Below are 72089 nucleotides of genomic sequence, written 5' to 3' on the forward strand. Positions count from 1 at the left end.
TATTGCTTTAGAATTGTCGTAATAATACCCATCATTAAAATTTCCCATATTTATTACGTAATCAAAAATGTCTTTGTCATAAGAAAGTGCATAAATAAACAATCCATTTTGTAATGAATTAGTTCGATTTAAGAGTAGACGTCGTATCTCAGTCCGATTAAGTAAAGAATCTAGTTCAGTTGGTTGTATCGAATGTTTTGGTACTATTTCTAAAGAACATCTTGAGTCGGTACAACTAAATTCCCCTACTAAGTTACCTGGCTTAGTAGGGAGATATATATCTTTGTTTACTTTAATCGCAAAGGCATACACGTCTGGTGCAATTATGCCCCATCTTCCTGTATATATAGTTTTCGCACATTCTTCACTCATAATCACATTCACTAAAACAAATAAAAACACTAACAAAATTGTCTTCGAACCCATGGTATTTTAAATAATTGTAAAAATGTTCATAAATCTCATTAGATACGACCACAATTTATGAAAGGAAAAATGTGGTTACCGTATCGAAAAATGACACACTGATAATAATCAGCGTTGGATTTCTATATTTAACTTGGTAGTATAAAATATTTAATAATTAACGTTTTAATAGCACAGGCCAACGATGAAAAAACTTTTTCACTAAAAATACCCTATTCTAATGTCTTTCAGGTCGCTGAATCCAAATATGATGCTTACAAAGCTGTATCACCCACAATTTCTTCACATTTTGTAGTAACATTTTTTTAATTAAGCGATTTCTACAGAATTTAACATATACTATAATAGTTTAAATATAATCAAAAAAGTAGAGGTAATGGACTTAAATTGTGTTGGTAGTACTGCTGAAACATACTAAAAGATCAAAAAAGGTAGATTCCATTTGAACGTTAACAGCTGATGTTTGTTTACTGTCAATCTAACCTCACTTTCACGGTTTTTGTACACGTGCTCAACACAATGTCTAACCGCGGTTGTAAAAACTCTGTTGACAGTTTTTGTTATATTTGTGGTGAGTTTGTGATTAAAAAACACCAAAGAAACATTACGGACTTTGTGAAAAAGGTTTATCGATCATACTTTGGAACTTTACTTGGCGATCAGGATAAATCTTAGGCGCCGCATAAGGTATGTTATGTATGTGTTGAAGATCTAAGAAAATGGTCAAAAAAGGAGAAAAAATCCTTCAAATTTGCAGTTCCTATGATATGGAGAGAGCAAAGAAATCATTCTTATGATTGTTACTTTTATAGTGTTGATGTAACTGGTCACAACTCAAAAAATAAGAAGGTAATAAGCTACCCTAACCTTATGTCTGCCATCCGACCAGTGAAACACGGTCAAGATATGCCGGTCCCTGAACCTCCAGATGATTTGGATTCCATTCAAACTGAACCATCTTATGATGTAGAATCTGAGTTAGGTGAACAAGATGATGAAGAATTTCGATGTATTACAGAAAATGTAGAGCCTAAATTGTTTACTCAGATTGAACTTAATGACTTGGTTAGGGATCTAGGCTTAACTAAAGAAAAAGCTGAATTGCTTGGCTCTAGACTAAAAGAAAAGAACTTGTTGGGTGCTGGAACCAGCATTTATGTGTATAGAAAGAGAGAGCAACAATTTTCAAAATTTTTTGAACAAGATGGTGATTTGGTGTACTGTACAGACATTCCAGGTCTGATGAATGAATTTGGTGTTGAGTACAAAAAGGAAGACTGGAGGCTGTTCATTGACTCATCCAAAAGAAGTTTAAAGGCTGTTTTATTACACAATGGAAACCAGTACGCATCTATACCTGTTGGTCATTCTGTACACATGAAAGAAAGCTATGAAAACCTAGAAATAGTGCTGAATAAAATAGGCTATTGTGATCATGGTTGGATGATATGTGGTGATTTAAAAGTAACATGTATGCTACTTGGTCAACAAGGTGGTTTTACCAAGTTTCCATGTTTCTTGTGTGAATGGGACAGTAGGACTAGAGATCAACATTGGTGCAAAAAGAACTGGCCTGCTAGGGAATCTTTAAAACCAGGTGAAAAGAACATTCTTCGCAAAAACCTCGTAGATCCAAAAAAAGTGCTCCTACCACCTCTTCACATAAAGTTAGGCCTCATGAAACAGTTTGTGAAGGCTTTGCCTAAAGATGGGCCATGTTTTATGTATCTCTGCCTAAAGTTTCCACACCTCTCAGAAGCTAAACTGAAAGAAGGCGTTTTTGTCGGACCAGACATTAGAAAAATGATGTTAGACCTTAACTTTGAATCGACAATGACCTCAAATGAGAAAGAAGCATGGGTGTCATTCAAGCAAGTGGTTACCAAGTTCTTGGGGAATAAAAAAGATCCAGAATATGTTGCTATTGTTGCTAACATGTTAAAGAACTTTAAAAAGTTAGGATGTTTGATGAGCCTGAAAGTTCACTTCCTGAACAGTCATCTTGATTACTTCCCGGAAAACTTGGGCGATGTAAGTGAGGAGCAAGGAGAGCGTTTTCACCAGGACATTAAACTGATGGAAAAACGCTATCAGGGCCGCTGGAACACTAACATGATGGGGGACTACTGTTGGTCACTTCACAGAGAAGTTCAGCAGGCGACTCATCGTAGAAAAAGCTACACAAGAAGTTTCAAAGAAAAGAGGGAAAGAAAATACAAACCAATCCCAGATGACTAATGGAACCTGTATTATATCATATGTATAACTGTTTCAAGTAACCTATTGTAATAATATATTCATGATTATGATGTAACATAGTGTTTCATTAATTTCACCATATACCGTATTTATACTACATAAGAAACTACATAAAAATGTATACTACATAAAAACCCAAATTGCAGAAAAACTATGGGTGATACAAAAAAACTAAGGCCAGATTTGGATTCAGCACATAAAAATCAATAAAAATCAGCTATTAAAGTAAAAAAAGTTTTCACAAAAAAATTTTTCGTCGGCCTGTGTAGTCTAATTGACTAAATGTTTAACCTTAAACTTGGCAAAACAAGAAAGACGCAAAATAAAAATTATTACTGACATTATTTTTTGAAGTGTGAATAATAATAATAATAATAATATTAATACTATTATTATATAATATATTATAATATATATATAATATTATATATTATATATTAATATTAATGATTTATGTTTAGGGTCGCTGCCTGGGGATCGCCAGGGCACGTCTGGAGCCGGCGCTGGACGTGACAGCATGCGGGACGTCGGTGGCAGGGTGTTGAGGAGGCGGGCCCCTGTCATACAATCAGCTACAGCCCAACAACAAGAAGAACCACAAATGAGCCAAACAACAACAAGAGCTCCACCCGCTGAAGGTGCTGCGCTGGAACATCAGCCGGCCCTCACTCAAGCGGGACGACCGAGGCAGCGCATGAAATGGACTGTGTCCATAAACGAAAATATTTGCGCTTTTATTATAAGGTGACAAACCTCGGTCAAGAAACGATCGGCTATCGACAACAACTGTATGCCGAATTTTGCAGGGAATACCCAGAAATTCAAGTATCTGAACAAAGAGTAGCAGACCAATACCGGGTAATTTTAAGAAACAATCTTATCCCAGAGACTAGACGCGACATTATCAGAAGCGAAATTGAACAGGAGATCCATAACCAAGAGCAAGTTGCAGACCAAGTCCCTAATGAAGTCCCCAACGATCCTGAGCTTCTCGTACAAGAAACTCAACCTAATAATACACAGCAGGACAATAACGAGTTGCACGATAGTCTGGTAAACGAGATGGCACGCGCTGTACAAGAGTTTAGTGGAACAAATCACTTAGCAGACCACCTCTACCAAAAATAAACTCTTCTAAGAAACTAGGAGCGCTGTTACAAATTGTGAATACTGAAGTCCTACCCAATTATATCACAGAGGCCCACACATTAGAATATTTGCATATGCTGATTTACTGTGCAGCAACAGCAATTGCTAATGTTATGGGCATTAAGATCAGAACACGACGGGGTACCAACATCGGAAGGACTGGTAACAGAATAGCACCCTGGGAAAAACGACTGCTGGGGAAGATTGAATTACTGCGTAGGGACATTGGACAAATAACAGAATACATAAGAGGAGTAAGAAGTAGAAAAATCATCAAAAGAGCTGAAGAAATATTGTTTAACACTCTAAGACACTCACGACATGATCCAGAAAACAACACACCTCAACAATGCCTGGACACATTAAAACAAAAACTATCTGTTTACTCAGGCCGCCTGAGGAGGTACAAGGTTAGTATCCACCGGAAATGCGACAACATACTTTTTGAGCAAGCAGAGAAGGCTTTCTATAGGAAACTTAATTCCACTGTAGAAAATGCAAATAATAAATCCTACCCAAGCCAAGAAGAAATTCATGAGTTTTGGGGAAACCAACTTTCGACGCCAGCTACTCATAATAACAATGCTGGATGGATTGAACAAACGACGAACAACTGTCAACACTACAGTAATATTCCTTATGAACCTTTCACCACTGAAGAAGTCTCGAACATTATCAAAGAGCTTCATAACTGGAAATCTCCTGGACCAGACGGAGTTCAAAACTTCTGGCTAAAGAAGTTTTGGAGTGTTCATGAGCTTTTAACAGTATTTATTAATAATATTATTTCTAATTCACAGGAAATACCATCATTTCTTACTCAGGGAACCACTTATCTAATACCGAAGGATCAAAGTAATACCCAAGATCCAGCAAAGTACCGCCCAATTACTTGTCTTCCAACTTTGTACAAATTGGTCACATCCTGTGTGGCCCGGCGTATCTACCAACATTGTGCTCTGAACAATATCATAGAGCCTCAACAGAAAGGATGCGCTAAGGGCTCCATGGGCTGCAAAGAACAACTTATTATCGACTCAGTCATTTCTAACCAGGCATACACCAAAAAAAGAAACCTGTTTACTGCCTTCATTGACTACAAGAAGGCTTTTGATTCAGTGCCGCATGAATGGCTGGTAGATATATTAAGAATATATAAAGTCGATGATAATCTCGTGACCTTTTTGAAGAATATAATGGCAGAGTGGAAGACTAAAATTCACCTTCAAATACCGGGTGAAATTAATATCGAAACTGAAAATATCCCTATTAACCAGGGGCTTTTCCAGGGGGACTCGTTGAGTCCACTTTGGTTCTGCCTAGCAATGAACCCACTATCTCAGCTGCTGAACTCTACTGACTCAGGTTTTAGCATCAAAAATAACAACACTGTTGTAGCGAAGCTTAATCATCTGTTGTATATGGATGATTTAAAATTAATGGCTTCCACTCGAAACCACCTAGATGAGATGCTAAAAACTGTAGAAAATTTCTCAAATGATATCAGTATGAATTTTGGACTAGACAAGTGCCGTATACTAAATATAGTCAGAGGAAAGATTCAGCCCGGAGGTTTCGATATGCAAGATGGCCAAAACATCGAGGCAATGGGTGAAAATGATATGTACAAATATCTCGGAGTAAAACAAGCGCGGAAAATTGACCATAAACAAATGAAAACTGAACTAACTTCGGAGTTCGTACGAAGAGTAAGACAACTAAATCGGTCATATCTTAATAGTAAAAATTTGTTTAAGGCATTAAATACGTACGCCTGTTCCGCGCTGAGCTACTCATTTGGTATTATAAAGTGGTCAAAAACAGATATAGAGGATCTTCAGCGGAAAGTAAGAACACTTCTCACAAAGGCGCAAAAACATCACCCACGCAGTGCAGTAGAAAGAACAACATTACCGCGGTATCAAGGGGGAAGAGGACTTATGGATATAGGTGAGCAATTGGATAAACAAATTGCTAATTTAAGAACTCTGAGAAGAATGAGTAAACCTCTGCATGGGCGACATCTCAATGAGATCAGCCAAGAATATGTCGACAATACAGCGTCGAACTATTGGTTGACATCAGGAAAGATGTTTCCTGAGACTGAGGGTTTCCTACTTGCCGTTCAGGATCAGGTTATTCCAACTAAAAATTACCTGAAATATATTGTTAAAGATCCCCAAGTCCAAAATGACAAATGCCGATATGGATGCCAAGCCCAAGAAACCATCCAACATCTTACCGGCGGCTGCCAGGCATTTGTCGGTACTGATTATAAAGAACGCCATGACTCAGTAGGAAAGATTATCCACCAAGAACTAGCTGACAAACTGGGACTTCTCCAAACCGACCATCTTCCTTATTATCAATACGTCCCTGATAGAATGCTTGAAAATGACAACTACAAGCTATACTGGGACCGCACTGTGCTTACAGACCAACCAGTGGCCCATAATAGACCCGATCTCATACTAGTTAATAAAATTACTAGGCAAACAACACTTATTGATGTGACGATACCCAACACCAATAATTTACGTGTTAAATACAACGAAAAGATCGCCAAGTACAGAGATCTAGAAATACAAATCAGGAGACAATGGAGAATGGAAAGTACCCAGACGATACCCATTATTCTTTCTACCACTGGAGTCATCCCGAAGAGCCTCCTAGAAAACATAAAAAAGCTAGGTCTAAACGAACATCTATATAAGATTATGCAGAAAGCTGTGTTACTTTCGACGTCCAGATGCGTACGAAAATTTTTGGGAGATACACCGACATACCAAGTCACCTAGGACTCGATAACATGGAAAGAGTCCCACCAGAGCTCAATCCTTTTGATACCGTATATATCTGGGATGAGTGAATTTTCCCCTTAGAGGGAGTGTGAGCCGTATGGCTAAATCTGGATATTAATACATGTCTTTACTGTGCTCTAAACAATATCATAGAGCTTCAACAGAAAGGATGCGCTAAGGGTTCCATGGGCTGTAAAGAACAACTTATCATCGACTCTGTCATTTCTAATCAAGCATATAGCAAAAAACGGAATCTCTTTACTGCTTTCATCGACTACAAGAAAGCGTTTGGTTCAGTGCCACATCAAGGACTTATAGATATATTAAAAATATATGAAGTCGATGATAACATAGTGACCTTTTTAAAACATATAATGTCACAGTGGGAGACAAAAATTCACCTCAAAATACCTGGTGAAAACAATAATGAAACTGAAAATATTGCAATCAACCGGGGGCTATTTCAAGGAGATTCGTTAAGCCCACTGTGATTTATCTAGCGATGAACCCCCTATCCCAGATACTGAACTCAACTGATACAGGTTTTAGCATTAAAAATAACACTACTGTTGTTGCAAAGCTTAATCATCTATTGTATATGGATGATTAAAAACTATCAGCTTCCACTCGAAGCTACCTGGATCAGATGCTAAAACAGTAGAAAATTTCTCTAATGATATTAGTATGCACTTCGATGTTGACAAGTGCCGTGTCTTAAATATAATCAAAGGAAGGGTGCAGCCCGGCGGATTCGATATGCAAAAGCCAGAACATCGAGGCCATGGGTGAAAATGATATGTATAAATACCCCGGAATAAAGCAAGCGCGGAAGATTGACCATAAGCAAATGAAAACTGAGTTAACCACTGAGTTTATACGAAGGGTAAAACAGCTGCTTCGTTCACACCTTAACAGTAAAAATTTGTTTAATTTCGAAGTTATTTTTTGTTTTGTAATTATTTACAAAATATTTTAAATTATTCCACATATCTTTAGAAGATTGATCATTTGTATGTTTTTAAAATATGATTTTTTTCTCCCTTATAGTCATGGCTGTTACCGAGTTACGCAATACTTTGTAGTCATTCCATTAATATATTTTATATATTTTATATTTTTAGTAATCTGGTAAACATTAAGTGCTTTATCTCTATCTAACAATAATTGCCTGATCATATTAGTTAACCATGGAGCATATTTCTTTGAGATTCTAAAAGTCTGATATGGAACATGTATGTCAAGTAAAGTAAAGATATTATTAAAGAGAAAATCGACTTTACTATCTATATCTGGCAATTCATATATTATTCTCCATGGAGGAGATTTCAGATTTGATTTAAATTGACCGTAATTAAAATTTTTGAAATTCCGAGTAGTAATAAATTTATTTGTATTAGTTTTGACATCACAACCAAATTTTAAAACAACCATTTCATGATCGCTTATTTCTTGGATATGTTTTACTTTAATAGACAAAATTTTATCCTCAGTAGATATGATTACATAATCAAGCAGAGTCGATGTGAACTGGGTGATTCTAGTTGCTTAATTTACCATCTGCTTTAGTCCAAGACTATCTAATACATCTGTAATGAACTATTGAACTGAAGTGGAATAACTATTGGTATTTAACAGATCAACATTCAAGTTGCCCAAACAAAGTAAATGATCTACACTTGGCAGTACTGATAATAAAATCGTTTCCAAAACTTCAAAGAAAGTTTTATAAAATGGTCCATAAGGATTATATAAAACACCAATAGCTAGTATTTCATAACGAAGAGAGAGTTTTAACCATATCTGTTCAATTTCATTTGATGACTCAATCAGCACATAATTTATATTACATTTTATATAAATACCTACACCTCCACCTGTGTCATTTTTTTTTCCTGTCGACTCTCTCAAAGTTATAGCCAGGTATATTAATGTTCTTACTGGATATTGATTTCTTTACCATGTTTCACTTATACCCAAAATATCTAAATCATTTTCCAAAATAAGTTCTTTTACACCAATAAAATGCGCAACTAGCGATCTAGAGTTTATATGAGCACACTTTAACCTACTCATGTTATGCTTAAATTAGATCCTTATTAAATAGGTACAAACGATTATGTAAACAATTTAAGCAAAATTTGTATATGATTATTATTTACATAAAGAGTAATTCACATGGTGATGTATTAACAGTGTAAAAAAAAATAAATAGATATTACTCTTTAATTCAAAACACAGTATAAACTAAGGATTTTTTACTAAATAACTCAAGATGTACAGTTAAATTTGAATTGAAGCGTAAAGAAAATAATCTAACAGTACATAAATTTAATTTGCCTAAGTTCAGATAATTAAAGCAATAATTAAAAAAAAAACAAAAATAAAATGTTCAAAGAAAAATGACTATAAATACTGCAAAATCTATCCTCGAGATATACCACTATAACTAATGAGAATATTAACTCTAATTATCGCAAACCAACATATAAAAAAATAAATTTAAATTATAATAACGCAAGGTCGTTTTCAGATAATAGAAGCCATTTTGCGATACATATATTTTACCTTGATATGTCCAGCAGTTATTAGTACCCACATAATGTCTTCACATTTTTCATAATTCCTGACAATCAGGAGCATTTAACTAATCACGACACTGCATCCTTTAAGATTTTTCTTCCGATTAAAACACTTTTGTTTTCAACCATCTGTTTACAAACACAACGGCTACCGGTCTTGGCCTCTTATCATAATTTCGTTTTTTACCTTGTCGATAGCAATCAACTAAATTGGTTGGCAAGATAGGTATATTACGTTTATTGTTGGATAGATTTGTAATAACATCTGGTAGGTCTTCCTTCTCTTTCTCATCGATACCATTGAAAATAAGGGATTTAAAACGCTTGTCTTATTTTAGATATTCAATGCTATTTTGGTTTTGCATTACATGTTTTTGCACTTTATTTAATTCTTCTTTGATGGAATTAGTTAATTCTAACATATTTTTCTCAAAATTATTTATAAAATCTATTTGAGTACCTGAGATATTACTACTTAGATCATCCATACCTTGTTGTTATGCTTCTTCAAGTTTTTGAACACGTGCCACAATACTTTTATTGATTATTTCAGGAGTATTTCTTGTTGATGGCATTTTCTTTAAACTTGTAATAACTATACGTAACACTATACTGATTTGTACTGAAAAACTATTAAAATGAATGCAATTTATCGTAAATAATTTAGCGTCATCTATTGATCTATCGAATAATTAATACATTTTCAACAATACACTTTTTTTTTAATTTTGACTTTGATTTGTGCATGAGTATCTGGAAGTAAAACGCCAAAAATCCATAAAATAGTGTGTGTAATAATACACATTACTAATTTGAGTACTTGTTTTTTAAATCAAGTTTCGTTGGAAAAATGAAATAACATCCGGGGCTGACAGTGATAAAATAAATCACGTTGCATTTTAAATGATAAAACCACAGATAAAAATTATTTTTGTTACTTTCTACACATAGTTATAGTGCTACCTCCAAGTCAACCGAGTAAACGTAACGTGTGTACCAAAAACCACTTCATAATGTCTATATCAATAATAATATAACCTATAAAGTACCGAAGAAATAGAAATGGAACAGATTAAGATCCACACCGGTTTTCAAAACGGTAACAGGGCCGAACTTAAAATTAATCAACCATGTCTTCAAATAATACCATGAATACTAGTCACACTTCATCTCACGATTCATTCCAGTGTTGTCAACACAGTCAAAGATCCAACACAAGAACAAGCTATAGTGCTTTCTAGTATCGAAGGAACTAAAGTTCATGACTATATTATAACCGTCGGTTCATTAGTTAGTCCACGTAACGTATCCTTCGCTTCCAAAATTGCCAACAATAGAATATGTCTATATCTCTTATCTAAAAATACAGTTGATTTACTTCTACATTCCCACAAATATGTTAATATAAAAGAAACTTAGGTAGAAATAAGAAGACTTATCTCTTCAGCTCAAAGACTAGTTCCAAACACGTTAATTGAATAAGAACTACATCAGAGGGGTATAAACTCCGTCTCAAAAATAACTTTCCTAAGAGACTTTTTCTATCCCTGAAAGCTAATAGAACCATGTCTTGAGTTTTAGAAGGCAAATATTTATTACACCTTTAGAAAATAAGTCTATTCCTGATTCTTTCATTATCTCTCACGGCTATACCAATTATCGATTATACCTTTCTATAAAAGGATTTAACTGTACAAAATGCAAGACTATTGGTCATCAGGAAGCTGAATTATGAAAAATGCTTTAATTAAGCAAACACCACGACTTCTAATGTACACTCAGAAACTTCCCAAAACATAATAACTACAGTAAATGTATCTAATAACCAAACAGAACAAATTATGGAAACTGATGATAACCTGACAGGATCCATAAGTAATAGAAGTGAATTATCTTCCTTAAAAACCCCAACATTATCAACCTCAGAAAAACAACATCAAAAATCCTACTCCAGTAGAAATAACACCAAATCCAATTATTACAAATGTCCTTAATCAACTCTTCTTAACCTCTAAAAATATTCATCTCATCTTCTTCAGACAATAACAAAATTACCCCACAGACCGATTCACAGATATTTACTTGTCCTCTAGTAAGCAAACCAAAAAAAAGTCACTAAAGTCGACCAGAAATTCCCGCAAAAACTTTTGCTTTCTCTAGAGTCAATTAAAGAAAAATAGAAAACAGATCACCACTGTTTATCCTAAGCTATAATGAAATATGTGAATCTCTAGAAAACACAATTTATGCCTAAAATCCATAAATAATTTTAAAAGATTACTCGAATGAAACTGCCGAGCTAATTGAGATCCGTAATTTTGTTCACGCTTATACCCACAATTCAAAATTAAAAAATAGTATCACTAGAATAAAAAAAAAACTGTACCTCAATAATATCTTTTTCGCAGAAAAGACAGATAAACAATTATCCCAGGCAGATTCTAACATGTCAAATTCCTTTATTTTACAGTGGAATCTTAATGGGTTTTATACCCATTTAGAACAGATAAAACTTTTAATAAATGAATTATGTCCAAAGATCTTTTTTTTTTTTCAAGAAAATCATTTTAAACAAGGTAATATAAATCTTCGAAATTATCAATTCTTTCCAAAAACAGAGTAGCACAACAGGCCAGTGGCAGAGTAGGTATCTTCATAAGTACAGACCTAAAAGCTAAGCCAATTGCATTAAGTACTAATCTCGAAGCTATAGCAGTGAGTATTACACACCAAAAACGTATTAATATAATGCAACATTTATTTACCACATCCTAGCGAGCTAGATCTACAAGAACTAAATAACCTTGCTGATCAAATTCCACACCCAAAAATAATTTTAGGGGATATGAACTGTCATCATTTTGCACCTAATAGGGGAAACTAACAGATTTAACTCCTATAACAGCTCTTTTTCCGCCATAGATTAAATTTAGTCAATCCCTATCAACGTTTCTCACGTGGAATACTTTAAAATCGTTATATGGCAGTGATTACTTTCTTATCTGCATATCATCAAATAAAATTAAATCTCCTAATTTTCCAATCTACCAATCCTGATCAAACTGGTCGTCTTATCAAGTCGAAATTGAAAAGAAAATTGAAAACTATTATTTAAGTGATGGTATAAACTCCTATACTTTATATAACTATAATATTACGTCCTTAAACAATATAATTATAGAAACAGCTCTAAAAAATATAGGTAAAACAAAGCTCTGTAAAAGAACTTCAGTACCTTGGTGGAATAATGAAGTAGCCCATGCTCTATCTTCTAGCAATTATGCTTTTAATGTACTTAAAAAGACACAATACTAATTAAAATTTACTTAATTTCAAAAAACTCAGAGCTACAGCAAAATATCTTATAAAGAAAAGCAAAAGAGATGACTGGAGAGATTACGTATCATCTATCAATAATTGAGAATTGAAGAATTATTCTTCAACACCCTCCGAGGTTATCTACACTAAAATTCGTAAACTTAAAGGTTCCAATTATTTTAGACATATAAATACCTTAACACACAATAATAAATTAATCACTTGCAAAAATACAATCACAGAAGCTTTAGCTGATGTTTATCAATAAAATTCTAGCGACAAAAATATTTCTTGCGAATCTCTACCATACAAGAAAAACATAGCAGTTTCTACAATCCCCACTAACACCTCTGAGAGCCCCTTAAATGATCTTATAACTCTTCAAGAGTTAGAGTTTTCTCTTTCAAATATAAAAAAATACATCTGCAGGATCAGACGATATTCTACCAGTCTTTATAAAAACTATTCGGAGCCAAATTAATTAGGTTAGAATTATTTAATACCACCTGCTTCCTAATTTCATTATTTTCCTTATTTATATAAATTATTTCTCGGTTAACGCAAGTTTCAGTTGATAATGGTTCATAATTATTTACACACTTATTAAACATATTAAAAAAAAAGGATAGTTTTCTATATTAAAATCTTGGATTTCCGATAGCTCATGTAAATCCTGATATTTTTTAGAACATTTTTTCTTGTTTTTTTCTTTCAAAGCTTGGGATAAAGCTGTTGAGGCATAAAAAAAATTGTAAACGGCTAAAATCACATGGTCCCATTTAAATCCATTAACGGAAGAGGTTTCGGTATTATCGAGTGTATTTACAAAGTACTGACTCGGCATCACTAGAATTTAGAATTTGATTTTATGTGTTCAGCATAATATGAACGATATGGGTGAAAAACTCGAAAAATGAATTTTTCATTTACTAGATAACTAGATTAACTAGATTCACTAGTAATCACTAGATTAACATGTATCTAAATGCAACTTACGGTACGGCCCTGATAAACAAACGAACTTACCTCTCTTTTTTCGCCTTGTTAGCCTTCCAGTTTTGTGGTTGTGCAATCCGTTTTCGTGCCTGGTTTTTATCTACAGGCATAGGAAAAACATCCATCTTGATAAAAAACTATAGGTTTCACTTCAAATCACAGGAATTCTTATATATATATATATATATATATATATATATATATATATATATATATATATATATATATATATATTCAGGGATTCTACAGTATTCATTCCCTTTTTCGTTCAACCGTTTCCATCTCTCTCTGTTGTCCCATTCTCCATCGTTTAGGCCTCTCTTATTCATGGCGTCGTCTACTTCGTTTCTCCAGGATTTTCGGGGTCGTCCTCTTTTCCTTCTTCCTATGGGGCTCCATTCGGTTATTCTCTTTATCCATCTGCTGTCGCTAGTTCTTCTTACATGTCCATACCACTTTAGTCTTTTTTGTTCTATATATGTTAGTATGTCTGTTTCTATTGATGTTCTTTGCTTTATTTCGTCATACTTCTATCCATTCTTGTTACTCTGCAGCATTTTCGCAGGCGTTCCATCTCTGCTGCTACTATCTTACTTGATTATGATCCAATTTTCAGCCCCATATGTCATAATACGAGTAATTCGCACTATGTGTTCTATCCCACCATACTGAGTTAAGTTGTCGGATTGCTGTTCTTGTTTGTCCTAATCTTTGTGTAATTTCTTCCTCTGTTGTTGCCTTTTTCGTGATTATTAACCCCAAGTATTTGAATTTATCCTTTCCTTTGATTGTTACGTTGTCATCAATCTGTAGATCTTCTATGTCTTCTTCACTTGTAGATAGGTACTCTGTTTTCGCAAGGTTAATATCTAGGCCAGCCTTGGTATATTATTCTTGTATTTTCTTCATCATGTAGCTAAGGTCGTCTTGGTCTTATGCAATCACTACTTGATCATCTGCAAAGCTTAACGTATATAGGTATTCGTTCTGTACCTGTACTCCCATGCCTTCGCATTTTCTTTTCCGTATAGTCAAGGCTTTCTCTAGGGTTGGAGATGTGGAACAACCCTGCAGGAGCCCTTTTGTTGTGGAGAAGTCTCCTATGATTCTTGTTCCCATTTTAATGGACACTTTATTTTCTTTATACAGAGCTTTAATAGCTTCTATGAGTTCCGTCTGTATTTCTAATTTGTACATTGCCTCTCATAGTTCTAACCTTGGTACAGAGTCATACACTTTTCTCAGGTCCACAAATGTCACATGTATATCTCTATTTTTTGCTTTTTTTTTTCCAACAGTTGTTCCAGTGTGTATATGTAGTCTATGCATGATCTTCGTGCCGTGAAGCCTGCCTGATCCTCCCCGATTTTACCTTTTATCGCTTGCTCTATCGCCCATTCTGGATCAGACGCTCTTGGTTCTTCCGCCCTCTCGAATTATTATTTATAATGCGAAAAACGGACGATGTAACAACATAGAAATAATATAAGCGGCCATAACAGTTTTGGTTTGAATAAAGTGCTCCTATTGGCTGGGGTGCGTGTAGCTATGTTTGATACTAAGTTTATGTGGACGTAACCAAGTTTGTTTCCAAACAATTTTTTTTTAATCAAAATAACTCTGGACTAAGCTAAATTTAATTCCAAACTGTTTCTTTAGGCAAGAGACTGTTTTGAAATGAAAATGTTGCCATCAAAATTCAATTTCTAAAAATTGTGGATATAGCTATTGATATACACCTGATTTATCTCTATGTAACTTGTCTAACAGCAATAGCCTTACCCACCCCAATGAAGCTCCCAAACTGAGTAACGAGGTGCTTGTTTTGTTCTTGTGTTAAAACCGGCATACTATCACCTAAAATCAATCTTGCCCGTTACAGATGTTTTATCTCTATCTTATCCTTAATAATTATTATTTTAATGCTTAAACTTTGAAATGCTACTTAAGTTTGAAATTTAAGTTATCTTTTTATATTATTATGTTATGCAGATGTCGTCGCATTAATCGTCGAGACAGAAGACGAGCTCCAAAGATTAATACATATCTTCAATACAACATTGACTAATATCAAGGAAAAGTCTGTTGGATAGGGAGAGAAGCGAAAACATAAGAATAACATGCAATATAGAAGATATAAATGGATGGGTGACCAACGGGAAATAGGAGTGGAACGAACACATTAGTGAAATGTCAGAGGATAGGATAGTACGAATAGCACGAGATAAGAGACTAAATGGACGAAGAAGTATTGGCAGACCAAGAAAAAGATGGTGCAATAATTTAAACAATTTAGGAGGCTAATATTGAAGAAGAAACACATACAAGAAGGAAGAAGAAAAAGAAAGAAGTTTTATATCATTATATTCTTCCTTCTGTTATTTAGAGAATACTAGCATGTACCAATTAAATAAAAAAAATAAAAAAGCTCGTTTATTATTTATCATTGTCTTAAATACACTTTTTTTTTATTTTCTAACACAATACAATAGATATAGTGATAAATAATATAAATACCATAAGTTTATTATCAAAGCAAATTAAAAGAAGATTACTTATATTCGTCATTTTGTACCTAAAAATTCCCAGTTTCAGTCTTATCACTGTTTCACCGCAAATAATTAATCATCGTATCCTTTATGATAAGCAGCAGTTGCTGTATCAATTTTAAATAAAAACGTTGTTTGCGATGTAAAAAATGGTGATAGTGTGTAAAAACTGTGTAAAAAGGACAATATTTATATTTGTTTTATCATCTTTGTCTTCAGCACTAGCATCTAATGATTGCTTAGTGAAAATATCAAATAACAGTTGGAGTATAGTTATTCCACGCGTATCTAGTTTTTATATAAAACCTGAAAATGGAGCGTTTAGGTTGGAACCATTATTTAATTCTTCCTACGTAGGCTATTTTAGCTGTAATGATACTTGTAAATACAATTTTATTTCTTTTATCCAAAAGTCACCATTAGTATATATACGAGAATTACTAGAAAATGAAAAACCTAAGCAAGAACTAAAGGATATACTCAAAAAACACAATTCCTCTGTTATTACCATTTTTATAGAATCAACTATAAATATGGACACCTTTGAAAGTATGTTAAGAAGAGCGACATTCAAAGCAGGGTTCTATTTTAACGAAACTCAAAATACAGGATTTGTTTGGAATAGTAAAACCCTAGATTTAGAACTCTTTTATGAAGAACCTGGTACAGAATACGCTTTGAAACAAAACACCTCTATACGTTTCGTCAATTTTAGCGTAAATGGATCTAGCATATTTTTTAGCTTATTGGAAGAAAAATACTCTGCATGGACTACTAATTTCGATTTTGTATACTTAACCCAAATTCCATCTAAACACGTAACATCAAAGTATTCTTTATCAAATACTTCAACAATAGGCACAACAAACGTTTGTGAACAATCATCTACAGAACCTATAATGCTTCAAGGAGGTTTTCTTATTTTTGAAATAATTGGAGGTAAGTTATAATAATTACTATATATAAACAAATAATTTAAGTGTGGTTGTTATAGTCACTTGTCATTTGTCAATTGTTGTCAATCAAACTACTGCGTCAGCATCTATTTTTATGATTTTCGTTTTATCTCCATTACTATATTCTTCTTCAAAACTAACAAAAAAATACCCTGTTATTAAAATATAGATCTTCTTCTTCTTTTTCGGCTGTTTTCCATTTTGAGTTAGCCGTCATTGTCCTTCACAGCACTCTATTCATCCAGTCACGTCCTCTGAGGTCGCTAATATCAGAGCATTTTTCATGTATGTTTTCTATTTTATAGCAGGTGTTTCTCTCTGTCTTCTTCCCAGCAAGTCCCAGTTTAATATTTTTTTTGGCCACCTGTGCTCTGGCATTCTTTGTACATACCCATACCACTGCAGGGCTCTATTTCCCAACTTTTTTGTATCTATACATTCTACTTTCATACCATTACGTTCCATATTTCCTTTTATCTTATTCTCTCTGGGGATTTTCATAAAGTCCAACTTACCTCTTCTTATTTTGTTTCCCATTGTTGTTTTCATTGTCTATACTTCCATCCTATATAGAGTAATATTCAGTACTATGATCTGAAACTTTATTTTTGGTTTTGTTTGATTAGAGTGTTGTTTCATATCACTACATGGCGTGTCTTCGTGGCTTGTTTCTCCCGTGCTATTTTTATTTCAATATCATTGATACAAGTACTAAATAGCATTGGTACAAGTATCTCCGCTAATCAATAACCCAAAATAGTTAAAAGTCTTACAACTCTTAATAGTCGCTTCTTCTAAACTGCAACCTCGGATTCAGAACATACGTATTTGGTCTTACACATATTTGTCTTGAGTCCTAATAGCTCATATTCTTTCTTTAATTTCGTATATGACCAACATATATTCTTACCGGAGACTAAAAGTACAATAACAACTTAAAAAAATTACTTGTTCGTCGTAGATAAAATATAGTGTGCAACTCGTTACGGTTAACTTTTGGCATTGAAACGTTATAGGTTTAATATACGTCGAACAGAAGTATGTCAATGAAATTGTATATACAGTGCACTTCGTATGTTTCTCTAAACATAATCAAGGAAAATTGTTGCCTGAAGGCTATCGAAGAACCGTCTATGACCAACATATATTTTTACCGTAGACTGGAAGTACAATAACAACTTTAAAAAATAAATTACTTGTTTGTCGTAGATAAAATACATTACGCAGCTCGTTACGGTTTCCGCACGTGTCATAGTCTTAAATGGTTAAACAGTAAAATATCTGTCAATTGATGTTTCATATGGCCTTATTCTTCAGCACCTTGAACATTTATTATTATTATCATCCAAAATCGTTTGTGGCATCGGGTGACGGGACTTTATTGTGCACGAGACAGACGAAGAAAAATTGATAGTTGATTCGAGCAAGGTTCATGCTCGGCCGGTAATACAGATGCAATGCTTACCGACAGTGACGTCACACTGTATCGCCCAAGTCCTTTTTCTCCCTGTCTTGTATAAAGATGACCTGGTTACTTGTGAAAAGTAGTGGATGTAGTAAATTCTCTTGTACTGCTATAATCTATATAATCTGATACTGGTACTGCTATATGTATTTTCAAAGCCTGTCATCTATATATTTATCTTAAAGTGTAGGGAGATAGACCATATGCCTGTTTGTGATGATTGTTTTTGTTATTTCATTGCCTAACGTTATTTGCTCCTCTGTTTCTTTATAAAGTCTTTTTGTTATATTTATCCATTTCTGTCCTAGGTGCATTCTTCTCATTACTTTCCATAGTTGTTTCTTGGACACGCTATCTTACGCTTTCTTTAAATCGAAAAAGGTCACATGTGTTTTATTATGTTTCTCTTTGTTCTCTTCCATTACTTGCCTCTTTAATAACTGTCAAAGGGAATATAATAAAAACCTATTCTTTTGTTATATAGATTTTTAAAAAGCGTTTGACAGAGTTCAACATGGTAAACTCATACATGCATTGAAACACATACACCTAGATCCAACGGATATTAATTTGATTAAAAATCTATACTAAAATCAAATAGCGGTCGTAAGAGTGCAAGGTAGTAAGACAAACCAAGTAGAAATTTAAAGAGAAGTCAGATAGGGATGTGTGCTGTCGCCACATTTATTTTATGTTTACTCCCAGCTAATATTTCAGGAGGCACTATAGGAAAGAACTAAAGGTGTAAGGATTGGAGGGAGCATCATTAATAATATAAGATTTGCAGGCGATAACGCAATCATAGCAGAAAATATAGAAGATTTACAAAATCTTATAGAAGTCATTAACAAAGAAAGCAAAAAAAATGGAACCAACAATGAATACAGATAAAACCAACTACATGGTGATAACAACACAATGTATTTGATAAAAATTTTGTTGACAAAATATTCTGTCATTGGACCGTTAGAGAGGGTCGACAAGTATAAATACTTCCGAGCAATTATAAACTCACAGTTAGATCAAGATGCAGAGATAAAGGTAAGAATTCAAATAGCTCGAAAAGGATTTATAAAATAGAAGTTGATGTTCACAAATAAGAGTGTTTGGTTGAATATACTAATGGAATAAGTTGAGTATGGTTATCAGATTGTGGTTCGTCGAATGGTATGTATGGTAGCAACTACTATGTGGGGTAGAAGCTTGGACTCTAAAAGCCAATACGTAAAAAAACTAGAGGCATTCGAAATGTGGCTATATAGTCGTATTCTTAGAATTTCTTCTTCTCCTTTTTATTCCTGTTTATCAGCAATTCTGCTTGTTCATTAGCAGATTAATACCCCTATGAAAGGTTGTTACTCCATCTTTTGCGCGGTCGTCCGATACTTCTTCTGCCGATTGGTGATTCATCTCTTGCTATTGTGACGACACGAGTCTCCTTCATTCTGCTTATGTGGTTACACCATTCTTTTTTTCTATTTTGTGTCCATTCATTTATACACTGTACATTTTCTTCTAATATCTTCACTTCTCTTTCGATTTCTCAGCGTATTTCCTGTAATTCTTCTTAGTACTTTCATATCTGCCGTTTTCAGTAGCCTTTGCGTTGTGACTGTGTCGTGTCTTGTTTACAAATGTTTAATTTCATCTCAGTGTTAATGTGTCTGTTGGGCCATAGAGTGTAATTAAGGCATCCTGCCAGATTTTTGTACTTGATATCTTATCTCTTTGTCCAGGTCTCCATAGCTAGATAGTGTAATTCCGAGATATTTTATTTCCATTACTTGTTCAATACTGACGCCATCAATTTCTATTTTACATCTGGTTGGTTCTTTGCTGACTACTATTATTTTAGTTTTCTAAAATAAGATTGTCATGTTAAATTCTTTTGCTTCTATGTTAAATCTGTAGACCAGTCTTTGCACACTATCTTAATCTTGGGCTATCAATATTGCGTCGTCTGCTTAACAGAGTATTTTGATTTCCTTGTTTCCCATTCTCTATCCTCTATCTTTGTTAACGCTTTTGATGATTTCATCTGTGATCAAATTAAAGAGCATGGGGCTAAATAAATCCCCTTGTCGTATTCCGCTGCCTATTTCTATAGGTTCTGTAAGTTGTCCATCTATTCTGACTTCCATTTTGTTTCTTTGGTAGATGTCTTCGACAGTTTTATAATATTTAGGAAAGCTTTTCTATTATACAGAAGATCGATTACATCTTTGAATCGTACTCTGTCAAACGCTTTCTTTAGGTCAATCAGACATAGAAATGCTGGTCTATTAAAATCTGGTGATTTTTCAGTTATTTGCTTTATAACGAGTATTGCATCTGTACGCGATATACCTATCCTCTGATTTATTAGCGCTTGTAAAATTTTAGTTCTAAGTTTTAGCGTAGTATTTAAGAAGTTTATACTTCTCTAGTATTCTGGCTGTTTTTATCTCATTTTTGGAATAGTAGAATTAGTTCGCTTATTCTCCATTCTTTAGCTATTTTATTGTGTTTTATAATTTTATTAACTAATGTTGTTAATTGCTCTGTCAATGCTGCTTCACAATATTTCAGTAACTCGTTTGGTATCCTGTCTTTACTGTACATTTATATTAAGTGCTTCATTTGTGGTAATTTCTTTGTTTCCGGTTCTAGGGTCGTTTGTTTTTCCTCTGTATAGAGCTTTTTTAGGTAGTCAATCCACGTATCTTTTTCTATGTATTTTAATTCTATTAGTTTCTTTACCTCCGTTCTTTGACCTCTCTTGAAGCCTCATATTACTGAAGGTAAGCTTTTTTCTTTTTTTTTGCAATTTTGCTTCACTTCTGTACAAAACCATGAAGTTCTTCGCCTTGGGAACGATTTATTTTTACTTATATTTATTTCACCAAGAACTTCCTTGGCCTAGGCTAAGATATTAGACTTAATTTTTGCCCATCTTTCTTCGACTCCATCACTTTCTGTGATTTTGTATGTATTTCTGATTTTTTCGGTAAAATTTTTTCGTGTGCTTAAAATTTCTTGCACTGCAAAAGTCTCAAACTAAGAAGTATTAAGACAAAATTGACGTGGCAGAAAGCTTATGAACACACTTAAAATAAGAAAAAGATCATATCTGGGCAGTATACTCTTCTAGACGTCAACTTGAAAGAAATAGTAGAGAGAAGAAAAGGCTTGGGAAGAAAGAAGAAATCTTAACTGGGAAATATCAGAGATTAGACTAACCAAAGCGTTGAACAGATATTTCACGTTGCAAATATAAGGGTACCTTTTAAACAACTGATTCCCATTCTTTGTTAAAAGACGGCACAATAGGAAGAAGAATAACTGTGGAAAATATTCTTGCTATTAAAGACATTTCACTGATTTCTCTATATTAATTTGTTGATCTTTTGTCACTTTTTTTTTTAAACGGAGGATATCTAAAATTTATTTCACTCAACTGGAATCTCTTCTTTTGCTTCGATTTTATTAATCAACACTCGTATAAAGGATACGATCTTTGCGCCTCCATATTTCAGTTCTATTTTTATGTTCCTGGTCCTGTTGCTTTCTTATTTTTGGCTATTTTTTGTGATTTCGGCTTCCTCCGTTATCATTGTCACAGTGGTTTGTGAGTACATTTTTTGTAATGCTATGTCTACTTCTTTGATGTAATTATATGCATGATATTTTTACTTTGTCTATTACTTCTCTTGTTTTCTGTATTTTTTCATGCTTTCATTGATAAGTTATACCCCATATGTTGTCTATATCTGTGCACATTCTCTCCTAGTATTCGTTCCTCCATCTCTTCAAGGTCTTCACTGTATTTCTGCAAATAATTATTCTTGCGTTGTTCAATGCCGAGCACTTCGTTTGCCAATTTGTTTATTTTTTCCTTTAAGTGTTGATATATTTCTGTTCAAGTCCATTCTTTATTTATCTGTAGCATATTCTATAGACCATTCTGATTATAGTGTTCGAATACTAAATTAATGTAGTTCGATTTTATACCTCGTATTTGCGATTTTTTTCATCTCCTTACCTCTCTGGTTATTCTCGTTTTGTCGTCTTCCCGTGTATATAAATTTCCCTAGTACTAGTTAGAGGTAACTTACACATTCGGCTTGTCTGTGTACTCTTACATCTTGTATTATTATTTTGCTGGTTTTTTTTACTATCATTAAATTATTAAATTAATATTGATCTTTGGTTCGTACTAGGTTCCTCTCATGTGCATCTATATATGTTTTTATGCTGAAATCTTGAGTTGGTTATGGCCATATCGCGTTTTCGACATATTTCAATTAGCCGACCTTTATTGTTGTCGTTTCTAATTTCGTCTTCTCCCAATCTTTCCACTGTATCTTCATCTTCCTTTTCTATGTGGTTCAGTGGTGTACCCAAAATGGTGGCCCCCCACCATGAAATTTTTTACCCTACCTCCATTTTGAGTCCCTAAAATTTGGGTTTTAATTAATTTAAAGTACTAAAGATAGCAGTGCCAAAGATTCAGGTATCTATTATCTTGCCTACCAACTAAAACCACCCTCTCTTAATTGTGCGCAGTTGACTGTCGCACGTTCCGTACTCTGAAAGTGGGGTGGCCGCTATAAGCCTGACGACATTTTTGGAACACTTCCTTCTTTTTTTTTATTTTTTGTTCCTTTTGGAAATGTTGCGATCCCACTATAAGGAGTTCAGACATCCTACAATTTTACGTCCCTGATTAATTCGATGTTTAATTTCGGTTTCTCCCAAGCCGTTCTTAGCAATGAGTGCACCTAAATATTTAAATTTTTCTTGTTTGATTTCCACGTCCTCGTTTATCGACACTTCAAACCTTGCATCTGAATTGATAAGTAAATATTCTGTTTTCTTCATGCTGACTTGTAACCTCCATTTTACATATTCTCTGTATATATGCTTTCTCATAAATTCTAGATCATAAGAATCTTGAGCTAGGACGATTTGGTTATCCGCAAAGTTCAGGGAGAACAGTGACCTATCGTGATTCCCATTCACTGGCAGTGGTTTTTCCAATTTTGGAGGGCTACCTCAATATATAAATAAACAGTAAGTGTCACATACTGCATCTTTGTTTTACTCCTTTATTTACTTTTATTGTCTCTGATAGTCTATTTCCGATATTTAGGTAAGTAGTGTTATCCCTGTATACTTCTGTGATTATTCCTAAAAGGTATGGTCTAATGTCAAGTTGTTGTATAAAGCTTGCCACAATTTAATTCTTGGAACTGTATCATACGCCTTTTCTAGGTCGATGAAGGCCAGATGTACTTCGGTACCAACTGCTATTCTTTTTTCTATTAATTGTTGGAGTATAAACAAGTTATCAGTGCAAGATCAAAGATCAAAAATTCAAACGTCAATAAACTTATTTTAACCTTCAATTGCGGCTTATCCCTATTAAAATAGTAATTAGATCTTATCTCTGTCGTTTGCACGATTGTTGTTTCTCTTTTTCTTTTTTCTTTTGGATGACTGCTCGGATGTAATTGTGAACACTATTCTATCACTCCGTACTTCCCGTCATCTTCACGATCATCTCTCTTACAGTCACAGGACAATCTACCCAGTCCCTTAGGCTTGGGATCAGCATCTTCTGATCAGACCACTGGGCAACATCTTCCTTGTTGTTTTACTCTTCTTGCCATCTTTCCATTGATCTTTCTCTTTTTTCTTTTTTTTATAGCTGTTGTCAAATGCCCTCTTCTCTCATAGAGATGTCTCTTTTCTAATGCCCACACATGCAGAGGAACACAATCCGTGACAGTCCACAAGGCCGCCAGAGATACAGTCCTGTAGGCGCATGCTACTCGCAAAAGACTTGTTCTGTCTACTTTTGTCATAAGCCTAATATTAGGTATATATATCTAAATATAATGAAAAATAATATTAATTATTGTGTATTAATTATTGTGTATGTATACAATAATTGTTCTACATATTTAAAGTAGTAATTTAATTATTCAATTAGCGTTTTGGATTTTTTGTATTGTGTGTGAAAGACAAGTTATAGGTTCCTACTATTCTTTATATATTTTTTACTTTATATGCCCTGGGGGGGGGGGGGGTTAACCCCCAAACCCCCCCCCTGGGTGCGCCACAGATGTGGTTGTTAAATCAACAAATTAATAGACTATCTTGTTTTTTCTTTGCCTTGTCTAATACATCTTTTAGTACGTTAAAAAATCATTCTTTTTCGTTATGGTCCTATTGCCATTGTCATTATTTGGTTCACTTATTATCACTTATGTCACTTATGTCACAAGACTATTATATATATATATATATATATATATATATATATATATATATATATATATATATATATATAAATGCCTAGTCTTTCGATTTCTGGGAGTATTTCTCTATTTTTCTCCTAGTCCTTCTTTCTTCGCATAAGTCATATTATATCTTTGTTTCCGTCAAAATTTAGAGGCTGTTGGATATTTTTTTTAATATCGTGTAGCAGATCCGGCGTCTCAACCCCCTATTCTTCGAAGGACTATAGTTTCTGTTTGTAAATGAAAATTATGTCCATATTCAATCTAGGGTCATTATCTGTAAATCCATCGTGGATACTAAGAAGGAGATGATGATAGGTTTGGATATGGACTAAGGGTAGGACAATGAATTCGAATCGGCGCAGGTTGCAGCTGTAATAGATATATTCTTTTTTATGAATAATGCAGGTTACCGTCTATTCATTAAATGGCAACAATACCTATTCTATATTTTATGAGTTGATCCTGGAGCAACTTTACACTGTCCTAGATAGGGTTCTTACATAACAATTACTAATCTCGAACTCCTTGGTTCGGTGACTGGGTCGCCAAAAAGCCAAAAAATTAATTATGCAATTTAGTTGCCTCTTTATAATAGCCATTTTAATTTGCCTAATAAATTTTTGTAATAAATTTGTTGTAAATTATATAACAGGCCTTATATAATAATTGTTTTGAATGTTTACTCTACCCCCGATGATGTGGACGTTGTCCTACGGAGTACCACACAGTAATGAACATATTCTATATAAAATCTAAAAATAATGAATTAACAAAAAGTTTTTAGTTTGTTTATAAACAGTATTTTAATTTATACACTTCAAATGGTTTTCTATTTCTCTTATAACTTTTAGGCACACTTCTAGTGATTATTGTCATCGTGGTGTTTTTCACAATCTGCAGATGGTATATCAAGAAGAAAAGAAAATCCACTCACCAGAAGGAACACTTAAATTGGATTTCAAATAACCCCATGATCAAATATATTCATCACGAGGAAAGGGGTGATGCAGAAGGAGAATCAAACGACGATAAAGTTTATGTCGAACCTATAGAATTTCATAATATTGCCTTCCCTGAAAATATTATTCCAACACAAAATGATGTAACAAGCGGTGATCCACAAAGGAAAAGCGTTCAAACCGTTGCGAATGAAGAGCTTCTTTACGACTATCCATATTGCGCATTACCAAAGAGATCTAACAAAAGTCCTAAAAGCAGCAAAAGAGCGGAACCTCAAAAAAAGATGAGTATTTCCATGGAGGACAAATATTACATGTAGAATACTATTCTGTAAATATTTGTGTTATTGTTTACATTTTAACTCGTTAGTTAAGTTATCTTAGAATAAATCTGTTTTATATAAATCTGTATTACCTTCTGCTTTAGATCATCAATATTGAGACTTTGTATTTACAGAGCTACCAACTCTTTAACTTCTTTTAGCCTAAGATGAAATTCGAAGCAACCAGATGAGTATCTTAAAATGGTGGTGCACTCTATTTGAAGGAGCAACTGAAATATTTTTATTTTATCAGTAATCCCTCTTCAACCGCGGGGGTTACGTTACGAAGAGAAAGGTGCGGTTGGTGAAAACGTTGTTGGCGAGGTATCCACGATGCAAAGAAGAATATGACATATTTTATAATCCCAATTTGGATACGTATATTAGTACATAGGAAGAAATATGATGAAATTATGTACAGGGTTTCTCATTATATTTTGACGCCCCCACTTATTTTCCTTAATTTCGGGAATACAAAAAAAAGTTATTGATAAAAGTTGTATTATGTGATCTGTACCGACCAACAGTGTAGCAACAGACCCAATTTTGTATACAGGGAGTGCTCAATAAAATGCATATTTAAGGTTTCAAATGGGACACCCTGTATTTTTTTATAGTTTTGAGTAGTCCTGCATTTACTGATTACAAATATATAACATAGTGTAGCATTAATTTTGTTCTATAATGGCGTATGGTACTACTATACTATACTAAGATAAGAAAAAAATATATTTAGAAAAAATATATTTAGAAAGTCAACAAAATTAATGACTTACTACATTTAAGATACAATAATACATTTAATATACAATACTACATTTAAGATTACAATAGATGCTTAAAGTGCCCTCCATTGGTATCAATGCACAAGTAATATCTTCGTCTCAGATTTTCTAATGCGTCAGATATTGTGTAATTATGACCATTTAAATTTTCAATTTCCGCGCGAACTTTTGCCGTGATGGTGTTAATATTTGTATTTGAATCAAAATACACTTTTTCTTTTAAAAACACCCATAAAAAGCTATCACGTGGTATTAAGTCGGGACTATTTGGTGGCCATATAATGGTACCCTTATTGCCGATCCACACATTAAATTGATTATTTAAATGTTCTTGAACGGCTACGACATTATGTGGCGGTGATTCATCTTGTTACCATATCATACTATTTAATTGACTTTGCGCATAATTTTGATTTAATAACTCATCCACTTCTATAATGACTGTGTCCCAATATGATTCTCCAGGTAATTTATAATCATAAAACAATGGTCCAACTATTTTGTTTTGAAATATTCCGCACCACACATTTATTAATTTTCTTCCTGACTTTTTATTTGCTTAATTTTTATTTTTCTATTATTTTTCTGTTCCCACGAATACCTATTTCTTCTATTAAAAATGCCTGAAGTTGAAAAATTTGATTCATCTGTCCATAAAAGATTATAAAAATAATTAGGATCATTGTTCAAATTTGTAAGCATGTCTTCACAGAACTGTATACGCTTTCACTTATGAACATCGGTAAGTTCTTGTACCGGTAATATACCGGTAATAACTCTATGTATCGTCGCACGGCTTTTCTCTAATGCATTAGTAGCATTATTTAGACTAGTTTCGGAATTTTCTAAAATAAAAATGATATTATGGATTTAATCTTTTATTTAAGTATTTAATTTTTACCTTCAAAGTAAAGCAAAGTTTTAAGATCTTCATCATCATTTCCTACGATAATACGTTTCTTCCTTTCAAAGATTTTTTCATTTATGACATGACGATAATTATATAAAAACGTATTTGCAGAAGGAGTCTGTCGATCTGGATAAATCAGCCTATATTCTCGTGTTGCCGCTTGCTTGTTTTTATGTTTTTTTTTTTAAATAAATTGAGAATATATCTACTTTTTCATCTGCAGTATTACCCATTTCGGTATGAGGACTGACAGTTTATAATAAATTAATAATTGTTTCATTTTGAAATGTCAGTTGCATAGCTACATATGGTTATCCTTTTGTAGTACGATATGCCATTATAGAACAAAACTAATGCTACACAATGTTATATATTGGTAATCAGGAAATGCAGGGCTACTCAAAATTATACAAAAATACCCATTTGAAATATTGAAGATGCATTTTATTGGGCACTCCCTGTATACAAAATTTGGTTTGTTGCTACATTGTTGGTCGGTACAGATAAAATAATACAACTTTTATTTGAAACTGTTTTTTGTATTCCCGAAATTAAGGAAAATCAGTGGGGGTCAAAATATAATGAGAAACCCAGTACATTTTATATAAATAAAACAATAAAATAAGCAGTTAAATAGTCATATTTATTAAATGCATACATACCTACATTGTATTAAGAGTATAAAATACTTTAAAAACTTTATTTTTTAAAATATTACAGGATCGTCGGCTGTTTAATTTTCCCTAGTTTCCTTTTGCGCTTCTTTGTACGGTGAAAATAAGCCTTCTAAGCCATTTTTAAATATCAAGCTCCTTTCCATAAAACGATCCACGTAGAAAACCATATAATAAAGTTTTTGAGAAGATGATAATATTGTATTTATGTTGCTTAAAGTGAGAAACGTGACTGCCGTCTCGGTTGTTACTTCTTGGGAGTTATTGCCTTCATCGCTTTCTTTACTATTTTCCAGTATGTTGAAGAGCTCCTATTCTGTAAGTTTACTGTCATTAGCGGCTAGAAGTTCTTCAAATTCACCTGATTGTAGATTTTCAAAACCTTCCCCATGTATTTTGTGCATTACTTATCGTAGAATATCATCGACTTCCTCTGTTTTATGGCACACTTCTGAGGTTACAATAACAACTTTTGGCCATAGATTTTCCAACACGCGTTTATAGTTAATGGGAGTATTTCATCAGTGGCTTCTTTGATTATACTTATACGCTGAGAAATATTAAATTGTCTCCAACAATTGGTAACGGCCAATAAAGGATCTAATTCCACACAATTGAAGATACGGCAATTGTCGGAAGGTAAAAAGTCAATTCTCACATGTGAACCTATTAAGTTGAGGGATTCTAGATGTCCAGAAGCATTGTCGATAGGAAAAAGTGCTTTAAACGGTATGCTTTAAAAACTAGTTTGATGTTAAATATTGCTTAACGCTAGGAACAAAACAGTTAAAGTATTATTATAAACTAATTGCCATAGTATTACTACTAAGAACAAGCGCCAGCGGCGTAACATAAGTAATTTAACGCGACTAGTCAAATTATAAAAAATATATATAAATAATAACATATTCTCGTTAAAGACATGCTAAATAGCATGCTTGTATTAATACCATACTCTAAATTCTTTGACCATGAAGTCTTTCTTCGTGCTGGACTGCGTTTGTCTGCTATTTTTCCTTGCATAATATTTGGTAGCAATCTTTATTTGGAACCTCTCATTACATGTTAGAAGTACACCAGCTTTCTCTTCTTGATCCTTTTTATAATCTCAGTAGTCCTTCTGAGATGTTCTAGTTGTTGTTTTGAACACTATGGTTCTGAGGGTTTTCATTTCGGCAATCCTTAGCATCTGTTTCGTTTTGTTGGTATCTTTGCGCACTGCTATGCCATATGTTATGATCGACTATCTCCCGCAGACATCCCGATAATGCGGATGCTTTATTGATCTGACTCCTTAGGTCCTTTACTGGATCGTGTCTGCTTGATATATCTATGCCCAGATATCTGAATTGCATCACCTGTTCTATGGTGTTGTTCTTAACCACTAACTTACATCTGAGTAGATCTTTTGCTATTGTCATACATTTAGTATTGTTGGTAGAAATGGTCATATTTAGATGGCTGCGTAACACACCATACCATTTCTTTGTTGCTTATCCTGTATCCGAGATTGAAAGATGTTACTTTGTTTATAATTTTGCCCATGAGTAGGTTAAACAAAAAGGGGCTTAAACTGCCGCCTTATCTAATTCCTCCCGGTGTTAGAATATTTTAAAGTAAATTGGTCTCCTGCTCTAACTTTGGTTACATTGTTGTTATTTAGGTTATGGACTATCTTTGTTATATTAGTCGGCGTTTAATTTTCTATTAATATATTTAAAATGTTTCCCAGGTAAACCCTGTCAAAAGCCTTCGTCAGATCAATGAAGCAAATATTGCCAGCAAATTTGCCATGCCGAACTCTATAGATTTTTCTTTTATTTGTTTTATTATGAATACTGCATCTGTTATAGACCTCCCTCTTGTAAAACCTTGTTGTTCTTCAGCATTAGCGATTTGCCTTTCCAATTTGTTCTTAAGAATCTTGTGAAAAGTTTTATCGTTGTATTTAAGAGGGTTATTCCTCTGTAATTTTGTGGGCAAGTTTTTTGTCCTTTTTTAAATATGAGGATTGTGATGCTCTTAAGCCATTCCTCTGGTGTTTCTGTGTCGTTTAAAATTCTGTTAAATAGTTGTGACAGTTTACTTGCAAGTTCAGGGCCTTCATATTTTAAGAGTTCATTGGGTATGCCATGTGTTCCAGGTGATTTTCTGTTTTTTAGCTTCCTGATCTTTGCTTCTACCTCTTCGTCATTGATTGTAGCACTTATATCTGCTTCGTATTCGTTTATATTCAGCGTTTCTTCAGCATCATATAGCTTCTTAAAATGCTATTGCCACGTCTCTGTAGGTACTCTCTTGATGAGCCTTGGTCTGCACGAACTCGTTAACTGGTTTTTCTGTTTCGAAGCATTTTCCTTACTTTCTTTTGGGCACCATGTCGCTGGTGAATTTAGCCCAATGTTCTCTTTTGATTGATTTTATTCTTGCATTTACTTCGTTTCTTACTTGGACATATTCTGCGAGAGCTTCTTCCGATTGTGTGCTTTTATATCTTAGGTAGCATTTGCGTTTTAAATTCAGAGAGTTCTTTTACCACTTGACAAAACCAAGGTTTGGTGTGGTTTATCGCCCTCGTGTTAATTTTCCGCTTTCCAATTGCTTTTCTATCATAATCTGTATTAAATAATTACTTTCGCTGGAGATTATTATTAATTTCTCAAGTTATTTAATGAAAGTAATACATAATAATAAAATATAATAAAAAGAAAATAACAAAAAAATCATAATTTCCTTTGTAAAATCAAAATGTTTAAAAAAAAGTTAGAATAGCTAACGTTAATAATGGATAGAATACAAGTTTACACAATATTAAATTTTTTAGGTAAAATACAGTTTAAAAAATAAACAAAAACGCGAGCGAAGTGGCATACATAATCAAAATATTTGAATATTTTTGGAACAATATTAAAATGCTACATTATAAGCAGATTTTGCAACATACCTTTATACGAAAAACAAAACAATGTAAAATAATTTTTATAAATTCAAACAAAAATTTAAATGCGAAAATTAAACTGGAATTTTAACAATCTGGAAATAAGCAAAATATGATTTAAAATAGAAATTAGTAGTATGGATTATTTATATTTACTCGTATAAGGTAGAGTTTTATAACTGAAAAAAAAAACGTATTTTTCAGATTTAGAATAGTTGGAATTATATTTAGCAGTACAGTTATATGTTGAAAACCGTGTTCATTCAAATTTGATTCTATGCACGTGCACTTCCTCAAAGTAATTGCAATTTCTGGTACATGCGTAATTGAAATGTGTTTTTCTTAGCAGTTGGACCATTATATAATATATGATATTTCTGGGAAAAAGTAGACAGCTTTTAGGAAAGACAAACAAGTTGGATAACAGTTATATTCAATAGAATTATGCAAAATCTACAGGGCCGTAAAACTACCTATTTATACCATGAGAATCCACTTCTAAAGCCAGCTTGCTCTCTTGGCTATGCAGCGTCCAATGCATTTGTTAATGATCTTTGTGAATATGTTGTACATAATTGATGGATTCGACCGTTACTTGATGGAAATTCATTTTATGTAACAATAAAACAGAGAAAACTTTGTTTTCAAAACTTTCACAAAATTTATTTTAAATTCTTATCACTACAGCTGTTTCGGCTCATTGCCTTTCTTAAGTGATCTGTTTTTGGCATGGGTTTACACTTTATAGTCTCTAATGAAATAGGTTGAGGAGGACAATAGGTTGTTTGTCTCAAGCTGGTCATTTAGAATTACATATATCTGTGTTTTTTAATTTGTTGATTTCCATAGATTCTAACAAAGATAGCTTAAGGCCTTTGTTTTGAATGTGAAGAATTTTAAATTCGTCATTAAAAGAATGATTATGATCTAGAAGGTGAAGTGCGTATTTAAAATATGTTTTTCTATTATTGAAAGCCCCTTTATGTTTTGCTATTCGTTTATTAAAACTTCTACCAGTTTGACCAATGTAAGTTTTTGGGCAGTCGCCACATTTAAGTTTGTACACACCACTGTGTAAGTGTTTTTTATGTTGGCTCTTGTTGTTTTTAAATATATGCCTAGGTTGTTATTTGTTCTGAAAGCTGGTGTTATTCCTTTCTTTTTTATGTGTTTGGCTATTGTATTTTGACATAGGAACTGTTGTTAATCTATGTAACATACTATGATAGGCTGCCAGTTTATGTTGTGTGGGATGGGATGATGAATTGTAAATAGTCGGGTCAGTATGGGTAGGTTTATAAAATATGGAGAAGTCATGTTTGTTTTTAAGTCTGATAATTTTTAAATCTAAAAAATTTATGGATTGATTTTGTTGTTCTCTTTCTATTGTAAATTCAATATGACTATGAAGTGAATTAATATACGACAAAAATTGGTCGAGTTGTCTGTTGTTCCTGTGAAACATACCAGTACGTCGTCTACGTATCTCCACCAATATAAAAACTGTTTGAATATGGGATGTTTTGAAATCTTTGTCTCTAGACGATCCATAAAAATATCTGATAGCCATGGGCTTAGAGGATTGCCCATTATAAGTCCTGACTGTTATTTGTATAGATTTCATTATTAAATTCAAAGTTGTCCTGGTTTATGCAAATTTCAAGAAGATGTAAAATTTCAGATGTAATAATTGGATTTGTACTATTTTGGTCTAAAAGGTCTTTGATTCAACAGCGTCTCATTGCAAATTTATCTAACGACACAGGGTATGTTACCACTAGAAACAGTTAGAATAAACAGAGTGAGAAACAGAAATATGCCAATAAGAGGCTGAATTAAAAAAGAACTGTCGAGGAGCTATGGTAGACAAAGTCACCACAATTGATGGTACAAAAATATCTGTTATTACATGGTATGACAACAGAAATTAGTAAAAATTTTATCAACATATGCTGGGAGTATGCCAACAGTTGAAGTTAAACGGTTTTCGAAAAAGAATAAAACACATATAATGGTTCCAAGTCCAAAAGCTGTAAAGATCTACAACAAGTATATGGGGGAAGTAGATCTCCTGTATTGAATGTTGGGATATTATAGGATCAAACTCAAATCCAAAAAATGGTACATGCATATATTTTTCCATATTATTGATTTGATGATTGTTAATGAGTGGATTCTTTGGAGAAGAAGTGATAATAAGCATAATAATTTAGGTCTGGCAGATTTCAAAATGGCAGTAGCAGAGCGTTTATGCAAAGTTAATAAAGTTGATTTTACTACAAAAAGGAGGTCCATGTGGAGCTATGGAAAATTTACGAAACCAGAGAAGAAGGGCTGTATCTTCAGTTAGCAGATATAGAAAGCAGATGTAAGTGCTACAATAAATGACGAAGAGGTAGAAGCAAAGACCAGGACGCTAAAAAACAGAAAATCACCTGGAACAGATGGTATACCCAATGAACTCTTAAAATATGGAGGCCCTGAACTTGCAAGTAAACTGTCACAACTATTTAACAAAATCTTAAACGACACAGAAACACCAGAGGAATGGCATAAGAGCATCACAATCCCCATATTTAAAAAAAGGACAAAAAACTTGCCCACAAAACTACAGAGGAATAACCCTCTTAAATACAACGATGAAACTTTTCACAAGTAAGGACAAATTGGAAAGGCAAATCACTAATGCTGAAGAACAACAAGGTTTTACAAGAGGGCGGTCTATAGCAGATGCAGTATTCATAATAAAACAAATACAAGAAAAAGCTATTAAGTTCGGCATGCCAGCATATATTTGCTTCATTGATCTGACGAAGGCGTTTGATAGGGTTCGCCTGGGAGACATTCTAAATATATTAATAGAAAATAAAACGCTAACCAACATAACAAAGATAGTCTGCTCAGATGCAAGTTAGTGGTTGAGAACAACCCCATAGAAAAGATGATGCAATTCAGATATCTGGGCATAGATATATCAAGCAGACACGACCCAGTAAAGGACCTAAGGAGTCAGATCAACAAAGCATCCGCATTGTCGGGATGTCTGCGGAAGATAGTCTGGTCAAATCCGTATATGCGCACAGATAATAAAATTAGAATCTACAAGACTTGCATACGACCGATCATGACATATGGCATAGAAGTGCGCAAAGATACCCACAAAACGAAACAGATGCTAAGGGTGGCCGAGATGAAAACCCTAAGAACAATAATGGGCTAAACAAGAAGAGACAGGGTGAGAAATACAATCGTTAGAGAGCAGTGCAAAATTCAAGATATTGTAAGATGGGGAAGGCAGCGTAAAAGTATGTGATACAGTCATCTAAGACGAATGGATGAGAATAGACTCCCAAAAATTGCCCTAGAAAACAACCCGCCCGGTTCAAGACCTCCCGGAAGACCACCTAAAAGATGAAGGGATAGTTGGCAATCTACCTTCCAGGAAATTAACCAGAGGCAGCTTCAGAATTAAACAGATCGAAAGATCTCCAAGAAGTAGAAGAAGAAAAAGAAGAAGAAAAGAAGGGGTCCAGCAACCGATATTTCAATGCAAGATGTACATACAGATGAATATGGTCATGATCTATTATGGTGTAGTGAAAGGCAAAGATGCAAATATCCCTGTGGTTCAAAAAGCTTTATAAAAAGCGACAAGTGTAATGATTTCTGTGCTTAAACAAAGATAGAAATTGTTTTTACAACTTTCTCACTAAATAATTATTATAGTTAGAAAATAATAAACATTATTTTTTTATTGATTTTACTTGTTGAATCTTATTTTAATGCATAGTCTGCCATATATGACATATGACACACAGAAACAAATAAAAAATTTCAAAAAACTAACCAAGTAGGAATTTTTTTTATATTTCTACCGTAATCTTGAAGTCAAGTTTGTTCTCATAAATTTTTTTAATAAAAAATAAAAAAATCATGCAGTAAGGGGTTAAGTAATTCTTTAAAACAAATTATTACTTAATAAATATTTTGTCATTAAACTATCATTATCATATAAGATGCAAAATACGCTGGAATAGAATGGAATTGAAGGGATTTTCATAGCTCAAAACCGTAATCAACGCCCTTCTATTCAATTATTGGACACTAGTGGATTCAGGTAGGACCTTACAATTTGCATATTCAAATTTTCACGTATAAAATTAAACGCTTCAGTGCTTTCCTGGTAATGGCGTAAACTCAGATTTAAACCAATTTGCTAGCCACCGATCAGGCTCTGATGACTAAATCCGAGCTTCCTTTCTCAATTTCAATATAACGAGATATGTCGTCTACTGAATAGAGAATAATAACAATTATAATAATGAGAGATGAGTTTTGAATAAATATGCAATGTTGAAGTTTTTAAAACGGTATTTTTGCTTTATACAACTATTAAACGGGAATGTTGAAAAGAAATTCAAAAAAAAATTTTTATTCGTAAGTTTTTGTTGTTGTTTTTATTTTATCTTCATAATTGAAAATAGTACTAATTCTCGGTATACACAATAACGATTAATTAGCGATGTGACTGCGCGGTTCGTTTGTGTAGTTTTACTGATAATGTGTACGAAAAGTGCAAATTTTAGGTTGACGGAAACTGATATAAGGCAGGAACAAAGTTTTTTCAATATATCGTTATCGATGGCGGTTGTACAGTTTTATCGTAGTAAAAAAAAACAAAAAAAAGAAACCAAACGATTTCTACCTAGCGAAACCGAATTCAAATTTTTACCACTGTGTTTCCTAAAATTTGCGAAACAAACAGCTTAATAAATTACTCGGCAAGGGAATCTAAAATTGCATTCCACATGCCGTTCATCCCGGTCAAAATTCGTAGTGAATTCAGTTTCTGGTACTCCAAACGAAGTAAGTAATAAAACATAATGACGGTATTAGATTTTTGTTTTGATACAGAGCAGCGACAACCGCTTATACGTATTTCGACCTCTTTAGGTCTCGTCAGAACGGTATAGCCGTTGTAGCGGTTGTCGCTGCCCTGTATCAAAACAAAAATCTAATACCGTCTAAAACATAATTTATTACTTACTTCGTTTGGAGTACCAGAAACTAAATTCACTACGAATTTTGACCAGGATGAACGGCATGTGGAATGCAATCTTAGATTCCCTTGCCGTGTAATTTATTCAGCTGTTTGTTTCGCAAATTTTAGGAAACACAGTGGTAAAAATTTGAATTCGGTATCGCTAGGTAGAAATCATTTGATTTCTATTTTTGTTTTTAGATGGCATAGTTACGTCCGTATATAGTTATTTTGATAACTATTTTCTAAGACGGGAGAATTGGAAGAGTCTATTCAAGACAATTAGACGATTTCTTTTCTAATTTCACTCTAATATTTCGGTAGCATAATAGAAGTTCCTTAATTCCACAGATGCAAATGTTGCCATAGATTTTTTAAAAGATGTACACCCTCCTTGCGACTCTTTATTTTTATTACCTGTTAGTGATACTGAAGTCAGGAATGTTTTGCATATATTGAAAAATTCACACTGCACGGATTTTTATTTTAAACAAAAAAATAATTGTTTCCACAATCGATATAATTATTGATAACTTAATTATACTTTAAAATAATTGTCCTACTGAAGGGATTTTCCCAGATGTAATAAAAATAACCAAATTGCTACCGGTGTTTAAAAAGGGAGCTTTAGACTCACATTTTCGCCAAATTTTTGAGAGTATTCTAACTGGTCGTTTGATAGAATATCTAGAAAAACACAAAATACTTCACTGTAATCAATATGGCTTTAAAAAAAGTGTAGCACTACACTAGTTATACAGAAAATTGTGAGAGATATAGTTGATGGCTTGGAGGAAGGTCATTTTGTGTCTTTGACATTAGGTGACTTATCCAAATCTTTTGACTGTGTTTCATATGAATTACTGTTAAAAAAATGCATAAATACGGTATTAGGGGAAACACTCTTAATCTAATTAGATCATACTTATCAAATAGAAAACAGTCAGTTTTTCTTAATGACAGCTATTCTGAGTTTACGACTGTCGAATATAGGATTCCTCAAGGTTCGATATTTGGACCTACTTTGTTTCTTTTTTATCTGAACGATTTATTTCACTATACTTGTGAAAATATAAAATATGTTTGCTTTTCATATGATACAACTCTCATTAATACTGATATTAATCAGCATAGGTAGTTTAAAAACTAAAATAGATAGTGATACCCAGAAAGCAAAAAACTGGTTCTTACATAATAGAGCAGAGTATAGGGGACACTGTAAATCTTTATTTTGAATTTCGGTATTATGCCACTACCTTCACTTTACTCTTGCAAGTATCCTCACTATTCTTTTTTGTAGTTTAAAAATTCGGTTCGCGTGACAAGAATTACCCCAAACAGTTATTCCGTACTTTATATAGATGGGTATGGAATAGTGCAAAGTAGAACATGTGAAGGGTACTTTTAGGAGTCATATAAATTAAGTTGCGTATTAAAAATATACTTGTTACAAGTCTAGAACTTAAGTAATCTGCATGAGCACTCCAATCCAAATTATCATCAAGGAAGAATCCTAATAGCTTAACACTATTTCTAGAGATATACCTACTCCCAATTGGAACTAAAAATCAAATTCTAATTTTTCTCTTTATTTATCTTCAGCCCATTTTGTAAGAACCAGTTTTTTGCTTTCTGGGTTTCACTATCTATGATAATTTTTAAATTATGCTGATTAGTATCAGTATTAATGAGAGCTGTGTCATCTGAGAAGAAAACACATTTTATAGGAAAAGTATATATATTATATGAGACGCTGATTATAATTCATGCCAACAAAGGTAAATTTAACATAAACTCCAACTTCCATGATCACCATCTAGAAATACTATTAGAGCACAACGTTTTAGGTTGACAAAGAGGATAAAAAATTCGGCTGATGTTGGTTTGTATAACTTTTTGCCAGATGAAGTAAAAATTCTTCACTTATTATCGTTTAAGCTTAAAATCAAATCATACTTTTTAAAACATTGTTTCTATTCAAAACCGAAGTACAGCTTTTACACAATAGTATTAGTTTGGTCAGAGTATTTGCCTATTATAAAGACATTTCATGTTTTTATATTTTTATTTGGCGTGTTTGTTGTTTCCTAAATTGTTAATATTAAATATCTGTTTGTAATGTTTAAATTTGCAAAAATTTTATATGTAGGTATGTAAAAATTGTCACTATTCCTTTGAATTGTCAACAACAAAACTATTTTTGTATATTGACTAAATAAATTCTATTCTATTCTATTCTATACTATAGAAATGAAGTTTGCTTATCGAAGAAGGCAAATAAAGATTATTACGATAGCAATAAGAAAATACTGCTAAAATAGGCTAATTTTTAGCCAAACTAAGCCAAGTACAAACCTATTAATCCTAATGCCAATATTGAGACGGTATCTTGTAAAGAAAATCAATAACCTGAGGACTTCTAACAAGAAGAAACTTAGTAAAGCCAAAAAGTCATTAAAATCCGGAGCCGAAACTAATGAAGTCTATGTTCCGTGTTTGTGGTACTTCGACTCAATACATTTTTGTATGACGCAGAAATATCAATGCAGTCTATATCAAATACGGAGGATGAGGCAAGACTTTATTATTATTATTATTTGATTTTAAAAGTATGACCTTATTTTTTAATAATTTTTAGTAGTAGTAAAATAGAATAAATAAATAAAACAATATTTTTTGTATTGTATTTGTTGCGAGAAGTTTAAAAGAAGAAATCTCTGTCGTATAGCTATATTAAATACGAATAATATATAGCTATTATTGAATAAAATTACCTTACCGGGGACTTTTTCCTCGTTTACAAAATAACTTATACTTAAATTAATTTATTATTTTTTTATTTTTTTTTATTAGGAATAACCCGCATCAACCATAGAAGGTTATTAACGGTGGTACAATATAGACTATAATATATTATAATGATTAATATAAATTATAAACTATACAGTATATATATAAAATTTATAAGTTTTTACATAGTTGATTTTAATTTAGAATTTTTCTTGAAGTACCTATCACTTATATTTGATTATACAATTTCGTTTTCTTTAAAAATCTAATGATTTTTAAAAAATCCGCACTGTCTAAAGCGCACATTATATCACTTGGTAGTCCAGTAGCTTGTCTTTCCATTTGATATAATGGACAGTCTATAACAATGTGGCCTACAGTTATATTGGTATCACAGGCGTAGCATATTCTAGGAGGTATTCCTTAGTAGGTGTTCGTGCGTCAGTCTGGTATGACCTATTCGGATACGACGTAGTACAACCTGGTCCCTTCGCTTTACTAAAATTGGTGTTTCCGCTGATAGATCTGGGTTTGCTTGCCGCAATTTATTATGTGGTAAGAGTTGCCATCTTCGTAACCATAAGTTTTTTGTGTACTCATTGATGCATTTTTTTAATTCGGACTGAGGAATTTGGTTAGTTCTATCATCGGATCTCTCCATTTTACAAGCTTATTTGGCCATTTGATCAGCTATCTCGTTTCCTGGTATCCCCACATGTGATGGTCTCCACACAATATGTAGTTGTTTATGATTAATTTGGTAGAGTCACAAGGTCTTTTTTAATCTGTTCTAAAATCGGATTATTCAGATATATTTTCTGAATTCCCTGGATTGCACTTAAGGAATTTGTGAATATTACTGTCATGTCTTCAGATCGATTAAGAGTTTGTTGTACTGTCTTAGATATCGCAAGAAGTTCAGCAGAATATATTGAGTAGTCCTAAGGTAGTGGAAACTTGTCACAGAATTCTCTGTGACAATGGCGGATCCTACTGTTTCCAATTCGGGTGTTTTTGATGCATCGGTATAAACTAGTTAACAGCATCAATATTTATTTTTAATATTGTAAAAGTATTGGAGAAAAAGAGATGAAGATCCTTAGTATAAGTTGACAGATCTGTGTTACAATATGGAATTTGTATAGTCCAAGGGGGAGCATAATCAATATTGGTATGCATAATACCCAGAAATGTGAAGTTGCTAATTCTTTTGTTAAATGATAGTCGAAGATTAGGATTTTAAGTGTAATTAGAATGGTAATGTATGGAGAGAGCATAGGGGTAGGCCGATTTGTTTGGATTGTTTGATAGCTTGCTTGCGTATTGTAAACTGAGAGGTAATCTTCTAATAGAAAGTGAAGATTCTTTTCCTTCGACATAAAGACTTTCAACTGGACTGGTTCTGTAGGCTCCTAGAGCTAGTCTTAGTGCGGTATTTTGTACAATATCTAATTTTTTTATGTTGAGTCTTTAGCTGAATTATATACAATTGATCCATAATCTAATTTACTGCAGATTAAGGATTTGTAAATATTTAGTAGCTGTGTTGTGTCTGCGCCCCAGTTATGATTTGCTAGTACTTTAATAATATTTATGTTCTGTAAACATGATCTTTTAAGTAATTGGATGTGTTTGTTCCAAGTAAGTTTTGAATCAAAAATCATACCTAGAAATCTAATATTCTCAAATTTTTCTAAAACTTGATCATGCAGTGTTAATTTTGGAAGATTTGCAACAATTTGATGTTTTCGAGAAAAGCACATTACTTTGGTTTTAACAGTAGAAAATTTTAGTCCAGTTGTTTTAGAACATTCTTGTAGGAATTAATATAAAGTTGAATAATATTTGATGCCATATTAAGATTTTTATGAGAAATATAGATTACAAGGTTATCTGCATATAGGATTGCTTTAACAGGGTTTCGGATATTGTTCTCGATATCATTAATTGCAACTAAAAAGAGTGTTGCGCTTAGTGTAGATCCCTTGGGGTATGCCATTTTCTTGTGTATAGTATTCTATACGTTCCTGATTTGATTTCACTTGGAAATTTCTGTCACCTAGAAAATGTTTGATGAATGCTAGAAAATTTCCATCTATGCCCCAATGCTGTAATTTAACAATAACTTTATATTTCCATATAGTATCATAAGCTTTATTTACATATATCAAAAAAGACAGCTATAACTTGTCGATTAGTTGCAAATTACTCATTAACTGCAAATTCTAGCTACACTAAATTGTCAGTTGTGATTCTATTTTTCCTAAAGCCGCTTTGCTAATTAACTATTAGATTTTTTGATTCTAAAACAAATTGTAACCGTCTATTTAAAAATGTTTGAAAAAATTGAATATATCTAAGAGTATATGCTTAGCAGCTAAAGGAAGATTAATTAAAAAACAATTTGGAATTTCATCTGGTCCAGGGCTAGAGTTTTAAAGTCCTTGTAGTGCTTCGTTTAGTTCTTGCATACTTATTGCAATATTTAGTGGACTGATGGAATCTGTCCGAGGAGGAGGTTGTCAATCCTCTACCGGACGCGTCCCCAGGTGGCGGATAGGGGAATGCCTCCCAGATATGGGTGGTATCGGGGAAATGAAATACCCGACGCGGACCAAAACTGACAACAGTAGCGTCTGACCCAGAGTGGGCGGCTGAACAATAGGTCCTCCAAAAGGGGGTTGTGGCGTTAGGCGTTAGCAACCTAGCACACTTAAAAAAATCCAAGGGCTAACGAACAATTGGCAGAAATAAAAATTTTTAAAATTAATCCCCGGGTGGCAATCCACACCTCCGAAGGAGGGAGCCCCATCGGATACGGGGGGGGGGCACTGCTGCTTTGAGTTCAACAAACCCGGCTTCGAAACTCAACCGAAGACAAAGACAGAGAAAACTAAGAATCTGCACATGGAATGTGCAGGGCTGGAGAACAAAATCAATCTCGATATCCTCGTCACAACGGAAACAAAAAAGAAAGGAAACGGCACGAACAGAATAGGGGAACTAATCCATTGTTGGAGCGGAGTAGAAAAGAAAGACCGCGCAAAAGCTGGAGTTGGAATTCTACTAAAGAAGAAATGGGAAAAATCTATAGACGATTGGGAAACCATAAACGAGAGAATTGCCAAACTGAAAATCAAGATGTATGGCAGAGAAATTATAATACTAGCAACATACGGTTCAACGGAAGACAGTCCAGCCAATGAGAAAGAACGATTTATCGAACAACTTCAGGAACAAATGGATAAGAGAAAACCTAAACAAGAAATAATAATAGTGGGGGATCTAAATGGAAGAGTCGGAAGAAAAGACAATGACAGAACAGTTGGTCCATTTGGAGAAGACACAATATTACCGACAACGGAGAAAGATTGGTAGAACTATGTGAAGTAAATGATTTAAAAATTATGAACGGATTCTACAAACACAAAAATATACATAAGTACACATGAACCTACACATTATTGAAAGTACACATTATTGACTACATTATCATGAACCACAAAAGCTCCATCAAAGTGAAAGACACCAGAGTGAAAAGAGGGGCAGAGTGTGGAACAGATCACAAACTTGTGGTGGCATGGATGGAATTCCCCTATATTTGGACAAAACAAAAATATACATCGATTGTTACAACGGGAACGACAATAAACGAAAAGAGGCTCAAATTATATCTATTGCAGGAAGAATCAATAAAAGATTTATACAAAAGAAGACTAGACCAAAAACTAGAAGAATTCAGATATGACACGTTAGATGAAATGCATGAATACATAAAAACCTGCCTGATTTCAGCGGCCTTAGAAGCTCTTGGAGAAGACGACCAAAGGAACACCCATCAGAATATCAAATTAAGGGAAGAAACATTGAAATGCATAAAAGAAAAGAAAAAACTACACATAAAATTCCTAAACACCAAAAAACAGGAAGACTTAGACCTATATAGAGCAAAAAACAGAGAGGTAAAGAAAAGAGTAACAAATGAAAAGAACGAACGATGGGAACAAGCATGCACAGAGATAGAACGACATATCGGAGGAACGAGAAATTCAGAATCATGGCGAATATTAAAAGCACTTCAACGAAATAAGACAGAGAAAACTCAGCTCGGCAAAATTAGTGAAAACGAGTGGCAAGAATACTACGTAGAACTACTTACAGAAAACCGTCCCCAATTTCAGGAAGAGAATATAGAACATGCAGGAAATGGGGCATACGACCAGATAGAAATAAGCCTGGCAGAAGTTAAGAGAGCAATCAAGACATTAAAGAACAAAAAAGCCAAAGGACCCGGAGGAATACCAAACGAACTAATTAAAAACGGAACGGAAAAGTTATTCCGCATGCTACATAGAATGTTCGAAAGAGGACTAAATGGAGAAGAAATACCTGCGGAATGGACACAAGCATACATCACATCCATACATAAGAAAGGAAACAGGAAAAAATGTGAAAACTATAGAGGAATTAGTATAATATCGTCGGTAGGTAGACTTTACGGGAAAATTATTAAGGAAAAACTAGAAACTGAAATAATAGGAAAAATTGGAGAAGACCAAGCAGGGTTCACAGTAGGAAAATCATGCCTAGATCATACGTACACATTAGAACAACTGATAGAGAAGAAAATGGCAAAAGGTAGACCGGTCTATCTGGCCTTTGTTGATCTAAAGAAAGCATATGACTCAATACCTAGAGTCAAATTATGGGAAGCAATGAATGATCTCGGAATCCGACAAACACTAATAAAAGCAGTTAAAGCACTATACAAATAAAACAAAGTAGCTATTAAATGTGGAAATAAAGCCTACAATCCATTTAAGACGACAAAAGGACTTCTACAAGGCTGTGCTACGTCCCCTACTCTGTTTAAAATATTCTTGGAAAAGACACTTAAACCATGGAGGAGAAAGTGCGAAGGAATGGGCATACCAGTAAGAGACGAATACCTATACACCTTAAGTTTTGCCGACGATCAAGTAGTCATCGCACAAGATGAAGAAGATCTCAGCTTTATGCTCAGAAAACTAGAAGAAGAATATAAAAACAACGGAATGGAAATAAACTTAGAGAAAACCGAATACCTAACAACAGAAAACAAGGATATGAGAAACTTAGAGATAGACGAGGGAAGACAAATAAATGGAACAGATAAATTCAAGTATTTAGGAACCATAATATCGAACCAGGGAACAACAGAAGAAGATATAAACAACAGACTGAGACAAACAAGAAACTGTATAAGACAACTAAACTCAGTGTTGTGGGATAAGAACATTACGATAAAGACAAAAAAGAGAATATATAATACCCTGACAAGAAGTATCCTGACATATGGGTCCGAAAACTGGACAATAAACAAGAGAAATAGAGGTAGAATAAGAGCAGTAGAAATGGAGTTCCTGAGGAGAAGCTGTAGACTTACAAAAAGAGACAGAATTATTGAAAACGCATTAAGCGGAGAATGGGAGTGCAATCAGACATAATCGACTATATAGAGGAGAAGAGACTATCCTGGTACGGCCACGTCAAAAGAGCGGACAGAGGACGCTGGATAAACAAAATCACAGAATGGAGCCCGATTGGAAGAAGAAAGACAGGAAGACCCTGAAGGTCATTCAGAGATGAAATTGACAAAGCTATGGAGAAAAGAACCCTGCGAGATGGAGACTGGAATGACAGGGAAAATTGGAGAAGACGGTTGAGTGAAGGAAGACACTGAAAACTGTGGAAATTCTTAGTAGTAGTAGTATGGAATCTGTAATTTTGACCTCTTATTCTATTTTATTTTTGTTTTCGACAAATAATGGGTCATGTACGGAATCACTTGAATATGTCTGAAATGAGTTCGCTAAAGCGTTGGCTATTTGAGTGTTGTTTGTAATTAAGTTTCCCTCAATGTCAAGTGAGTTCTTATTGTTGCTGTATGAAATGCCTTTAATCCTACGGATTTTATTCCAGATTTCTGATGCAGGAGTATTTTCGGTTATTGTAGAAACAAATTTTGGCCATGGTTCATGTTTACTTTTCTTAATGACGTACCTTTCGTAGGCTCTATATTTTTTAGAAGCTGTTTTGTGTTCCGGTGTATGATGTTTTTTTAATACACTAAATGCATGCTTACTTTGTTTAAGTACCTCTTCACATTGTTTTTTCACCACGGTACCGAATGTTTACGTTTTGATTTTGCTGTTTTGCCTATAATATTTGTGGCTACCTCTGTTAACATTGAGATAAATTTGTCTGTAACAACATTAATGTTATCTCTTATTGTTCAAAAATTAGGTAGGTAGTCTTCAATATGTTATTGGTAAGCTATCCAATTTGCATCTTTAGATTTCCATGTTTCTGAAAAACTTTGTTTAATAATATTTCATTTAATTCCACAAGAACAATTGTTCTTGTGGAATTATTATTTCTTATTTTTATAGGCCAGTGGTCACTATCGCAGGTATAGGTTAATACTTCCCAGTTTATACTAGGAGCTAGGGAACTTTCACGTATAGTGAGATCAATAGCAGAATGATTGCCGGTACCAAAGTTAAACCGAGTTTTAAAAATAATACTTCTTATATACCAATGAGCGAATAAAGTTTCTTCAGTTGTAACTAATTTCATTGAAATTATTTCAAATACCTAAACCTTTTTTTTTTATTTTTTAAAAGGGCTAAATCCCGCTTAATGTAACTGAAATTGCACCTCACCGATTACGGGTTAATAAAAATAACTAGATAGGAAACTTACCTTGTAATAATTGACACTTTTTATTACTTTTTATAGCTAAACATAAAATATTTACCTTTTTTTTGTCAGTAACCCTTCAAAATCACTTTTGAATAACACTACCTACATACACCACAAAAATTATCAGTCTATACAAACTTTTCTACCTATATTTAGTTACAAACATTTCGTCGGATTCGTTTTGATTTATCACCTGACACCGTTTCTTGTCGTCGGATCTACCATCAACCTGTTGATCGATATTTGTGTTGTGAATTTATTAAAAGGTTCAATATTTATAACACTTACGGATTTAATTTATTTCTTTATTTATATTAACTTATCTGACAATAATTTATTATATCCGTACGTACAAATTCGCGAGCGCGGGTCTTGAGTATTAACTGGCCCTCCATATAAAAATGTTGTATTTATATACGAAATCCTGATATACTAGAACAGCATCGAAAGATCGAGAAGCTTAGCCGGCTCATTCACCATAATTTGAATCTAGACTTCCACCGAAATTTCTACAATAAAACAGAATAATTAGTCATAAAAGTTAGGCCAGTATATTTATCGTAACATTGCCCCCCTCTTAAAAGATGGTTCCTCCTGGAACCTTGTCGGGACTGGAACCGGGACTGTATGCTGGTATCGGCAACTGGACCCTCTTTTACAACTTCCAGTTGTATAAAAATGACAAGGGACGGTTTTCTCTCCGCACCAGTAACTATGCGGATTGCAACAGACTAACACCTGGACTTCGGTGTCTTTAAAGATCTCCTCCACCATATTTCGGATAACCCTCCAATCTAATTGGCGGCACTCCAACTTTGGCATGGCTAACTTTTGCACGTCGGACTCTAGTACGTGCTCTCTCAATTGAAGTAAGGCTTCCCATACATCTCGGTAGGTAGGTTGGTCACGGGCAGTGTCTTTTGTTACCAGGTAGAAAAGGTAACGTGATGCATCTTGGAGTTTCAAGGTTTTACCGGGAGCTGGCACCTGGCATTGAAGTTCTGCAACTCGACCAAACTTCCTTCGAAAGACGGATGCCAACCCTGGTGCGTCTTTGATACTGGCCGGGATGGTAAGGGCCAGCGAGTAGTCATCGGGGAGCGCGAGTAGATCTTGCTTTTCTTCAGTGGTAACACCATGTCTTGCTTTACCGGTACCTCCATAGGCACCCATGAATTCCTCAAACGTGAGGTCAAACACATCTTGGACTTGGTTTACTTCCACTTCTTCATCTACGTCGTGGTCACCTTCGAAAGATGCCAACCGGTTATGGTGTACTATCATCGGCTTTCCCCTCGGAATCTTGCTTATTCGGTAGATGACATCGTTGATCTTCTCCATGATGAGGTATGGACCTTCCCAAAACTGCTGCAGTTTGGGAGAACAACCTATTCGCTTCTTGGGATTATACAGCCATACTTTGTCGTTCTTCTTAAAGCAACCCTTTTCGGCTTGTGTATCGTACCGTTTCTTCATTCGGTCGCTAGCGATCTGAAGGTGGGAACGGACCAACTCATGTACATCGTCCATTCTTCTTCGTAATTCGATCACATAATCTTCACCTGCTACATCTTCTCCAGGTCGACACCCAAATTCTAGATCACAAGGTAGTCGCATTTCGCGTCCGAATAGGACTTTGGCTGGTGTCTGGCCTGTTGATTCGTTAACAGCAGATCTGTAGGCCATTGTGAAGAACGGAAGGTATTGGTCCCAGTCTCGCTGATGATCGGACACCATCTTTGTCAAATACTTGCCAACTGTCCTATTCATTCGTTCTACCATACCATCCGATTGCGGATGATACGCGGTAGTTCTTGTTTTCTTCATGCCTAGTCTATCACATATTCCTTGGAATAGATCACTTTCGAAGTTCCTGCCTTGATCACTATGGATCTCCAAAGGCACTCCAAATCGGCTGATATATTCTTGGATCAACTTATCTGCAACGGTGGCGGCCTTCTGGTCTGGAAGTGCGTAAATCTCGACCCACTTAGTGAAGTAATCCATTACTACCAACATGTACTTGCCCCCATTTTCACTTTCTGGAAATGGCCCTGCAATGTCCAAAGCTATTCTTTCAAACGGGCTTCCAACATTATATTGTCTCATAGGAGCTCTCCTTTTCCGGTGAGGCCCGTTACTCGTAGCACAAATAGTACATTTCTTACACCAGTCTTTTACGTCGTCGGAACTGTTCATCCAATAAAACCGTTCCCGAATTCGCTGAAGGGTTTTCCTTACACCAAAATGCCCTCCCGATGGACTGTCGTGTAACTGACGAAGTACTTCGGCTATTCTGCTCTTTGGGATCACCAACTGTCTTCTCTTCTCTGAACCGTCATCATTTTCCAGGACTCGTTTAAGCAAGCCATCTTCGATGATAAATGAGTCCCACTGGGCCCAATACGTCTTAACTACTGAGCATAGGTTTGATATTTCCTGCCAAGGTGGTCGACGGTTTTCCTCTTTCCATTTTCGGATTTTCTGTATAACTGGATCTCTCTCTTGTTCTTCCCTTATCTTAGTAGGCGTCCAGTCGTCGTTGACAATCGTCGTTCTTAGCACTGCTGCTTCCTTGGATTCCGTTCTGTTGCAGTGGGGACACTCTGCTGGGCATGGCCTTCTGGAAAGAGAATCAGCGTTTCTGTGGCTAACTCCGGCCCGGTGCTCAATCTTAAAATCGTATTCTTGGAGTCGTTCGATCCACCTGGCTATCTGACCCTCTGGATTCTTAAACTGCATCAACCACTTAAGGGCGGCATGGTCGGTTCGGATTAGAAACTTTCTTCCATAGAGGTATTGATAGAAGTGCTCTACTGATTTCACTACTGCCAGAAGTTCTCTTCTCGTGACGCAATAATTCCGCTCAGGTTTTGAAAGAACTTTACTAAAATATCCGAGGACTCGTTCCTGTCCTCCTTGAATCTGAGACAGCACTCCTCCAATTCCCACATTACTTGCATCTGTATCTAAGATGAACTCTCCTTCTGGCAGTGGATACCCTAAAATTGGTGCTGTTATTAAATGCTTTTTCAAGGTCTCAAAGGCATTTTGGCAGTCTATATCCCAGCGGTATTCTCTTGCTTCCTCTGTAAGTCGCGTTAATGGCTTAGCGATATCTGCAAACTTCTTAATAAACCTCCGGTAGTAAGTACATAGTCCAAGAAAACTTCTCACTTGATGTTTGTCAGTTGGTTTTGGCCATTCCTTAATGGAATCGATTTTTCCCTTATCCACGGCCACTCCTTCTTTACTGACTATATGACCCAGATAATTGACTTTACCTTGAAATAGCTGGCACTTCTTGGGGTTTAGCATCAATTGGGCAGCTTTAAGTCGATTAAAAACGTTTTCTAAATTCCTCAAATGATCTTCGAATGTCTCCCCCAAGACGATTATGTCATCTAAATAAACCAGGCATGTTTTCCAAGATAACCCTCTCAACACATTTTCCATAAGCCTCTCAAATGTCGCAGGAGCATTACAAAGTCCAAATGGCATAACGTTGAATTGCCACAATCCAGATCCTGTGGTGAAGGCTGTCTTTTCTTTATCGACTGGGTCCATTTCTACCTGCCAGTATCCAGACTTTAAATCTAAAGTAGAAAACAATTTACTTCCAGCCAATGTGTCCAATGTGTCATCGATCCGAGGCAGAGGATAACTATCTTTCTTGGTAACGTTGTTCAGCAAACGGTAATCCACACAGAACCTCGTCGTTCCGTCTTTCTTCTTAACCAGGACCACTGGAGAGACCCATGGACTCGTAGAAGGTTCTATCACCCCGTCTTTCTTCATTTCCTGAACAATCGTTTCAGCTTCCTCTCTCTTCGCCTGTGGTAATCGTCGAGCTGTTTGACGAATTGGCTTAGCATTACCAGTATCAATTTTATGCTTAACAACGGTAGTTCTTCCCGTCTTTCCTCCTTTCGGTACGAAAATATCACGATACTGCCGAAGAAATTCCCTTAATTTCCTTTTCTCCATCTGATTTAGAGACTGTCCTGCAACTGCAACCATTTGGTCGAATTTGTCGTTGGAATTATCAGATGTTGTCGCCTGACGGATTATGGATGTCACAGGTACACAAGTTCCTACTTTTGTCTCTTTCTTTATGGTCACTGGGTAGTCGTTGACATTGATAAGTCTCACAGGAATTTCTTTAGCCGAAGTCACCAATTCCTTTCCAATTATGATTCCACGGCCAACCTCATCGTCGTGGTTCCAAGGCTCCATCATAACAGGTGTCCCTTCGTCTACAATTCCCTGTAGTCGCGCTACTATGATCGTTTCGCTTCTCGCAGGCACGACTGTATCTTCTGTAATGGCTGCTTGCACGGTGTTGTCATTATGTGGATGAAGAAATACCTCCTCGTTGCCAACTTTGATTACCTTATTCTTAAAATCCAATTGGAATCCATGCATATTCATTACGTCCATTCCTAATATAACATCCTCTTCGATGTCAGCAACTATAACAGTATGGACGAACTTTTCTGCTCCAACTCCCAATTGTACCTGGATTTCTCCATGAATGTTGGCATTTTCACCTGTAGCGGTCCGAAGTCGCAACCTCGTTGGTAATAGTTTCTTGCGGCTGTTTATAACTGTTGGGCGTATAATGGTTCTGGTCGCTCCGGTATCCACCAACAACGTATGTCTTTTACCATTTATTTCTCCATCTACATATACACTATCTTCACGACATTTCAAAGAAGCTATTAGTATAAGAGGGTCTTTGGAAAAGTTCCGGGTCGAAGCTGCTCCCCTAAAGCCAACTCGTTCTGGTTTTCCTGATGGTGAGTTTCTTGATTTTATGGTCTTCGTTTTCTTGCATGTAATAATTTTCATCATATTAACGAGCTGGTCAAGTTTATCTTCATCTTCTTCCTCTTTTACAGTCCTAACTTTACTGTATCCTCCAGAGGCCTGCGTAGCTGACTCGTATTCGAGGGCGGCGGATAAGACATCAACCAGCGTCTTGTGACGAGCTAATCGTAGTGTTCTCTGCATTTCATGATCACGAAGACCATCAATAAACGTTTGAACGGCCAATTTTTCCATCATGTCTTCGGGAGCTGTTGGATAAGCATATCGTACTAATCTGGCAATATCTACCTCATATTCTTGAAGAGCCTCATCTTTCTTCTGTCTACGATTTTTAAGCTGTGACTGATATACATGCTCCAAATGTTCGTGGCCATATCGCATATTTAACCTCTTCTTCAGTTGTTCGAAATCATCGGTCTCCTCTACGGCTATGGTCTGAAGCACATCTAAGGCATCTCCTCGAAGAGCGATAGTCAGGTTTACAGCTTTTTCTTTTTCAGACCATCCATTTGCTCTTGCGGCTGATTCGAACTGTTTCATGTAGTTGTTCCATGATGATTTTCCGTCGAAAGTTGGGACTTTCACATGAATAGAACCTCCACTTCCTTCAAATTTCGGCCGTGTCTCCAACTTAAATTTCGTCTCGTCTTCTTTTATCTCCACTGTAATCGGATTGTTACCTCTCTCTGCTGTCCCTGTTTCTTCCATCTTCCTTTCCATCTCTTTAATCTTTTCTTCGAAGGCCAACTTATCGGCAGCAACTTGGTTTTTTAACGAAGATATTCTATCGTCCAGGGCAGACATCTCAGAAGTGACTTTAGAGATTTCTGAAGAGATGTTAGCAGAAACTTTGCTTTCCAGGGAAGAAATCTCGTTAGAAACTTTGCTTTCTAAAGAAGCGATGTCGCCGGAAACCTTCGAAATATCGCCAGAAACTTTGTTCTCTAATGATGCGATATCACCGGAAACTTTGGCTACATCACCAGAAACTTTGGCTACATCACCAGAAACTTTGGCTACATCACCAGAAACTTTCGAAATCGACGAGAGGACAGCATCTTCAAATATATAAGTCTCTGGATCTAGTCCTTCTTCTAGCAAAGCGTTCTTTAGTCGTTGGACTAACTCAGCCTTTTTTCCGGTGGAAGCTAATTCTCTGTCTTCAAGATGTCTTCTTAAATTAGTCACTGTCAGCTCATAAATCGTAGCCATTTTCACAATTTATTTTATATTCACTTGTAATTTATTTTCGCAATTTATCTTAAGTATTCCACTGTTCTGACACCATTTGTTGTGAATTTATTAAAAGGTTCAATATTTATAACACTTACGGATTTAATTTATTTCTTTATTTATATTAACTTATCTGACAATAATTTATTATATCCGTACGTACAAATTCGCGAGCGCGGGTCTTGAGTATTAACTGGCCCTCCATATAAAAATGTTGTATTTATATACGAAATCCTGATATACTAGAACAGCATCGAAAGATCGAGAAGCTTAGCCGGCTCATTCACCATAATTTGAATCTAGACTTCCACCGAAATTTCTACAATAAAACAGAATAATTAGTCATAAAAGTTAGGCCAGTATATTTATCGTAACATTTGTATTTGATGGGTGTGAAATGATACATAGTTTATCTGATGCTGTTTGCTAGATTTATTACGGGTTAAGAAAAAATAAGTTTCAGAAATTGATTTATATTTGTTAACAGAAACAATATTTAGCATATATGATATCAAATATTTACTTATATTTTAAAGTTAATAGGTGTAAATATTTACAAGTGATGGGTGTAAATATTTTTCTCAGAAACCACTTTTTTGGCTCTTCTTTTTTGTTGTTTTTTTCTAGACTAATCACTTTTTAGCCTTGACTTTCTCTTTCTCTTTTTCCTGAGGTTTCGTTTTTTTATCTCCCTTTATAATCATGATTTCTATTCAGAACTAAATATAGGCCTACAAGTATACTGACTTCAGCACAATTATTTTTTATTTTTCTGTTAATTTCTTTTTTTTGTTGCTTAAGCTGTTGTTTTTTTTACATGATAGAGATTTAGATTTCTTGTATTCTATCTTTAATTTGTGCATCGTATGTGGTATTGTGTCATCACACGGCTAGCCCAACCCATTTTACATGTCGCACTTCGAAAAATTATGTAAAAAACTGTACTTTTTTTTTGAGCCTGTAGTCAGCGAAACTTATGTGCCATAGAGTTACTATTTAAAAGTAACTTTTAGTTTTAAGACCGTATGACACTATGCACTTTCTTGTATCATTTCTTCTATCGTTTCTGATATAGAAAGTTATTTATGTTTTCTTGTATCGTTTCTTGCACGTACATTTGTGCTCTGTATGACACTATGCAAGTTCTTTTATCAGAAATTGTATGTGATTTGGCACATGATTGGTCGAAATTTTGACACATATAAAAATAGAACTGCAGTACCTGAGGACCCCAAGCCAGATGCTACTGATTATTTTTTAAAATACTGTGGTTCAAAAATGAAAGAAATAAAATGTCCTAATATTAAAACTAAATTGGAAACCACAATTTTTGAACATATTCAACAGGCTGTAATGAAAGACAGAAATAATAAATAATTTGGTTGTAATAATTTATTTGTTTTTTTTTACAAATTATGTGTTTGAATGGCATGCTCTTGAAATTCTACTCTCTTATTTGGAGATATGAAATAATCTTTAAACTTATCACGAATTTTTAAAGCGGTTATGTATTGTTTTTAGTAATACATCTCCTCCTACTTTCAATAGTTCCGATGCTATTTGATCCAATCCCTGTGATTTATTGTTTTTCAATTTGGCTACTGCTGTTCTAATCTCGGTTATTGTTTGTGGGCACTTTTCTCTGATATCTGCTTGGTCTAATTGTATATCAAAGTTCTCCTCCAGCCGCCATTATGACAGAAGTTTTACGTTTTTGCTTTTGGAGCTTTGCGCGCAAATTGGCGCATTTCTTGTACAAGAAACTGCAGCGGACACAAATTCTTGTATCGTTTCTGATATAAGAACTATACGCTTGTATGACACTATCCATTTTTTTTATATCAGAAACGATATAAGAAATGATACAAGAAAATGCATAGTGTCATACGGTCTTTACGATATTATTATTATTTCTCTTAGTAACACAACATTAATGTTTGTATTTTGAGAACGATTTCCGATGTGGAAATTGAAACGTCAATAAATTTATTTTAACCATCAGTTATGGCTTATACTCTTTTAAATAGTTATTAATTTAAAATGCCACAAGAAAATTGCATCAGCACAATGTTAATTTCTAGCCCAAACTTTCTTGATTCCGCTTCTATTTTTTTACCTACTTCTATCAGTTCTATAATTTTCCGATTCATAGGCGTTGCCCACAATGTACCATCAAAACAATTTTTAAACTGTTTGTCCTTTGTCTAGTGTTAGTTTTTGTGTAAATGTATTTAATGTATATAACATTCGTTGACGTGCTGGATAGTCAAAATTGTTGAAGAATTAAGTCTAAAACGTTACTGTGATGCTCTGAGAGCGAACGTGCTTGGGCAAAATTTAATAAAAAACTGTGCTCGATATCTGCCTTTTATTTGTAAACTTCATATATTCAAGCATTCAAATTTTTAAACTACTATAAGTAAAAAATGGCCATAATAATATTTATTATTGTGTACATTTTCACAAAACGCAAATTAAGCGAACCAGTTCAACGTTTGAACCGGATATATAAACAGCTATTTAAAGTTAGAGCGGTCCCAAAAGTTCTGATAATATATGTATAATTTTACAGCGTTTCATCCTTCCAAACAATCCCAACAAGCATTTACATTCTGTATGGAAATTCATGTTGTCTCGATTTGTTCATCTCTCTTTGGACCTTAAAACGAAATAAGTAATATTTATACGGGTTGGAGGTTCGTGGTATAATATTTATTGTGAAAAGTTTTCTGGGAACATAATATAGTATGCGTTGAAAGCTAAGCTTCATTAAACATAAAAATAAGGAAACGTTATCACATATTTATTTTTAATTCTTTTAATTTTTCAAGTGGTAGGATGTATATATGAATGGTGGGCCGCAATAATGTTGTAAGCGACAGATTGGGTCAAAGTGAGGTTCTAATGCAATATTGTTTTATATCCAAAGACCAAGCTTCTTCAGGTACCATCTCCGCTACGGAGGTTGGTAATCATCATAGCTATTTTAATTTTTGAGGCAGTAGCTCTAAAAAGTTGTTTTGAGCTGCATCCAAACCATTCTCTCAGGTTCTTGAGCCATGAAATTCGTCTTCTTCCGACGCTTCTTCTGCCATCTATCTTTCCTTGCATTATGAGTCGCAGGATGCCATACTTCTCGCCCCGCATCATATATCCGAGATACTGTAGCTTTCTTTCTTTAATTGTAAGTTCAACTTCCTTCTCTTTACCTATTCTTCTCAGTACTTCATTGTTCGTTACTCTATCTATCCAGGAAACCCTCATAATTCTTCTATAGGTCCACATTTCAAAGGCGTTAAGTGGTCTCATTGTGTCTAGATTTAACATCCATGATTCCACTCCATAGTCTAGTACACTGTATACGTAATATTTTGTTAGGCGTACTTTAAGAGCTAATCTTAAATATTTGCCACAAAGGACCTTTTTCATTTTTATAAAATAAGAACGTGCTTTTTCGATTCTGACTTTGATTTCTGTAGTGTAGTCATTATTTTCTGTTATAAGTGTTCCTAGGTAAGTGTACTTTTTTACTCTTTCGATCTGCTGGCCTTCTACTGTCAAGATTTCGTTAGTATTATGGTTGTTTTTACAAATTTTCATAAACTTCGTCTTTTTGATATTGAGCAAGAGTCCGTACTCCCTACTACACATTACTATTTTACTTATGAGTCTTTCCAGGTCTTGTAAACTATCGGCTATTATTACTGTATCATCTGTATATCAGATGTTGTTAACTAAGACTCCATTTACTCTTATGCCGACTGTTTCATTTTCCAGAGTTTCTCGAATTACCTCTTCAGAATAAGCGTTAAATAATAGAGGTGATAGTATGCAGCCTTACCTGACTACTCTCCTTATTTCCACTTATTCAGATGTCTCTTTTTCAATTCGTACTATTGCTCGCTGATTGTAATAAATGTTTGTTATTAGCCTTAAATCTCTTTCATATAGGTTTTTATTTTTTAGAATTTCCATGAGCCGGTCATGTTTTACTTTATCAAACGCTTTATTGTAGTCTATTAAACAGACGTAAAGAGGACGGTTAACATCCAAACATCTCTGCGTCAGCACGTTGAAGGAGAATAGTGCCTCTCTTGTACCCATACCATTGCGGAACTCATATTGTGTGTCAATAATATCCAGCTCCAGTTTATCTTTCAATCTGGCTATGAACATTTTGCCTTTCCTGAGTTTTTCGTACCGCAATGTTGGTATCCGTGCAAAAACGTGGTATGTACGTCACTGTCAAACTACTATTACTGTAGAAGGTTAAAGCCTCGCTGTCTACCCTTTGGCACATAAATAGAGGGAAAAAACGCAAAATCAATATTAACCAGTGGAAGAGAAACATCCGTAAGCGTCACAGAAATGCAGGTAAAGTATATGTATCTGCTAGAAACGGAAGTGTACCAGTCACCCCGTCCACATGAGGTGAGTGCAACAATGTTGTATATTTTGTTAGGAAACGCATTTTTTTGTAGCCCTATCATTGTCATTAGCTTTGTTATGATCTGTGCTCGTCCGTAATGAGTGTATGATTTGAAATTGGGCACTTTTCGATAATTTCGATTACTTCAAATAAGCATTTTTATATGTTAGGAACGACTATGTAAGTGCAAATCTGTTTTCGAGGCTGCTAAAATTCAATCTCTTTACCACATTTTATAAGCTAGATTATAATGCACAAACTGCGGACCTGGCCAGTTGCACGGAACTTAAGAGCCACAACGTAAATGGACTCTAGAAGACATCTCCAGACGAGAATGTACTGTACGATACCACATCCAGCTTGGACTAAAGAAATTACCAGTGTGCCAAAAAACTATATGTCAAGCATTTGAAATAACACCTCGAAGTAATTACTATTTAAATGGGAATAAGCCACAATTAAAGGTTAAAGTACGTTTATTGACGTTTCAATTTCCACTTCGGAAATCGTTCTCAAACATTAGTAAATTAAACAAATTTTTGTTTTTTTGTTGTAAATTAGTAAATTAACAAAAAAACAAAAATTTGATTAATTTACTAATGTTTGTATTTTGAGAAAGATTTCCGAAGTCGAAATTGAAACGTCAATAAACGTACTTTAACCTTTAATTGTGGCTTATTCCCATTTAAATAGTAATTACTTTAAAATGTCACAAGAAAATGGCTTCAGAACAATATTAAAACACCTCGAAGAATCCAACACATTCAGCAGAAGGCAAAAACAGATATATGGCTACGTGATCAACGTGGAAAATACAATAATAGGCCTAATAGAATCAAAGAAACCGACAAAGAACGTATAAGAGAACACATAAAGTCGTTTCCACATCAAGAAAACCATTATAGTCGCGTTGCATCTACAAAGAACTGCCTTTCTGTTGAATGAAACTTGAAAAAATATACAAACTGTTTTGTGAAAAGTATCCGCAATGCAAAATATCCCGGCGCACTTACACTGATATATTTCAATAAGACTTTAATCTGCGCTTTGGTCTCCCTGGCTCAGATACGTGTACGTTTTGTAATAAAATGTATATCAAGCTTGTGGTTACTCGAAACGGTCTAGAAAGAAATGCTATTCTTGTTGACAGTGAACTGCACCATGCACGTGCTGAGGCTGGATACAAAGCATTGAAGTTGGATGCTGAAAAGGCTAATCCACAACTCATCGTACTCTTCACTGATCTTCAGCAAGTGTTGTACTGTCCAACATTGACTCATTCTTCAGTGTTCTACCAACGTCAGTATGTCACTTAAAACTATGATATTAACGATGCAGGTTCAAACGATGCCACTACGATGTTGTGGAATGAATCTATTGGTAATCGTGGTTCTACATATATCGCTTCAGCTTTCCTGTGTTACATAAAACTTAACTTTTGTCCATTGAAGTCGGGAGAAATAAAAAAACTCATAGTCTGGTCTGACCGATGCGTCGGCCAGAATAATAACTGGAGAAGGCTGTCCATGTTCCGCTTGCTGATTGTGAATAGATATTTCACTTAAGTAGAACAAAAGTTCTTAACTAGCGATTACAGCTTCTTACTTTGCGACCGTGACTTCTCGCTCATAGAGAGAAAGAAAAAAGAGGAATGGTGAATGTACTCTTCGACTGAGTGACAGTAATTGCCAACTCACGTCATATTAAGCCCTTTAATGTATACTACATGGAGCAAAAAGACTTTAAAGACTTTTCAGCATGTAAAAACTACTAATGGAAAGATCTTAAATGTAAGATCTGAGTACCGTTGGTTCAAATTCGACAGCGATGATCCTACGAGAATATTGCAAACATTCTCACTTGTTAATAAAAAATGAGATGCACAAGCCATAAAGGCTTTCAACTACCAAATTTATGCGTTGCCGAATGCGTATACCGGGCCTATAACAATAATAGAAGAAAAACGCAAAAATCTATTGGATATGTGCCAGTACCTGAAACCCGAATATCGAAAGTCTTACGAAAAATTAGAATAAGATGGAACATTATCTTTAAGTTTAATTTTAAGGAGCATTAAACTGTGTACTTAGCATATAAAACATATTAATAAACAGTTTAAATTGATTATAGTTTATTAACAATATTAGATACTTTTTTTCACAACCTAAATAAGTCAAACATGGCATAGTAATCAGGTGCAACACTATTATATTATATCCAGTATACAGATAACGACATTGTTTTGTTGACCATAGGAATTAAGCAATCCCATCTCTAGAGAATATTTATTATAATGCTCTGAAACTAATTTTTTGGTTATTTTTTAGCGTTAATAGCAATACAAATAAATAAGTAAGTAAATAAGTAATATGCTTTATTGTCACTGAATTGTACAAATTTTATGGACAAAGCTTATAACAATATAACAATAAAGAAGAAAAAAAATGAGAATAAGAAGCGTTTGTACTTTTAACTAAAAAAAAACAATAAAATTCTTCCAAACTTAAACATAAAAAATACTACCTAATTAAGAACCTACAAACTTCGTAAAATGTACCTAACGAAAAATAAAAATTAGGAAAGCAGATTAATGAGTTAAGGGCTCAAATATTCCACCTCCTTGTGCTAAATAGTAACCATATCTGTCATACAGATTTCTCCTTATATTTTGGAGTAGGGCTGGTGTAATGCTTGCAGAGAAATGAAGTATTTTTGCCCTTAATTGGACTAGGTTTGTGGCCCTTTCAAACTGATACCTATAAATGTTATCTTTGAGAAAACCCCAAAAACAGAAAGCGTTAGGCGCCAAACATTTAACTTTTGCGGATGCTGCGTTCGCACTCCAACACTGAGGTGCTTATTTTTCCAAGAATAAGACCTTGCAAGATTCGTCAGAAAATTAAATATTTTTTAAAAAGTATACATTTTCATTCTGTTTATCTAACATAAATTTATAAAACTCCATCCGCCTAAAGTTATCTTCCGGAAACAGTTCTTGTGTTAGTTGTATCTTAAAACAGTGATACCTACTTCTTTTAAGAACTTGCTGGACAGTTCGATCATTCACGTTAACTTTCCTAGCAATTTGTACACTATTGCAGGGTTCACTAGCTTCGACAAAAGTACAAATATCAATATCCCTGTTTTGAGGCTTCTCATCGACAGGTCTAACACGTGGTTCATTACCTTCATGTCCACAATTGTTGCGGTCCACCATTTATATGATAAAGTAGAAAATTTTCAATTCAATAAAGGATGATCAAAATATAAACTCAACTTTATTTTCTTTGCAATAACGATTAATAATAAAATATGTGATTATCACCTAAATATTGTGTTTTTATGTAATTAGGCCATAGTTGATTGTAATGATAATTACATTTTTAACTACAACATTTCGTTCTCAAAAGAGATTATTTAAGAATTTTGTCAAAAAGAGTATATAATCGTCAACATTATTGACAAGCTTATGTCATTTCATAACATTTAAAGTAAACCCACTTGTGTGTGGTATTATAAATAACAGCCATGCTTTGGCTGAGAAGATATTATGAAGGTGGATTTTTGCCCTATGGAACTACAGTTTCTGATTATCCTGTGTTCTCCACCATTAATATGTGCTCTAAGCGTTTGTGTGTAAAAGTGCTTGTGTATTGTTTATGTGTATTTTGTGTTGCATATATATTGTATATAATTGAAGACAATATGTCTCAGAGTTTTCCGTAATCTGCTGTTGCTGGTATATTTTTGTTGTTGACTTCTTCTTTCAGTATGGGCAACCAAAGCCTGCTACATTCTACTAATGGGTATGTTACACATTTTTCTTCATTGAGTAGGATGAAGTGTGCTTCTTTGATTTTTCTCTTTTTCAACAGCATTCTGCTAATAAGCCACTCCATTGACGGCTTTCTAGAAGGAAAAAAAGGTTTCTTAGCCACAAATATTTCTTACTAATATTTTTCCTTTCTCTCTATCTTTACATTGAGTATTAGCTGCAGTCCAATATCTGCTACTGCTTAATATACGCCTTAAGTATTTAAACTTCCTTTTTTATCATTTTCGTATAGTCACTTTTGCCTTGACATATTCTGTTTAATACTTCTATTTTTGAAATGCGTTAAACCGTTGATATTTTAAGCATTCTACGATAAGAGCAAATTTTGAAGGTTTCTAAACTGGTCATTAGATCAGCTTACATGAACCTATTTAACATTCGTAGAGTAATGCAGCATAACCATAATATTTAGGAAGATCTAGTTATAGGTTCAGCTGATATTTGCAGAGTATAGGTCTAAGTTTTATAAATGTTTCTCTTGCCATTTAAAATTATTATAAATGCAGCTAAAGAAGCATGTGACACAAGCAAAACTATTTAAAAGAAAACGGAAGCCTAATATAATCAAGAAATGAAAAATAAAGTTGCATAAAGAAGGTATTTAAACAATGAAGTAGGAGAAAATTGTGAAAAGAATAAAAAAGTAAAAAAAGTCATAAAAGAAGAAAATTGGTCGGAGCCCTAAAGGAAAATTAGTTTTGAGAAACAGTAAAGTAGAAATAATGGTCAAAGGACCATCAAAGGAACATCAAGGAAATAATGGTCAAAAAATATAGAAAAAAAGGTCTACTAGAGATATACAAATAGCTTAAAAAAAAGAAGAGATTCCAAATAATTTGTAGATGGTATTGATAGTACCTATTTTTTAAAACTACGAAAGAAACAAATGCAGTAATTACGTTAGGATAAGATATTACAATAATGTCAAAGCTGCTACAAAAAAAAAGATCATATTTTAAATGAACTCCTTAAAAATATGTCAAATTATTTATTACTTCTCTAGTACGAAATTATTTTAATTCTTTTAATTTTTCTGGGCTGTGTAATCTTTACTACGCTTACACTTGGACTTTTCGTCCAGAAGTATAATAAACTGTAAATCGACCCAGATATAGAGAGTTTTATTAACTTCTTTTCTTACGTTTTTTTTTACAACAAAACCAAAAACAATCGTAAATTATAATTCCCAAAGCAGTCATTTCAAACCGAAATATTTATCCGCCCAAATCGAGCATAAACTTACCCAGAACAATTGAATAAAATAAATCAGAGGCGTGTAACGTGGTCCCGTATAATCAGTTTCCTTTTATCTGCAATTGAAAATTTTCTCCCATGTGGGGCTGTAAATTGTTCCAAACAAATTTCCGCTGATTCGTCAACAGTAAATAACAAAAGGGAATAAATTATTGGTTATAGGAACATGGCGAACTGTAAATTACTACGAGAATACCCAATAAAGCAGAATATAATTGACGGTATTTTTGTATTCCTTTTTTGTATGTGGTTCACAGAATGGTCTCTAGCAAATATTTCAGTTGCGATACGTAACCAACATTTGGTTTGCCACCACTAATTCGCGTTTTATCATAAATCATTTATTAGCAGTCGAGTGACATTTTTCTTATTAGAGAAATGTAGGTTACTAAAAATCAAATCCTAGTTAATCAATTTTCTAGAAATTATATAATGAAATAAATTACTAAATATTTTTGATAAAATACCGAATACTTTGAAATTCCAATCTGTGGTAGATACTTGTTTGAAAGATCAGACTCAGTAAAATTCACATTTAATTAAAGTAAAAATATATTTGAAACAAATAAATAACAAAATAAAGTTATATTTGAGTTGACATATTCAAAATTTGTCAATAAAATTTGTCAAATGTCAATTCTACGGCGACGGTATCGACGCACAGCTCAATTACACAACTCGACGAAGAAAAGGAAGGACGAATCGATCAACACTCGGTCAGACAAGGAGCAGGAAGTGACCAAGTAACACTTAGCCACGGAATAGGTCTGTATCAGAGTAACACTCTAAAGTGCGATGTGACAGAACACGGAGTGGCGTTTTCAGCGAAGAGGAATAGAAAATACATAATAGAAAAACACAAAATATAAAAACGTGACTCAACCTAACGTGGAGTACCATTTTTACCCTAAATATTTGTGGTTTACGATCCTGGGATAGGGCAAAACTATCTATTTATGGCCAACGTAACCAGTTCTGCCTTTTGTCAGTAAATGAACAGAGTTCAGACGAAATTGGAAGCAATTTATAGCATGTACTTACCCTATCAAACCTTCTGCTGTGACAAGAAACAGGTAAGGCCAATGTCGTGGCAATTTTACTATAAAGTTTAGACCACTTTATAGCACCCGAAGTTGTATTGGAATTTTTATCTTCTTCTTCTTCTTCCTCTTTATAAGCAATTCTGCTTGTTCATTGGCAAATTAATATCTCTATGGAAGGTTGTCACTCCATCTTTTGCGCGGTCGTCCGATATTTCTTTTGCCGATTGGTGACTTGCTATTTTGACGACACGAGTCCCCTCCATTCTGTTTATGTGGTTATTCCATTCTTTTTTTTCTTTTGTGTGTCCATTCATTTATACACTGTATGCTATAGTTTCTTCTAATGTCCTAACTGCTCTTTCGATCTCTCAGCGTATTTCCAGTAATTTTTCTCAGTACTTTCATTTCTGCCGTTTCCAGTAGCATTTACGTTGTGGCTGTGTCGGGTCTTGTTTCTGAGGCATGTGTCATTATTGGTCTTACACCGGCTTTATAAATTCTTAACTTTATCTTAGTGTCAATGTGTCTGTTTCGTCATATAGTGTTATTAAGGTATCCTGCCAGTCTACCCATATAAATATTTACTAATTTCACAGTAACATGGTGTGCCAAAAGTTGTCTTTTTTCTAATTGTTAATATCGATTTTTTGTTTCTCTTTGCCGACATAAACCAGAGCACCTTTTTACGAGCTGTGAGATTCCGCCATAAAACGGGTAAAGATCAACACTCTAGCATGTGACCTTCAGTCAATACCCTAGGGCCAGTGTAGTTGTTCCCAGATCAACATTCTGTTGGAACTCAATTCCTGTTAGGCGACACCTGTTATATATGGTCGTCGGCCTTCCATCTCCTCTAGCGCGCCTCTATGGAAGTAAAACTCGGTGGTGGGAGTGCGTGTCTACGCTGTATTGACGAGACGGAGGAGATGCACGTAGTTACAAATTCAGAAAACTTAATGTTAATTCGATTATTTTAAATTAAACTGAAGTTATATAATACCAGAATAAATTACATTTTTAGGTTTCAAAACAATGTAAAAAATTATACGAGAAAGAATCCAGACCAGAAAGCAGAAATCATCGAGATAAGAACGAGATAAGAGGTGGATAAGCTTAGATACGCAGTAAATAAAACACAAAAAAGTAAACGAGAAATGTAACAAAAGCAGGGAAAATCAGAAGGTAAAACTTTGGGAGAATTTTACAGAAAACAAACTCACTTTGGTCGGTGTTGTATCATCTACTGCGCAAATCGCGCAATGTAGAGTACATGTCTTAGCCTGTATCTGAAAATAAGTTCTTAAATTACTAATCTCTTTTTCAAATTGCTCACTTACATCCATAAGTCTTTCTCCTCATAAATACCTGGGAATGTCATTCTTTCTACTGCAATTCGAGGATGGTGTTTTTGTGCATTTGTGAGGTGTGTTCGTACTTTTCGCTGAAATTTTTTTATACGCGTTTTTGACCACTTAACAATACCATAATATGCGCATAAATAATCTTACTAATGCCAAAAAAATGCGCATCTGGATGGGTAAACCTCTGCACGGGCGACATCCCAATAAAGTCAGGCAAGACTATGTTGACATTATAGCGTCGAACTGTTGGCTGATATCAGGAAAGATGTTCCCTAAAATGTAAGATTGATTACTGTTCATTGAGAATCAACTTATACCAACAAAAAATCACCTGAAATATATCGTCAAAGAACCTCAAGTCCAAAAAGGATAAATGCCGATATGGATGTTAAACCCAAGAAACCATCCACCATTTTATTGGGGGCTACCAGAAATTTGTGGCAACTGAATACAAGAAACGGCATGATTCAGAAGAAAAAATCCTTTATAAAAAAATAGCTATCAAACAGGGACTTCTCTAGGTAAATCATATCCCATATTACCAATAAGCCCGAGAGATTATGCTTGAAAATGACAACTAGCATATAAGGGACCAGATCTCGTAATAGTTAGCAAACTAATAAGAGAAACAACACTAATCAATGTGACCATACCTTACAACAATAATCTGCGCACCTTCAATGATTTATTCCAGTACATACTTAGACGTGGAAACTTCAAACAACCAATAATAATGTGTAATCCAAATAAAGCTTTCAGCTCTTTCAAGTTGGTTGGTGAGAAATGGTTATTAAGTTTTCTGTAAAATATTTCATGAAATTCTCTACTGAATACATTTCATTCTCAAGCGAAAGGTTTTGAACCGATTGTTCCTCAAAAAACATACTTCTGGGTTTGGAACTTGACGTCTTGCATCCATATGATCTCATTTCTTTGGGATATATCCATATTTCGATAAATATCTTCAAACTCTTTAGAATCTGAAGTTGGATGTTCCTCAACCATATTGCTTTTCTAAATAACATCATGGAACTCGTCTGCTTGTGCAATTATATCCTCCATATCATCAGGTGAGCGCGTTGTGCGAAATAAAAGTGTTAAACATTTTTACCAGTGTTTATTCCGATTTTTGAGGTAATAGTGAGAAATAAAATCCAAACTATACGTGAAAAATTGTATGAGGACATAAACTCTCTGCAGTGCAAAGAAAATTGGCAAAAAGTGACCTGTAAGTAAGTTTTAAAACATTTTATTGTATTCAAAACAAAACGACATTTAGAAATTCCAGTTCTTTTAATAACAGATAAGAAGACAAGTCTTGATCAAATTGAATGCGACGTTGCCGGTTATCCAAAAAGTTTCAAAAATCCAAGAAAGGAAATCCGCTAATTAATAATATTAACTAAATAAACAAAATTTAGAAGAAATAAAATATTTAATAAGTTTAAATTTCATACTCAATTATTGCTTGAGAAGTTCTAGAGCTTCTGACGGGTTGACCGGAGAACTAGAACTTACCGCTTGCTATAATATAGAGTAAAAAATACATAAAAAAGAAATAAAAATGGATAGCGATGATGACTACACCTCAGAAGACAATAAAAAAAGAAGTCGAAAGGAAGATGATGAAGATATTTTCAACAAGAGCAAGAAACTTACCAGAACACCAACCAAACAACAGAAAGATGAAAACAAAATAGATCAGCTTTTAAAAATGATGCAAAATTTAACAGATCAAACAAAACATCTAACAACGGAGGTAAAAGGAATAAAAGAAGAACAACGAGAATATAGAAATGACCTCAGAGAATTAAAAAAAGAAATAAATGAATTCAAACAAAGTAACCAACAACTAAAAAAGGAAAATGATGAAATGAAGCAGGAACTAAAGATAGTGAAAATGAAGGTAGAACAGCTCGAGAAAGAGAGAAAGGCTAACAATGTTATTGTCCAGGGTCTACCGATGGATACAAATAACCCAAATGTAGTCAACGAGATTATGGCAAATTTCGTGGAAAAAGAATTAGGCATTAAAGTAGAAATAGAAGATGCTTATAAAATAGGCGACAAAACATGTCTTGTAAAACTAAAAAACAGAAATGAAAAAATTAAAATCATGAAGAACAAAAACAAACTAAGGGCATCAAAGCCAGAAATATACATCAATAACGATCTAACGCAAGAAGAGATGAAGATCCAACAAGAAATACGGAAAATTGCAAAATTTCAACAAGAAAAAGGTATGAACACCAGAGTAGGTTATCAAAAATTAAATATTGACGGGGCTATATAGAAATGGAACAAAGAGAAGAATGAACTGGAAAAGGCAAACCAAGACACGCCAAAAAACCGATAAAACAACAAATATCGTACACACAACAAAAAACGGAAACGAAAATGACAAAGGAAAAGGACATGAATAGATTAGATAAGATAAAACAGACGAGCAGGAAAAAACATAATAGAAAAATGAAAAAACGCGATGAACTAAAAATAAGTACGTGGAACATCAGAACAATGCTTGAACCAGGAAAAATGCAGGAGATTGTCTCAGAACTAGAAAGATACCAAATTGATATTGCAGTGATTCAAGAAATTAGATGGGCAGGTCAAGGAGAAATAAATAAAAAAAACTACACACTACAGTATTCGGGACATGGAAAACAAGGTCAATATGGAGTTGCTTTCATAATTATGGGAAAAATAAAAAATAACATTATGCAATTTAAACCAATAAATGAACGTATGGCTTACCTGAGAATTAACGCCAAACCATTTAATATATCAATCATAAACGTATATGCTCCAACTGAAAGTGCTGCTGCGGAGGAAAAAGACAAAATGTATGAGGAACTTGAACGAGAAATGGAGAATTTACCTAGAGAAGACACAATACTGGTAATGGGAGATTTTAACGCCCAAGTAGGTAAGGAAGACTACATTAACCAAGTAGCAGGTAAACACACATTACACGAAAAAACAAATGACAATGGTCAAAGATTATGTAACCTAGCAGCTAGTACCAATATGATTATCATTAGTACAAATTTCGAACATCCTAAATACCATAAAGTAACATGGATTTCCCCAGACCAAAAAACATGGTCCCAAATAGACCATATTCTGATTACAAGAAGGAAACAAACATCGGTTACGGACGTGAGAACTTACAGAGGTGCGCATGCAGACACAGATCATTTTATGGTGACTGCAAAGGTAAAACAAAAAGTCAAAAGAACTCTAAAAAACACGACAATGAAAGACAAATGGTACGTAGAAAAACTGAATGCTCCAGACATAAGGATTAAGTATGCTGATGACATGAACAAAAAACTAAAGGAACAGTGTAAATATACAAAGGATATAGAAACAGAATGGAGAAATTTAAAAAAATGTATAAATGAAACAGCGGATATACACATAGGAATAAAAAGAAACAAAAAAAAACAAGAATGGTATAATGAAGAATGCCATAACATGCTAAAAAAGAAGATAGAAATTAGACAAATGTGGATAAGAACAAATAGACAGGATTATAGGGAAGAATACAATAGAATAAGGAATGAATGTAAGAAAAAAATAAGGAAAATTAAACGCGCCTGGTTAGATGATAAGATAAAAGAAATAGAAAAAGAAAGTAAGAACAGAAACACAAAAGCATTTTATAAGAAAATTAGCGAGCAAAACAAAACTTTTAAAGGCAAGATAAAAGGCATAAAAGATAAAAATGGAAAAGTATCAGAAAATGATGAAGAGTATAAAGAAATTTGGACTCACTATTTTAAAGAATTATTAACAGAGCAAGAAGATCAAGACCTAAATGAAAACGTAGAAGAAGAGACAATGATGTTAGGAAACCAGCTAGAAAGACCAACAAAAGAGGAAGTTGAGGAAATTATAAATAGCAGCTGTAATGGTAAATCTTCAGGATCAGACGGGATCAATATGGAACTTATAAAATATGGTGGTGAAGAATTAAAAGAAAAACTGTACAATTTAATAAAAGACATATGGGACGAAGAAAAAATGCCGGAAGAATGGAACAAAGGACAAATTATCACGATTCATAAAAAAGGAGACCAACAAATGTGTAATAACTACAGAGGACTGACGCTATTAAACACAGCATATAAAATTATGTCGACCTTAATACATCGAAGACTGACCAACGCTATGACGAATATCATAGGACACTATCAATGCGGATTTATTAAGGGAAAGTCTACAACAGATGCCATACATACAGTTAAACAAATTATGGAAAAAGCTCATGGATATAAAATAGAAATTGAACTGCTTTTTATAGATTTTCAGCAAGCATTTGATACAATAAAAAGATCAAAATTAATGGTAGCTCTGAAAGAAATGGGAATACAAAACAAATTAAGACGATTAATAAAAATGACAATGAGTAGAACTGTAGTGAGTATAAAAACTCAAGTAGGAGACACAGAAGAATTTGTCATAAATAAAGGGGTTAGACAAGGAGATTCGTTATCAGCAACCCTGTTTAATCTTGCCCTGGAATACATCGTCAGGAAAATAAACAAAGGTACCCTTAGAACTAGAGAAGGACAAATAATAGCATACGCTGACGATATTGTGCTAATAACAAAAAATAGAAAAACAATGGAAAAAATGTTAAATGAAATGGTAACAGAAGGAAAAGTAATGGGATTAAAAATAAACCAAGAAAAAACAAAAATAATGAGATTTGATAAAAACTTCGAAAACAAAAAGGTTAGACTAGGCGAATACATTTTTGAAGAAGTCGAAAAATTTAAGTACTTGGGAATATTAATAACAAACAATGGAGAAAGAGAAACAGAAATCAAAGAAAGGATTATTACAGCAAATAAGACCTTCCATGCAAATAAGAAATTACTAAAAAATAAACTATTGAGTAAGAAATCGAAAATGAAGGTATACAAAACAATAATTCGACCGACGATGATGTATGCAGCCGAAACCCTCAGCATGACAAAAAAACAAGAGGAAAACCTTAGAATACAAGAAAGAAAAATACTAAGAGCAATACTGGGACCAATAGAAATAAATGAAAATGAATTTAGACAAAGAACGAACCTTGAGCTACTGGAAGAAATTAAGGAAGATATAGTGTGTAAAATAAAACAACAAAGAGCAAAATGGCTAGGACACGTATGGAGATCAGGATCAACTACGACGATATTCTCAATATTGGAATGGACACCAGCTGGCAAAAGAAGACGTGGAAGACCAAGATCTACATGGTTACAAGAAGTTGTAAATGATCTCAACAAGGCGGGCATACGACAGTGGAAAGGAAAAACCAGAGATAGGACACAATGGAGAAAAATAACTGAGAAAATTAAATAAGGAACATGAGGACTGATCTACCTCAAAACATAGATCTAGAGAGCGTAAGCGGCGTAACCCCTAAAGGGGTGTTTAGCCACACATATATATATATATATATATATATATATATATATATATATATATATATATATATATATATATATATATATATATATATATATATATATATCATCAGGTAAAGGATCTCCAATTTCTGTTCGCATTACAATATCTTCCATGCCCTTCTATATCCGAAAAGCCCTTTTCTAGCTCTTCAAGAAGTTGATTTTCGGTTAAATATTTCCTCTTAGACATGATTTTCTGAAACAAATAAAATATCTTAAAAAAAAATGAAACTTTTTTTTTATACAATTGTCTACAATTGGAGACACCATATTTTAGAGACCTGTTATAGTCACTGTAAGAAATATATGACGAAAATATTTATATACATCTAATAATACAATACTTGTACTCAAAATAAAATCATAAAATCGACTAGATGACCAATAATTTTTTATATATTTATCGAATAACGACAGCTTACTTGATTAGAACGTGTAACACAGTAACCACCATGTAAACAGCTGTTATAAATTGTTGCTTCTCTATGCTAGAAGTAACTGTAAACTAGGCAATACTTATTACAGAATGTCTGTGGATGTATAAGATATCACATAACTGTAAAACGAAGCCAATTTTGGGTAGGGCAGATACTTGAAAATTATGTGTACAATTGTAGACGCCATGAGCGAAAGGGTTAAATGGTAATTAATAATTTATATTTAGAGTCGCTACTAGGAATCACTAGGACGCGTCTGTAGCCGGCGCTGGACATGACAGAGCATACGGGACGTCCTTGAAAGACATACAGGACGACCGAGACAGCGTATGAAATGCACTGTGTGTAGTTTAAAAATTACACAGGGAGTTTAAAAATTCAAGTATCTAAACAACGAATAGCATATTAATGCCGGGTAATTATAAGAAGTAATCTTATTTCAGAGACCAGACGAAATATATTAGCAGATTGCAGAGCTTATCATAAATAATTTTAACCTGCTAACACGCTGGACGAAAACAACCAGTTGCATCATAGACTGATACGAGAAATGGAAAGTATTTTATAAAAACCTCCTGCAGGTATTCTTGCAGGTATCCAGGGATATACGATGTCAGGCATCTACTGCATTAACCCTTAACTGGAGAGACCCTATTTTAATACACACAGAGAGACATGCATACATGACAGACTACAATGTAGGAGAGGGGATAGGAACTAAACTTACAAACCTCCTTTATTATATTTAATAGTACTCTAAAAGCTGTTTGTATTTGCAATTGAACACAGTAAAGAAACTCAAAATATTGTCAGAGAATAAAAAAATAACTACGACTTTCTAACAGATAATCATTTACAGTGGAAAAATAAATATACATCAAGTAAGTTTTTTTATATGAAAGGCACTATCACATACTGCATTACGTAAAAATTAACTCGCGAAATTATTTTGATGTTGAAAAAAATGTCCAGCAACTGTAAAAGTTACATACAATTGGTACAAATCGGTTTCGTACACTGAAGACACACAGGTTTTCTACATCGGCCACAAAGGTATTTTGTCATACGGTTCTTCTTGAGAGGGCACAAATAACATATTTTTCGCTTCTCTAGTACTAATTATCATCTACTTTGTTATTCTCAGGAATTCCAAGAATACTCGCTATAGTAGCACGAATTAGCCGCGGTACATGAAAATTACTCATTCTTCGCTTCACATGATCTTCTACTAATTGTTTTGCTAATATTTTAGCAAAAGCAAATTTTTCTTGAATTTTAGAATTGTTTTTGTAACTTTGGTGCAGTATGTATACATTTACGCTATTAGATGCTATTTATATGCTATCAGATTCCAAATAAACATCATCTTGTACTTGATCAACATCACTAGCGTCACTATCTAATTCGTCAAACCACTTCAAAGCTGTATCTTCAAAATCAGCATTGGTAAAACGGAGTTTTTTTAAGAATCGGCCATGATTGTAACAAATACGCGACGTTTTTAATGAAACAAAATGTAACCTGAACCGAAACGTGTCGTCTAACAGACTAAAACTGATTTTCGGTTATAACTTTTCCAAATATGCATATTTCTTTGTCTAAGTCGGGTCACTAATAGCGTTCTAATAGTCAACGCATAATACAAAGAATAGATGAAGTGATGTGCCGATGGGCGGAGTTGTTTGTACAGGGTGTTAAAAACTCTTTATGCTGTAGTCTGTCAGACGGCACGTCTCCAGTTAGGGGTTAAGTCTATCAGAAGGTTCTCATTATTTTGGAGCAATGGTTTTCCCATTATGTTAATAAGACTGAGATTGAAAAGGTTTACAAGGACTAATAACATTTACTATTGATAGAGAAAAAAAATTCAATAATACAAGAAATAACCAGTGTATTTGAACAAAAAATAAAATTGACATCAAGCAAACAGGAAAATAGTGAGGTAAACTAGATGAGAATTAATTCGGTCAAAAGAATCAAGCCGTAATAAATGATAAAATGACGCTGTTTGTGTAGTGGTGGTGGTACTGATCTTCCTGGAATGCTCCAAGCGGTTTTCCCCTTAGCCACTGGCGTTATAATATTTTAGTTTTTATTTGGCCTTTGAGAGATACAGTTTAATATTTTTGTAGTCGGTGCTTTTGACCGTACGCGTGTTCATAAGTATCAAAGATATTTGTGTTGCAGTTTCACAGTTTTAGATATTATTGTGCCTTTTACAGTTAATAATACCGTAAGTGAACCGTGTAGTAT

The 72089-nt window shown here is 34.1% G+C and overlaps 1 protein-coding gene across 1 annotated transcript; it reads left to right on the plus strand.

Moving 5' to 3' along the window:
- The first annotated feature begins 16170 nt into the window (after window positions 1-16170).
- LOC140445738 (uncharacterized) lies at window positions 16171-26149 on the plus strand. The gene is made up of 2 exons (XM_072538042.1): window positions 16171-17016; window positions 25637-26149. The coding sequence occupies exons 1-2, from the start codon at window positions 16227-16229 to the stop codon at window positions 26062-26064; spliced, it is 1218 nt and encodes a 405-aa protein (XP_072394143.1). The 5' UTR covers window positions 16171-16226; the 3' UTR covers window positions 26065-26149.
- The last annotated feature ends 45940 nt before the right edge of the window (window positions 26150-72089 follow it).

The sequence above is a fragment of the Diabrotica undecimpunctata genome, chromosome 7 (assembly GCF_040954645.1).
Source record: "Diabrotica undecimpunctata isolate CICGRU chromosome 7, icDiaUnde3, whole genome shotgun sequence".
NCBI lineage: Eukaryota > Metazoa > Arthropoda > Insecta > Coleoptera > Chrysomelidae > Diabrotica > Diabrotica undecimpunctata.

Coding starts and splice junctions, on each gene's coding strand:
- LOC140445738 (XM_072538042.1), top strand. CDS start 16,227: ATGGTGATAGTGTGTAAAAACTGTGTAAAAAGGACAATATTTATATTT. Junction 17,017..25,636: donor TATTTTTGAAATAATTGGAG/GTAAGTTATAAT, acceptor TATAACTTTTAG/GCACACTTCTAGTGATTATT.